Genomic DNA, 71,336 nt, shown 5'->3' with positions numbered 1-71,336 from the left:
CATATTGAATTTTTGTGACTGTTCGGTGGCCGTGGTAGGAGGTGAGCGGTTGCCTTCTTCTTCTATAAATAGTGCTCTTGCTTCTCCGGCGTTTTCACATTTCTTGCTACTGCTTGCTATTTCATCTCCTCTCCTTCCTTCCACTCTGCCATGGGCAAGAGCAAGAAAGGTGGTGGCTCTTCGCATCACTCGGGCGACAAGCGCAAGCGCGAGCCGACTCCTCCCTCGGAGGACTTCGGCGACTCGGAGTACTCGGAGGAGGAGTTCTCCTCCGAGTCTGAGGGCTCTCCGGCTCCTGCCTCTCCCCCGGCGTCGTCTGATGATTCAGACGACTCCTAGGGAATCGCTGCGGAGGTATGGACTTACATCCGGGTTGTCGAGCGTGCCGGGCTCAAGGGCTCGGATGAGTCGGAGTACTCATCGGACGAGGAGAATTCCTCTTACTTGTCCGAGGAGGGCAGCGGCGGCGACGGCGGTGACGGCGACGACGACGGAGGCGACGGTGACGGCGGCGGCGACGGCGGCAAGGGCGGTGACGGCAGCAGCAAGGGTGGCAGCGGCGACGGCGGCGGCGGCGGCAAAGGCAGCAGCAAGGGCAGCAACAAGGCCAGTGGCTAGACGCCACTGGTTTTAGATGTTAGTGTAGATTAGTAGTAGAAATAGTATTAGCGAAATAATGTAGTAGTAGCTAGTAGTATAGTTAGTTAAATGTAATGTAGTAGAAAGGAAAACATCAGCTCATAATGAGTTGATTTGTAAGTTCGGTAGTACTTCCCGTATAATGAAGAATGATTTCGATCCCCCTTATGTGTATCATTCTGCCTTCTTGCTGATCGTCGATTGTGTTAATGCCTACTGTAGAGGTTGTTTCTGAACGTAATGCTTGAGTAGCGACTTAGAATCATTGAGTCGTGCTTCAGACTGCCTTCTTCATGATGCCAGCGCTTTAGTAGTGGTGGCCGAGTGATTATCAGTGATGTTGGGGCTTTTAGAGGTGATAGCCGAGCGATAGCGGGCTGCGTCGGTGTTTTAGAAATAACGACCGAGCGGTTACTGGCGACGTCAGCATTTTAAAGGTAACAGCCAAATCTTCTGGAGTCACATCATTGTTTTAGGAATAACAGTCGAGTGATAACTGGCGACGTCGGTGTTTTAGAAGTAACAGCCGAGTGATAACGGTCCACGTCGACCGCTTTGATAGTGGCCGAGTGAAGTCAGATAACGTCACCGTTTTTAGAAACAACAGCTGAGTCAATTTGGGCTGCGTCGGCCGTTTTGGAAATAACGGCCGAGTGATGACATGGCACGCCAGCGTTTTAGAAATAATGGCTGGGTGATGACATGGCACGCCAGCATTTTAGAAAAAACGGCTGGGTGATGACTGGGCACTTTTTAGAAATGGCATCTGGCCCAGGAAAATCCCATATGTACTGCACTGTCGCATGCCTCCACGCTCTGTGCCCTAGTTTCTGCTTTTTTGCATCCAGGCTTTCTCTGCTCTCCTGCAATATCGCTTCTGCTCCGCTCGCTAGCGAGGTTGAGATGGCGCCCAAGCGGAAAGCTTCGAGTTCGTCCATCGCAATCATTCCCCCCATCGATCCCAACAGTCAGTTGCCTTTCGCAGGTAACCATATGTCTGTTGTCTCTGAATTCGACCTTCTTCATCTCGTTTCCATCGGAGTTCTTCCTCCGAAGGAGCTCTGTTCGTGGCGGATCTGCCGTGGGGGTCACTGTTCCGATAGAAGACACCCACGAATCCGTCATTTACGTTCCTTTTCTTATCCGCGGACTTGCTCTACCCATTTCTCCTTTCTTCTGTGGTCTCCTTGATTTCTATCGCTTGAATCTGACCCATCTGAATCCCAATTCCATTCTGCAAGTTTCTGTTTTTGTTCATTTATGCGAAGCCTTTCTTGGAGTTTTGCCCCACTTTGGCCTTTGGAAGTATTTGTACCACTGTCGGCCTGGGATGGCCGGAGGGCAGCACCAGCTGGTGGGGGGCGCGAGCTTGGAGATGCGCCGTGGGAGGAAGACTGACTACCTCGACATCCCACTCAAGGACAGCATCAAGGGATGGCGCCTGGAATGGTTCATCGTGGAGAATCATGGGAATTCCCTCCCCCCACGGTCAGGGAGACAGCCGGATGTTCGCACTCCGAGCTGGACCGAATCCCCCACAGACCAGGAGGTGGCTGAGGCAGGGGCTCTGTTAGCAGAAGTTGGATTGTTGAAAGAAAGGGGCCTGACTGCAGAAGCTGTGGTCGCTGACTTTGTTTTCAAGAACATTCAGCCGCTGAAAGACAGAGCATATCCGGCCTATCTGTATCGAGGCTTGGCTGATTCAACCCGGGTAACCAACAGAAGAATTCCTGCTGTGGACTTGGTGAGCCGGCTCGAGATGATACTCAGAGGCAAGGTGTCGAACATCGGCGCTCCTGTTGCATACTCAACCTGGAATCTGCCTCCTTCCCAGGCCTTTACCAGTTTCGTGTCAAATCCTCCTGCTGGTGATAGCGGTTTGGGCCTTAGAGTGCGACCCTCTCCCGAAAAAGTTAGTGCTTTGGTTGCCTCACTCGGAGAAATTCCTGACGACGAGAGGTAGGTTCATTTTGAGGTGCCTTTGAATCCAAGTGACGCAGAGATAAGTGCCATGTTGGATATGTTAGCTGAGGATTCTTCTAATGCCGCTCCTGCTGAAACACTGGTGGTGGCGCCCATCCCTGAGCCCGGCAAAGCTTTGGACGCTCAGAGGTCTGACAATGTTCGCCTGAAACGTTCTCGCCGAGCCGATCAACCCACTTCTCCTACTGAGGGGCAGAAGAAGAAGAAGAGACATCTTCGTCGAGTGTCTAGCTTGGATCAGGATGCTGGTCCTTCTATTCCTGTTGCTGAGGAAGAGCCAGTGCCTGAATTTGCTGAAGCTGACCCCAATGGGTGTACTGTCCGTGTTGTTGATGAAGATGATGAAGAAGAGGACGAAATCCCTCTGATTTGGAAGAACAACTGGCGTTACATAACTAGTGGGGAAAGTAGTGGTGTTCCTTCTCCTGCCTTGTCTGCCCTCATTGGTCTGCAAGAATTATCTCTGGCGAACTTTGATCAAACTCTTGAAGACATGGTTCCAGAAGATCTGTTGTCAGAGCCGGCAGATGGTGGCGCGATGGATGTTTGTGCTGATGTGCCCGATGCCAGGTTGGGGTCATCCCAGGCAGCGTCTCGTGCCTCATCGACCTTGGAGCGCGGTCTTGAGGGTCAAGAGGCTGGTCTGGATTGCACTACTCCCACGGAAGTTACTGAGGGACCTTCAGCCTTAGAGGTGGCTGTTGCAGAGAACTCGGCCCTCAAGGATGGTGCTGGCGCTTATCCAGCCCCCGAGGGTGTTGCCGGAGATGATCCGGCTTGGATGGGTAGTGCGAGCTGTGACCCAGCCCCCGAGGGTGTCCGAGTGGGTTCTCCCTCCCACACTTCCATGGATGTTCACGTAGGGTCTTCTCCTACACACTCTGGTTGCATGGCGATAGCTCAAGCCTTGGGTCAAGGAGTCGCTTTAGAGGTCAGCGCACCCGATGACAGAGTTCTGGCTTCTGCTGATGACACTGAATTGGTTCCTGCTGATTCGTTGCGAGTTGTTCCGGTTGGTGATCCTTCGCCAAGCCATCAATTGACTTCTCATGACTTGGGGGTTCCCTCATTCTTCTCCAACATCCAGGTATTTTGGTTTCTTCTAGTTTGACTTTACCCTAGGCAGATAATTGTTCTCATGCTTGTCTGTTGTTAATGTTAGGCGTTGGTTGATGAGATGTCTAGTCGGCTGAAGTTGCAGGGTGCCTCTGTCCCAGAAGGAGCTTTGTCTCTGGCGCATTGGAATCCAGTGCTGCTTCAGCGGCGTGTATCTGATTTGGAGGTGGCAAATGTCGGTCAGTGCTCTTTTGCTTCCTTTTTTGGCTACCTGATTAATCTACTTTTTATCTGAACACCTTTGCTTGACTATTTCTTGACAGATATGGCTCGGCAGTACTCTGATCTTGAAGAAAAATATTCTCAAGGTAAGACTGAACCGGCCCGGTGGTGCTCTGATCTTGAAGAAAAATATTCTCAAGGTCAGACTGAACTGGCCCGAGTTTCTGCTTCTCTGAATGATGCTAACATGCTAAACTCTACTCTCCATGCTCAGCTCGACTCTGAAAAGGTGACCTGTGAATCTTGGCTTTGTTTCTTGTGTTCTTATTGCTTGCTCGATGTTTGGAGAAACTGATTCTTGTCTGCAGGAGGAAAAGCGTGCCCTCGCCACTTCTCGTGACAACCTTGACAAGCTATACCATGACGCCAGCAATTCGTTGACCATCTTGGAGAGGAGTCATCGCTTCACCAGGGAGGAGTTAGATAATCATCGTTATAAGCTACAAGAGTCCTTGGATGATGTGATTCGCCTCAGGCAGTTGGTGTCGACCAAAGATGTTGTCATCAAGGATCTGTGTGCTTCCAAGAAATCCATCGCCCAGGAGCTAGAAACCGCTCGGCTAGCTGTCAAGGCTGCTGAAGAGACTTCTGCTACTCTGAGGGCCCAGCGCGATAAAGCTATGGATAAAGCTATTCGCGCGGGGCGGATCTTGATGAGGAGACCCGGCGTGGTTGTTCCTGACGACATAGTGGCTGACGTGAATGCCGCTCCTGATTCCTCGAGTCATCCTTCTTCGTCAGTTGCTCCTAATAAGAACATTACTAAATAGAAAACACTAAATGCTTTGAATGTGTGGTTAATGTGCTCGGATGTCTTGTTAGAGAACACTTTTGAATACTGAATGCTACTATTGTTTTCCCATTGTTAGAATTCCATAGTATCTACAATTGTAGAAGTAAATGCAGTGTGATGGTTTTGAAATTTCATCGATATCGTGGGGCATAGAAGTTGCCCTAAGATGGGTGATTGCAAACGTGCCAAACGTGTCGTGCCATTTTAAGTCAGTACAAACTTAAACCGACCGCTCTGCTAGTAGGGCATAGTGGCCACCCCGAGTTAGGTAAGCGTGATCATGTCGCACCGCCTTAAGTCATTGCCGACTTAAGCCGATTGCTCCGTTAGTAGGGCATACTGGTCACCCCGATTAAGTAAGCGTGAGCATGTCGCACCGCCTTAAGTTATTGCTGACTTAAGCCGATTGCTCCGTTAGTAGGGCATAGTGGTCACCCCGAGTTAAGTAAGCGTGAGCATGTCGCACCGCCTTAAGTCATTGCCGACTTAAGTCGATTGCTCCGTTAGTAAGGCATAGTGGTCACCCCGAGTTAAGTAAGCGTGAGCATGTCGCACCGCCTTAAGTCATTGCCGACTTAAGCCGATTGCTCCGTTAGTAGGGCATAGTGGTCACCCTGATTAAGTAAGCGTGAGCATGTACCGCCTTAAGTCATTGCCGACTTAAGCCGATTGCTCCGTTAGTAGGGCATAGTGGTCACCCTGAGTTAAGTAAGCGTGCCAATTGACAGTGAACAATCTGAGTGCCTTTGAAACCTTTTTATTGATGATATTTTTCTCGATTTACAGAATACATCGTCGTTCCGAGAGCTTCTGAGATGTAGCTATGGGTAAAACTTCCTGAGGTGTTCTATGTTCCATGAGTTCCCAATTTCTGTTCCGTCCATCTGAGTGAGGCGATATGATCCCGGCCGAGTGACTTCTGCTACTATGAATGGTCCTTCCCATAGAGGTGACAATTTAGGTCGTCCCTCCCCCGTTAGAATTCGGCGGAGGACGAGATCTCCCACTGCGAAGGATCGATGCCGTATGGCCTTATCATGATAGCGCCTCAGAGTTTGCTGATATCGCGCTGATTGAATCACCGTATTCAGTCGCTCTTCTTCGAGTACGTCAACGTCCTCCAGCCTAGTAGCTTCAGCTTCTGCTATGTTTTCAAAGATTAGCCTCGGCGCTCCGAACTTGAGATCGGCAGGTAGCACTGCCTTCGAACCATAAACCATAAAGAAGGGGGTATTTCCATGCAGAGCTCGGCTAGGTTGAGTTCTCAGGCTCCAAACTACATACGACAACTCTCTGATCCACTTTCCTGCAAACTTCTCATTCTTGTCGAAGACTTTCTTTCTGAGTGCTTCTAATATCATCCCGTTGGCTCTTTCTACTTGCCCGTTGGCTCTTGGGTGCGCCACCGAGGCATATTTGATCTGAATGCTCTTTTGCTCGCAGAAATCGAAGAATTCTGAACTAGTGAAGTTGGATCCTAGGTCAGTTATGATGCTATTAGGTATCCCGAACCTGAATATTATATCTTGTATGAATTCCACTGCCTTAGCTGAAGTTAGAGAAGCAATGGGTTTGAACTCTATCCATTTAGTGAATTTGTCGATAGCCACCAGTACATGAGTGTATCCTCCTTGATCTTTCTTGAAAGGTCCAATCATATCCAATCCCCAACATGCGAACGACCAGGTTACGGGTATAGTCTGCAGCTGCTGTGCTGGTAGATGCTGCTGTTTTGACAAGTACTGTCAGGCTTCGCACCTCTGGACTAACTCGGCCGCATCACTCTTTGCTGTTGGCCAGTAAAAACCTGACCTGAAGACCTTCCCAACCAGGGTCCTGGATGCTGCGTGTACTCCACATTGCCCAGCATGGACCTCATCCAGAAGTTGCTTTCCAGTAGCTGAGAGAATGCATTTCATGAGGACTCCTGATGCGCCCCTTTTGTATAGTGTTTACCCAATGAGTGTATAGTGAGTAGACTGTCTTGCGATGCGCTCGGCTGCATTCTTGTCATCTGGCTCCTCCTCATTCTTTATATATTTGATGATCGGCCCCCTCCAGTCATCAGAATCTGACTCTTGTTGGCTCAGAGTATTACATTCTTCTGCTCGATCCAGTGAAATGCTTGGATGTAATATTTCTTGAACAAAAACTCCAGGCGAAACCTGAGTTCGACTAGACCCTTGCTTGGACAATACATCGGCTGCCGTGTTTCGATCTCTCTCTACATGGTGAAATTCCAGGCCTTCAAATTTGTCTTCTAGTTTTCGGGCAGTAGTGCAGTATTTTCTCATGGAATCGCTCGAACAATCCCATTCTTTGTTTATCTGACTTATGACCACCAGAGAATCTCCATATACCATCAGTCTCTTGATGCCCAGTGATATAGCAATGTTCAGTCCATGAATCAGAGCTTCATATTCTGCTGCATTGTTAGAGGCTGGAAATAACAACTGAAGGGCATATCTGAGGTGTTCGCCTCCAGGTGCAGTAAATAGGATCCCTGCGCCTGCTCCCTGCAGCTTTAACGAGCCATCGAAATACATTCGCCATACTTCTGCGGTTTCTGGGTTATCCGGTACTTGCTGTTCGGTCCACTCCGATATGAAATCAACCAGTGCTTGAGTTTTGATGGCAGTGCGAGGTCAAAATTCAATGTCATGAGATCCCAGCTCGCAGGCCCACTTGGCTATTCTCCCGATGGCTTCTTTGTTGTGAAGAATATCTCCTATTGGAAATCCGGTGACTACTATGACTTTGTGGTCGTCGAAGTAGTGACGGAGCTTGCGTGCAGTTAGAAGTACTGCATATAATAGTTTTTGAACTTGAGGGTATTTCTTCTTCGAGGGACCCAGAACTTCACTGATGAAATAAACAGGATGTTGTACTGGGTATGCATGTCCTTCTTCTGCTCGCTCGACTACCAACGCGGTGCTCACCACGTGAGTCATGCAAGAGATATATAACAACAGATCTGTTGCTGGTTGAGTCGGCGTGGCTCGACGCGGTGGTTTCAGCACTGGCGGTGTCATCAAGAACTTTTCCAATGCATCTAGGGCTTCCTGTGCTTCTGAAGTCCACTGAAATTTGTCCACCTTCTTGAGTATCTTATAAAATGGTAAGCCTTTTTCTCCCAGCCTGGATATAAATCTGCTCAGGGCTGCCATACATCCGGTAAGTCTCTGAACTTTCTTCTGTGATCGTGGTGCTTCCATCCTCATGATAGCTTCGATCTTTTCTGGATTAGCTTCAATCCCCCGGTGGCTGACAATAAACCCGAGTAACTTTCCTGCTGGTACTCCGAAAACACATTTTTCGGGATTAAGCTTCCATCGATATCGCCGTAGACTGTTGAAAACCAGCTGTAAATATTCAATGAAATTTTCTGAATTTTCTGTTTTGATCACCACATCATCCACATAAGCTTCCACACGCTTGCCCCAGTGATCGGCTAAGCATGTTTGAATAGCTCTCTGATAAGTCGCTCCAGCGTTTTTGAGGCCGAACGGCATGGAGGTATAGCAGAAAGCTTCGAATGGAGTGATGAATGCTGTTTTTTCCTCGTCTTCTTTCGCCAGGCTAATCTGATGATACCCAGAGTAGCAATCCAAGAAGGACAACACAGAACATCCGGCGGTGGAATCTATCACCTGATCTATCCTAGGAAGCCCGAAGGGATCCTTTGGACAGTGTTTGTTGAGATCCGTATAGTCGACGCACATGCGCCAATCCACTTTATTCTTTTTTAGTACAAGAACAGGGTTGGCTAACCACTCGGGATGTAACACCTCTCTAATAAATCCAGCCGTGACTAAGCGAGCTAGCTCAGCGCGGATGGCCTCTCTCTTGTCGGGCGTGAAACGACGTAATTTTTGCCAAATCGGCCTCGCCTGGGGGTAGACCTTCAATTTGTGCTCGGCCAGTTCTCTTGGGACTCCCGGCATATCCGCAGGTTGCCATGTGAATACGTCTCGGTTATCTTGCAGGAACTGGACGAGCGCGCCTTCCTATTTGTCATCCAGGCTAGAGCTGATGATGGCGATTTTGCGTTCATCAGTGAACCCATGGTTGATCCTTTTGGTTTCTTCAGTCGGCCGCATAGAGGTCGTGGCTTGAGCCTCGTTCGCGGGCACTGCGAGGTCTTCCTCAGGCTTTGAGTTCGCCTGCGCAGAATAAGTCGCCGATGGTTTGGTGGTGAGGGCCGCCTGAATGGCCACTCGGAAACATTCTGCGGCGCCTTGGAAGTCAGCGCGCACAGTTATGATCCCTTGCGGCCCTGGCATCTTCAATATCATGTATGTATAATGCGGAATGGCCATGAATTTTGCCAATCCATGCCTCCCGATGATGGTGTTGTACCCGCAGTCGAAGTTCGCCACTTCGAACCTTAGGAACTCGGTTCTGTAGTTCTCCGGAGTTCCGAAGGTGACTGGCATGTAGATGTGGCCCAGCGGGTATTCTCCTTCAGTCGGCACGATGCCGAAGAAAGGAGTGTCTGACTCGTGGAGCTCTTTGAGGTGAACTCCCAAGCCTTGGAGTGTCCGGGGGAAGGTGACGTTGATGCTGCTCCCCCCGTCCACTAATACCTTCTTTACCCTGCTCTCTCGGATCACCGGATCGACGAGGAGCGGATATTTGCCTGGGTGGTCGAAGTTGAGCCACTGGTCTGCCCGGGTGAAGGTGATCGGGTGCTTCGACCATCGGTATGGGGCGGGTGGACCAGTAGCCGCCATCAGTATCTGACGATCGTTGAGCTTTTGTTGTCTCTTGTTCTCCTGCGATCCATGTCCGTCGAAGATGACATTGACCTCTCTATCGATGCGCGGGAAGGCTCCACCTCCTCCCTCCTCCTGCTGCTGGGGTTGTCGCGGTTCTCCTGGTCCTCCTCGCGGCGGAGGAGGTAGAGGTTGGAAGGGTCGGTCGTGCCCGACGAAGTGCTTGAAGTCTCTGCAGTTCCGAAGGGTGTGGCGCATGTCCTTGTGGTACGGGCACTGGGCGTCGAGGATGTCGGCCAGCGTGTGTTCGCCTCCACGAGGTCCTCCTTGGGCGTGAGAGGCCGGTGGTCCGGCGGCGTGGACTTCTTTGCGAGGTCTCTTCTCCCAACGCTTATTGTGCTGCTGGTTCGTGTCGCGTCGTGGTGCCGCTGGTGCTGGCTTCGCTCCTTCGATGAGGTCCTGAGCTCGCTCGTCGGCGGTGATGTAGAGGTCGGCTTCCCAGAACAGTTGCTCGGAGGTAGTCGGCGCCTTCTGTAATATGGTTCGGACAAAGGCCGAGTCATTGGATCCCCTGTAGAAGTCCTCGATCACTGCCGCCTCCGCGACCTTGGGGATACGATTTCGCATGGTCTGGAACCTTTTGAGGTATGACCGAAGAGTTTCGTCCCCTCGGCGCTTGATGGATTTGAGGTCCCATGGTTACGCCGGTTTATCAGAGAGAGACTGAAAGTTGGCGGTGAAGCACCGACTGAAGTCGCTCCAGTCGTCGATGCAGTGTCGGGGTAGGTGTCGCAGCCATTGCAGCGTGTCTTGCCCGAGGACGATAGGTAAGTACGCGGTCATTACGTCCTCGGTTGCCCCAGCAGCTCGGGCAGCGGTGGTGTAGACGGCCAGCCAGCCTCCTGGATCCTGCTTAGGTTCATATTTGTCGATGTTGGATACCTTGAAGTTAGGGGGCCATTGAATGGCCCTAAGGCGCGGAGTAAGTGCCGATACTCCACATGTGTCCTCCTGTCGTCGATGATGTTGTCTATCCTGGGGAGGGGAGTGATCGTCGTGGTGCCTCGACCGTCCCCGGGTGGTGCCACCAGTTGAAGCCGTGGCCGACTCGATCCTGGTAGCCTGACTCCGTGCTGGGATGCCATGGTCCCGGTCGTACTCTTCCCGGCGACGGATCTTGTTCTCGTGTCGTCGTTCACGCGAAGCATTGATGGAGCTCCGCGCGTCCCGGTGACTGTTGATGGCGTGTCGTAGATCGTTCGGCGGGTGAGCGAGGGATAGAAGGTGATTGGCCGCTTGAGTGAATAGCTGCCGATAGCCCTCGGCGTCGGGAGTCCGAGGGAGGCCATCAGCTATCCGAACCAACACTCCTCCGACTTCACTCGGCGTGTTCATGGCTCGGGCTAAGTCGGGGTTCAAGTTGCGCCCGAAGAGTGGATTTTTCCGATGTTGCCTTGTCTCCTGCTCGGCCTGTTCTTGAGCCCGTCGACGATCGTGTCGTCGGGAATTCCTTCGTTCCCTGAAGACACGTTCCTCTAGAGTTTCTTCTATCTCCGAGACCTCGTCTCGCAATACGGGTTGCGCCGGGTCCCGCTCTCCGGCCTCGTGATGTCACCGGAAATTTCGGCGTCGGTTCCTTCGTCGGCGGGATTCCCGCTGAGGAGGTTCCTCCCCGGGTGCAGTCGACTCGTCGTCAGAGATGAAGGGCGATTCCACTCTCCCGATGAATAGGATGTCGGGGTAGAATGGAGTAGCTTTCACGGCGATCTTCTTTCTGTTCTCCTTTGAGGGCGGAGGCATAGAAAGATCAGCTTGATGATCCTTTGCTTCCTTTTTCCTTGTGATCCGTGTCCATTCTCTCGTCGGAGAGGTGGACAGCGGAGTTCTCCGGGCTGAAGGACCCTCAGCTCCTAGCTTGCTGGAGGTGATCTTTTTTAGGAGCGCTGGAGGTTGCGCTTTTTCCTGCCTCGCCCCGATTTTCTCGGAGATTTCTGAGGAAGGCTTTCTCTCTGGCAGATCTGCAAGGCGATGCAGAGTTCCCTCCTCATCCGCTATAGATGAGATAGTATCGAAGCAGAATATGGATCCGGGGCGGAGGATGATCTTGTGCTGGAAGGTGACGGCCATCGAGCTAGCTTGGATCGACGACACACCCCCTACCTGGCGCGCCAGCTGTCGGTGTTTCGGGTCCGACCGCGCACCCAGGGTTACCCCTCAAGGTGCTTTTAGGAGTAGGACGGTGTTACCGACTGTAGCTTGATGGTTCGTGCTGGGCACACGAGAAATAGTAGACAATGATGTACAGGTTCGGGCCGCTTTGAGATGCGTAACACCCTACGTCCTGGCGGGAGTGCTTTATGCGATGGGTTACAAGGGAGTTCTCTAGTGCTGGAAAACGTAGAGAACGGGGTGGATGGCTAAGTAATGAATGATGTCCCCCGCCTTGAAGGGGTGCCCCCTAGGCCTTATATACTTGACCGTGGGGCATTACATGTGGATACGATAACAATGTGTGCCAAAATAATAGTGAACTAACTGAGTCTATCTTCCTATAGTTCTGCCGACTCATCCTCGCTCAGTTCCGATTTACGGGGCCCTTGTGCGGGAAGGTCGGGTCACTGCTGTGATTACTGCTCGAATTTTGTTGGGCCGTCTGGGCTTGCACCGACCCAGCCTTGTGTTGATCCGTCCCACTGGTCGTTCCTCCCAGGCCCACGAGGGGATGACCTTACGAATTATGGGGCCTTTGGGCCTTTCGTGAGGTCTTTTATCCTTCTAGTGGACCCGGGGGATATCTGTCCCCCACAGACGGTGATGTTGGCAGCATCCTCGTCGGAGGAGGAGTCGGTGGAGCTCTCGTCGGAGTCCCATTCTCGACACACATGGGCATTGTCGCCCTTCTTCTTGTAGTATCTCTTATTCTCCTTCTTCCCCCTCTTGTCGTCGCCCCTGTCACTATCACTTGAAATTGGACATTTAGCAATAAAATGACCGGGCTTACCACATTTGTAACACACCCTTTTGGAGCGGGGTTTGTAGTCCTTCCCCCTTCTTTGCTTGAGGATTTGGTGGAAGCTCTTAATGATGAGCGCCATTTCCTCGTTGTCGAGCTTGGAGGCGTCGATTGGAAGCCTACTTGGTGTAGACTACTTCTTTTCTTCTTCCGTCACCTTGAATGCGACGGGTTGCACCTCGGGTGTTGAGGTGGCACCTTGCTCCAAGTTGATGATGTGTTTGGAGTCCTTGATCATTAGCTCAAAGCTCATAAACTTTCCTATCACTTCCTCGGGAGACATTAATTTGTATCTAGGATCCCCACGAATTAATTGCACTTGAGTAGGATTGCGAAAAACAAGGGATCTTAGAATAACCTTGACCATTTCATGGTCATCCCACTTGGTGCTCCCGAGGTTGCGCACTTGGTTCACCAAGGTCTTGAGCCGGTTGTACATTGCTTGTGGCTCCTCTCCCTTGTTGAGGACGAATCGACCGAATTCTCCCTCGATCGTTTCGCGCTTGGTGATCTTGGTCACCTCGTCCCCTTCGTGTGCCGTTTTGAGGACGTCCCAAATTTCTTTGGCACTCTTTAACCCTTGCACCTTATTATACTCCTCTCGACACAAGGAGGCGAGGAGTATAGTTGTGGCTTGGGAGTTAAAGAGCCTAATTTTGGCGACCTCATCCGAGTCGTAGCCCTCGTCCCCCACCGTAGGTACCTGCTCTCCAAATTCAACAATGTCCCAAATGCTTGCGTGGAGTGAGGTTAGGTGATGCCTCATTTTATCACTCCACATGCAATAATCCTCACCATCAAAATATGGTGGATTACCTAATGGAACGGAGAGTAGAGGAGCGCGCTTAGAAATACGGGGATAACAAAGTGGCATCTTACTATACTTCTTGTGCTCATGGCGCTTAGAAGTGAGGGACACCGCGTCGGAGCCAGATGTGGAGGGTAACAAAGAGTCAGTCTCGTAGTAGACCACTTTCTTCATCTTCTTCTTCTTGTCGCCACTCCGATGCGACTTGACGCGAGGAGGGGATCCCTCCTTGGCTTTGGTGCCGGACTCCCTTGATGGAGCCTTCCCGTGGCTTGTGGCCTTCTCGCCGGTTTCCATCTCCCTCTTGGCGGATCCTCCCGACATCACTTCGAGTTGTTAGACTCTAATGAAGCACCGGGTTCTAATACCAATTGAAAGTCGCCTAGAGGGGGGGGTGAATAGGCGGAATCTGAAATTATAAACTTAAGCACACACTACAAGCCGGGGTTAGCGTTAGAATTAAATCCGAGTCCAAAATAGAGGGGAAAAGAAATCAACCAAGAAATAGAGCGAATGACCATGATGATTTGTTTTACCGAGGTTCGGTTCTAAAGAACCTAGTCCCTGTTGAGGTGGTCACAAAGACCGAGTCTCTTTCAACCCTTTCCCTCTCTCAAACGGTCACTTAGACCAAGTGAGCCTTTTCCTTAATCTCCCGGGTCACTTAGACCCCGCAAGGACCACCACACACTTAGGTGTCTCTTGCTTTGATTACAAATCACTTGAGAAAAGAAATGAGAAAGTAAGAAGGCAATCCAAGAGGCAAGAGCTCAAAAGAACACAAAATCTCTCTCTCCCAAGTCACTAAGTGTTTGAGATGAATTGGGGACTTGGAGAGGCTTTGATCTTTTCAAATGTGTCTAGGAGTGAATGCTAGAGCTCTTATAATGAATATGATACTCAGAAGTCTTGAATTCTTGGGGTGGTGGTGGTTGGGGGTATTTATAGCCCTCAACCACCAAACAACCATTGGGGCAGGCTGCTGTCGATGGGCGCACTAGACAGTCCGGTGCGCCAGCCACTTCACCCAATCGTTAGGGTTCTGGAGCTTTTGATCGTTGGAGGCTTTGTCCTTTAGTGGCACCGGACAGTCCGGTGCTGCACCGGACAGGCACTGTTCAGTGTCCAGTGCGCCTCTGACCTGCGGCTCTGACTCTACGCGCATTGTTCCTCACTGTTCATCTGATCACCGCACTTTTGCAGTCGACCGTTGTGCGAAGTAGTCGTTGCTCCGCTGTTGCACCGGACAGTCCGGTGAATTATAGCGGAGCGCGCCTGGAGAAACCCGAGAGTGGTTGTTTGGACTCTGTACGGTCCTGGTGCACCGGACACTATCCGGTGCGCCAGACCTCAGCACACTTGGTTTCTTTTGCTCCTTTGAATTTGATCCCTAACTTGGATATTTATTGGTTTGTGTTGAACCTTTATGCACCTGTAGAACATGTATTCTAGAACAAACTAGTTAATCCATTATTTGTGTTGGGCATTCAACCACCAAAATTAATTGCAGGAAAAGGTTAACCATGTTTCCCTTTCACATATTCACCCCCCCTCTAGGTGCTTTCAACACCAAAACTGGGACATATGTTCTTTGGAGCCGAACCTCGATCAAATAAATTGGTGTGTCTTTTGTTCTTTAATTACTGCAATTTGTTTTTCATCTCTCTAACTCCAAGTTCTTGCTATTATCTTCCCTTGTGATATTGCTCTCATATTTATTTTGTGTTTAAGAAAGAGCATCGTCAAGTGCAAGAACTTCACTCTCTCCTTACTCTATTTGATCTAGTTTTTGAACTAACACTTAATTTGGTATTCTAGATTGTTTTAGATTGTGAAATTTCAGGTGTTGCCTATTCACTCCCTCTAGGCAACTATCAGTTATCATATACCATATTGCCACACATAGTCGTTTGTTGACATAGTTGTATTGCAACGCTAGTAGCATTGGATTCTGGTTTAATAAATTGTCATTTTAGAAATAGTAAAACATAATAAAAGTGATTGCACTCACATGTATTAATTATAATGAATCATTCAATAAGTTGACAGTTCATTGAAATAGTGTCTAAAATCATAAACCGGTGTATTGGTCACTCATTATTTCGTAATTTTATAAAACTCGCGGTAGTATAAGACTTCCTAACATTTATGCAACACTTGAGGGTTTCCTAGTAGTGCAACATGTCATCACCTCAATCGTGTTCTCCTGATTCTGAGCCTCCACTTGAAACCTTATCCACTTGCTGACTAAAAGAATAAGATTGGGATATTAGAAAATATTAGCTTTACTACTTCATGCCAGAATAATGTAAATAAATTCAGATAAAACACGGTTGTAATTAAGAAAAAGTAGAATTAAGAAAACTATAGAAAGACTGTTGTCAATTTAATTAACAAAAACTAGAACTAAAAATTACAAAGCCTTATACTAAAGCAAGTATCAATAAACACCACCACCTACTGGCTAGACATGCATATGTTTCAATATCCTCAAGCAAATATATGTTACTCTAGGCAACATCAAACAATGTGTCCAGTCAGTAATGTAATTCTTGGTGTAAAATGGAAACAACTACAACTCATTATAACACATAGGTGTAGTGTGGACATATTATAGCAATATTCTGAGTATTATTGTGTTTGTATGGATGATATCATCTTTGGTGGTTCTTATCATGCTCTTGTTGCCAAATTTTTAGATACCATGAGCATGGAATTTGAGATGGAGGGCTCAACTTCTTTCTTGAGCTACATATCAAGAACCTAGATGGGACTTTTGTGCACCAAGGCAAATATACAAAGGATGTCCTAAAGAAGTTTGACACCAGTGAGGCAAAGTCTCTCTTAATACTTGTATCAATCACAATGGTGTTGGATGCTAATGAGGATGATGAGCCTGTGGACCAAAAGGCAATGGCGGACCTAGGATTTGACCACAGGGTATGCGATGCAAAAAAATGTCTTATACAATTCGGTAAAACCATATATAGTACGACGACAGATCTAGATAACGAACCTTCGAGAGACCATGATTATATCTGATAATCTGATATATGTCGCAGATGAGACATGTAAAGTGATCCTCCGATTTAGAGCAAGGCGGCGACGGACTACGACATGGCACTAGGGCTAGGGCTCCGTTCTCTTCGATCAAGATTAGATTAGAAAAATGAAACATGCAGAGCACTAGAAAATTGAAACGGCAACAGACTGTAGTCTACAGGGCACTACGGAGTTAGAAAAATGAAACGTCCAGTGCACTACGTTGTCGCTCGGGCCTAGTCTCAATGGCCTAATGGGCCTCCCGTCATGACGCCTTACTGTCCAGTGCACTATGTTTTTTCTCTTTTTTCATTTAGTTTTTACATATACGATATACATGCAATCGAAGGTTTTACAGGGTATGTCGGTGCATACCCAGCATAACCTGTGGGTCCGCCACTGTCAAAAGGAGTATAGAAGTGTGTTGGCTCACTTTTGTACTTGATGGCAGTGAGATCCAATATATATATTATTGTGTGTCTATGTGCTCAGTTTTAGGCGCCCTCGTGCACATCCCATAAGTACGTAGTCAAAAGGATCATGATGTACCTTTGTTTTACTCCAAAATTTAGTCTTTGGTATTCCTCTTCTTCAATCCTATCATTCTTTGGATCGCAAGTCAAGTTCTAGGGCTTGTCATTTTTTGTTCTTTACTGGTTTATTGGTTTTCTCGCAAACATTATACCATATCCCAATCCACTATAGAGGTTGAGTATGTTGCTATCACTAATTGTCACTTACAGTTGCTTTAGATGATGGCCACTTTGAGAGACTTAGGCTCACAGTTTTAGCGAGTGCCTTTGATTTGTGACAGCACTGGTTCCATAAGTGTTGCAAAACAATCTAGTGATATGCTCCAAAACAAAGCATATAGATGTCTGCTTTCATTTTCTAAGAGATCATTATGAGAAATGGGACATAGACTTATGACATGTTAACACTTATAAACAGCTTGTCGATATCCTCACCGAACCCCTTAATTAAGCCACATTTGCGCACTTGGGAGGGGAGCTAGGTGTGTGTTTTCTTTTTTATAGGAGCGAAGTTGTTTTAGTTGTACCGTAGAGCTTCTCTTCTTTGCACTTTTTGCTTTTAGTTTGGCTTTTTGTATCATATTTGCATCACATCATGTATCATATAGCATTTTGAGCTTGTTGTGTATAGCTGTTAGAATATGATTATGCTATTGGTAGTATGTTCATGTGTACATGATGATGTTTGGGCAAGCTTAGGCTCATTTTGCTCACCGTGATACAATTATGTTGAGCTAAGTTCATTTTTCTAAACTGTGAACATGTTTAATACTTGTTAAATCCGCTGAGATTAGCAACTAGCATGTGTAGGATGTGTTGAATTCTTTTTGTTGTCACTAGCATGCAGTGGTGAGCCTAGGATTTGAAAGATGAGTATTCAAAATTGTTAAAGGGTAAAAACATTGGTATGTAATAATCATGGTTAATTGGCTATTGCCAGAAGAACCAAATTTATGTTTCTCAATTCTAGCTAAACAAACGGTAGTTATCGTACCGAGTTGAATTGTTGAAGTGATTCTATGGTCTATGGATTGGATGGAATGGTGTCGTGGTGGATGGCTGTGCGTGACTCACGAGCCAATGGGACGGTGTCACGGTGGCCGGTCGGTAGAGTAGTGGATGTGGACAGTGGGGTGTAGGTCGAACAACAACATCTGGTGAACAGTTGTGCGTGGCTGACGGCGAGGGCACGCCGCACGCGTGGGCAGATGGCAGCGGCGGGCAATTGCTAGGAAACAACGAACGATGACACAACCGCACATGCACGAAGCCTAAAGCCAGCGGAAGTTAGGGAGAGCCACGAGAGAGAAGGGTTGTGGGGGCCGTTGAATAGGTAGGTTTTACGTATACATATTTTATTTATATTTTTTTATTTTTTTACTAAAATTTTGGGTACTCATTTGAGTACCCATGTCTGCATGGTGGCCTGCACTATAGGTGTACATTCGGGCCGCCCGGCCCGGCCCGGCCCAAGCCCGAAAAGGCCCATATTGTTTGAATTTCGGGTCGGCCCGGCCCGTTTGAATTTCGGGCCGTGCCGGGCCGGCCCATGGGCCTCGCCCTCGGCCCACGGCCCGGCCCGTAATTGCTTAAACGTGCCGGGCTTATTTCGGGCGGCCCGAAATTATAAAAGTCCGAAATTCAGTTTTTGGCCCGAAATTCAGTTTTTGGCCCGAAATTCACATTACGGCCCTAAATTCAACAAAATAATAAAACAAATAAAAGATAAGACAAATAAATTTGAACAAAATCAAACTTAATATTTGTATTAATGTTACCACAGCTATGCAATGACTACCTCGTTTATAAATCATTTTGTTAGAAGAAAAAAGAGTATAATCAGCTCTATACAAAGTTCATAAGTTCAGTTTATTGTCTAATGTTCATAACAAAAGTAAAATTACATCACACACTCTAATTCAAAGATACAAAAAAACATCTAACTAGTATTATCTCTAGCTTTGTGTTCTTTATCAAGTATATGAAAGTGTGGAATGAAGTGTGTTTTAATAAATATATGGGCCTTTTCGTGCCTCTATATGGGCCTTTTCGTGCCTGCCTTAAACGGGTCGTGCTCGTGCCCGCTCATGGGCCGTGACCTCGGCCCAAACCCGGCCCGATATAACGGGTCGTGCCGGCCCGGCACTAAATTATTTCGGGTCGTGTCGTGCCTGGGCCGTGCTTTTTTTTCCGTGCTTCGGGCCGGCCCATCAGGCCCGGCCCAAATGTACACCTATAGCCTGCACCTGCTAGTATGCTAGATTACTCTGTCTCATGCTTTGAGTCATTCACTATCTTAACCAAAATAATATTATTCTAAAATTGGATTGGGGATAAGTGAAACAGAAAGATTGAGGTACGTTTGCATTTGTCACCAAATTATTGTATCAAGACTTATTCTCCTTGCACCTTGAGAAGTATAGTAGATAATTGAAACTGGCGTCTTCCACTTATTATTACATTTCTACATAAGGATGCGCCTGATTAAAAAGTTAAATTTGATAGTGCTTACTACCCCTCAGACTCACATTCTATTGACTAAATCTTGTATAACGCTATGATAGTTTGGTTAAATTGGACAATCTTGTATAATGCTCTGATGGTTTGGTTAAATTCGACACCTTTGGCATGATGAGTGACCGTTGTATTAGACTCAATATTCTGTATTTCGGTTAATCATGAGCGTACCACTGAGCATTCTATGTGGCACAAAGTACTTTATCTATGTCGCCTCATACCATTTGAGCATTCCAACAAGGAATATGCCTGTCACAGCAATACTTCCTCATGCATGACATGTTTTCCATTACTTGCGAGTTATGACTACTTGTATGAGCAAAAGATATTGCTATCATATAAGACTTGGTAGTTTCACAATAATGCTCCAGCAGCTGCTAATCTCCTTGTAGAGCCCACATGCTCCTGAGACTGCTGGCACCTGGCAGGCTAGTCTTATCATTACAAACTACTAAAGAACTTAAGGGCCTGTTTGTTTATCCCCCAGATTATATAATCTGGATTAAATAATTCTAAGAGACAAACAAACAGTCTAGCTTATTTGCCCAGATTATATAATCTAACCCCTTAGATTATGATAATCCATAAGCAAGTGAGGAGGTACTTATTTCAGATTATTTTTTCCCACTTCCCCACTACCCTTTCAAGTTTCCTAGAAATTACCCACCATTGCCATTATAATCCACCGAATCGTTTTTTCGCCTTCCGTGATAATATTGCTAATGCAATATTTGTCAATGTCAATTGAATTTTTTAAAATTATTTATGTAATAAATTATGAATACTCAGAAACGTTTGTTACATTGTTCATCTCATATATGAGTTTCAACCTAGTACAAATATAGAGGGCATTCTTGTCTTCCTCATACAAAAGAATCCTATTAACAACTCAAATAATCTGGGTAAACAAACAGAACTACTCAGATTATATAATCCAGATTATATAATCCTCCAAAAATAATCCAGATTATATAATCCATGGGGTAAACAAACAGGCCCTAAACCATCACGTATTCCGGTATTCACAAATTTGCTACTGAAGTTGATTTTATACATTAACGCATATATACATCTGACGAATGCCCATAGGTCTACAGCAGTGCGTGACGGAATTCTACTATCACAAGTGACAACTGACAACCCGAATTCCTGGGTGTCACCGGCACGAGAAGATTGCCCATGCCCTGCATCAGCCCAATCAATTCGCAGATGCGGCGCAGCTTGAACCCCAAATGCTAGGCGCCTAGGCTTCCATCCATCAGTGTCGTTTCTCGCTTATTACCGTGGCTTGTGACAGTCAGCTGGAGTGAACACCAAAACCAACCAAAAAAATCAATATATCAGTTCGCTTGCCAAGAGAATATCAAACTCCCAGATCAAACAATATCACAACAACAGGGAAGTATTGCCCAACTCACCATGTACAGATTCACACTTGCTTCTACGACATTAGCTTGTGTTACCGCCAATATTGAGCCCATCTATGGATGGTCTCAACCATTTGAGGGAACAGAGCACTCACGCTATCGTTGATAAGATCCTGGAAGAAATGTATAGCCTCCTCGTCGTCCAGATCCAACCGGAATTTCTCCTGGAGCTGATCGACGATGCACCACACAAACAAAGAGCATGTCATTTTGAGTTTTTGAATGCTCCTTGTGGAGCCCACATGCTCCTGAGCTCATAAATATAACCAATTTACCTTGAGACCTCCGCTTTCATCGGCAGAGATGTCCGGAATGCCTGATCGCTCCATCAGCTTGAATAGATTCAAAATGAGACTGCTGGACTTCCTCAGAATGTTGTATGCTTCGCAGCAGTAGGACTTGAACCTTGTGTAATATTGGCTGAAACACAAAAGCAAGTTTTTGAGAGTATCCATCTGCTGAAACATAAAAGCAAAGACTTGGCAAAATTGTTCAACTAACTACCTTTCTGCACCACCCATGGCCTCAACCATTTCCTTACACAACTTCATCGGTGGCGGAAATGGCTTTGGGTCTCGCCCAAGGATAAAAGCAAAGTCAACATGAAAAAGGCGTCCATCATCAGTTAGAAGAAGATTATCCAGATGCCTAGAGAGTAGAGAAAGGGGAAAATGTTATCACTGTTAAATTTGCATTTCTATATGTTGTATCATTGTATATGTTCAACATGGGTAAATTCATCTATCAAGAGGAAGAGCATGTAAAAACATTGCTACAGAATATGTCCTGATCATGAACAAACTTCCATTAAAGCATGATGAGCACTACCATACTTGAATTATTAATTGGGCAATATTGTGAACTTATTTATGTACAGATTTACATATTTTCATGCCTGGACACTCTTCACAAGAGAAACAAATGAAGTAAACACATAAATAAGTTCACTGTCCTCATCCTAGTTTGCTGCTTATAATATTGTAATAACTCCTCGGTTTGTTACATTACATAGAGCAGAAAACAAACCATAAGGTTACTATCAAAGAGGTGCTTCAAACCAGAAGATGTTAAGAAGACAAACCTGTCTCCAACCCCCAATATGTATGTAATGACAGAGTAACCGGCGCAGCTTTTTATGAATGTCTCCAAACATTGAGCCGTTATACCAAAAGGACCATCCTCATCAGGATGGAACTTCTGTAGGTAACTTGTAATACTGCGATGTTCTGATAGAATCTGGGAACATGCTACTTATATCAAATAACAATCTTTATGAAGCTTGCAGAAATAAAGAGTACTAATAAACTGAAGATAGAATTATTAAGAAGCTTCATTCCAGGGGAAAGAACAAATTTGGCATTTGGCAACAAGAGCTTCCACTACCAAGTTACCTGTGCAAGAGAACTGGAACTAATAAATTCAAGCATCCCTTCATCTTGTCCAGTTGCAAGAACTCGGTATGGAGTAAGGTGCAAATCTAGATTTTCTAATTTGAGTAGTCGGTCCATCAAAGAAACCGTTTGAATAACCTATAATCAAACAGAAACAAATTAGCCATAATTCCCTCTCCCACTCAAGTCATCTAAACGGACACCCTTCCTTGAAATGTTACATGTTATAGCTCACAATCATTACATTAAATGAAAATGTCAAATAAGAAACTGATAAATAATTATCACTCGTTCAGACTTCAGAATTTCAGGAACCAGAACCATAGTAATGAGGGTGATATTGTGTAGACTGGAACTGAAGCAAACCATTCGATAGCATATGTAAAGCAACATTAGTTACTTACCAACTGATCTTGCCGGAGGTCATCACCCTTTTTGTAAATAATCTTGGATGTTCCGCCATTTGCTGTTTTAAATGTCAGGCGCAAAGGGTTCAAGGCACTCTTAAATATAGACGATTCTTGAGGCACAACTCCTGTTAGGAGAAGAGTTGGTGCTAATGGTGAACGAATTGGCTGGAATCAGTTCAAACGAACAAGTCAGTTAGCTACGAAGCAAAGATAATCTGCCATCATATTTTTTAGCATTAACAAACAATACAAATTTACCTCATCAAAGTTTGTAAGCTCACTGAAAACTCCTGATAATAGCTGCCTCAATTTTTCAATTTTCTTTTGTGCGCTACCTCTTACATTTCTTACATCCTTCATAATAGAACACAATTGAGCAGTGAGGTCTGTCTGCCGGGTTAAACTCTGCCACAGTCGAAATCCATCTTCATCCCCATCCTCCCTACCAACCAACTGTCAAGAACAGAAACAACAATATACATAAACACTGCAAAGTTACAGACAGCGAATGAAAGAACCAAGAAGGTGAAAAGGGAAGAAAACCCTACTTTCATCATACTGTTTTCAAGCATGTCATATGTGCCATAATATCGTCTTGCATATGCAGGACTGTGAAGCTCAACTAATATATACCACCGGAGGAAGCTAGCAATTTCGATGTTGGACAAAGCTGCAATGGAGTGGGGAAAAAATCAAAACACTGCCAGTAGTTCTCTACAAAAACGTTTTCATGATGACAAACAACATAAGTTCACAAAAAGGTTGCACGTAAAATTTCCGTTTCATGAGAGCTTTGTGGTGAACTAAAAGTTCAGAATGAATACTCAATCTTGCAACAGTGATAAAAATATTAAGTGTTTTGGTTGTATTGCACTTGGTGCTAAAATAATTCAATTTAGTAATGTACAGCCATGAAGTCTAGGTGATGTACACATGAAGGCATAAAACGACATTTTTCTCCTTTCAACAAACAAGTAGTGTGTTACTTCGTCAAATTTCAAAAGTGATCAAATGCAGCAGATGAGTCGTGAACAAATATTTACATAGGTATCTAAACATACCACGGTTTACAAGAAAGAGTGCTAGACGGGACTTGTCAGATCTTTCAAACCGAAGAGCTTGCACTAACTGGAGTAAATAGCACTGTAATTCTTCATCATCAGCCCTTTCAAGTACGCTGACAGCATAACCACGAACCTTTGCAGAAAAACAATTGTTACCTTACAGAATAATTCATGAGATAATAAAGCATATAGCCAGAGTCAGAATCTAAATATCGAATACTATTTTAGAATTGAGATAACAAGATAATCATTTGTCTAACCTTAACTAATAAACATTTCACCAGGATTAAAAAACTATTACCAGTGCACAAGCCTTTTGAAAATTAAAAAAATAAAAACAAGAAAGCCAACAAGAAGTCAAGAAAGAGGACGCATTAGATCATCTCATGCAATCATATATTGGAAAAGAATCTACAGCTCAGTAGAACACTGAGAACTCTACCTTTTCGAACACATAGCAGAGCTACATATCATTGTATTAAGAAAGAATTTCTATTAAGAAAATGAGGCAAGAACCCATACAAGAAACCATACACATGCAAAATACAAAACCACTAGGATCCTAAACAATCAGTCACACCCTTAGACGACCAATATCGCACTCAATACAAGAACAGCCCCTGGGCAAAGATATGATTTATGCCTCTCGCCCCAGCAAAATCCCAAAAACAAAACTCCTCAGTAGCAAGAAATAGTGATCTAGCTAGGTTAGGAGGGTCACCATCAAACACACATCAATTATGAAGATTCCACAATGTCCAAGTCCCTAAAATGATGATGGAGTTGAAACCCTTTCTTAAATGATCAGGCACCCTTGCCTTGAGATTTTATCCCACCAGTCATCATCAAAGACCTCGTCAGTGTTCAAAGACATGTCGACAGCAAGTGGTTAATACTTTCCTCCTCTTGGTATCAAGTGACAACCCTTTACTGCAACAGCATTTTCGGTATCAAGAAAACAAGGTGGATAGTAAATGATGATAGCTTGCCAGATAAGCACCGTGCAAAACTGCAAATGCCTACAACTGCAATCCTACCTCCACCCAGCCAAAAAAACACCCTCTCGCTGCTTCCAGGTGCAGCTCTGTGTTAGGGGTACAGGTAGCTGGATTGAATTTTAGGATCAGGATTAAAAAAAATAGGAAAGATTATATCTGAATATAAGAGAGGAGGAATTATATTGAATGAAGAAACTGTCATGCCCCTACTGTTCCATAGAAAAAGCTTAACTTTTATACAACTTCATTGAGGCCTCTCTCTGATTATCCCTTGTCTTAAATGACTACAGCAGGTCATGCCCAAAATGCTTACACAAGCAACTCATATTCATTCTGGACTATCTAGACTGATATGAGCAATTTGGGCCTCGACACTCTTGGGTTGATGACTGTTCTCTTGGGCCTTACTGGCAGATGGCACTGGATTGACATTGCTGCCTACCACCGCCTATGCAGGGCAACCTAGTGAACCATGTGCTGTGATCCACCTGCATACCTATAATTAATGGACATCTGTAGACTACAAAACCCCATAAACCGCACATCTTTTTCCCCAAGATGCTGAATTCAGGAATAAGAATAAACCAACACGATAGACATTATTTTGAGGAGCAGCACGCATTGTTTCAATTACACTGGAGAAAGATGAGATAAACAGGCAACCTATACCTACTGCAAAACCTGAACAAGGAAATTTGCCAAAAGAATGTATTTCTTTCTGCTTGCTGATAGCAAATTGCCATGAAAAATTCCAGAAAAGAATGGTGTTGGGATTAGGACTAATTCATGTAACTAAACAAAGGTGAAGAAACATTTATATGTAGTATAATGGGAAAAAACAACTAAGGGCTACTTTGGGAACCTCGAATCCCCTTCGGGATTGGAGGGGATTGAGGTGGAAAAACTAATTTCCTCTCCAATCCCCTTCAATCCCGAAGGGGATTTTAGTTTCCAAACTAGCCCTAAAGAAAAGAAAACCAGAAACATGCATAGATAAAGGTGTCAGACAGCATACTTCGTCGCTTTCAAAATCAGGTGAGAGAAGCTCTAGTGCATCAGCCACATCAATCATTTCCCACTTTCCAATCAACTCAACAGCTTGCTTAGCTTCCTGCATAGCATTATTACATTTACGTAACAGCTCATGACGAAAAAATCAAAACACTAGATTCCTTCCAGAATATAATAAAAGAATTTGACATGACGAAAATATTTGACATCAAATAAACTAATTGCAGGTTTGCAGTACACTTTTATGTCCATCACTTAGACCAGCAAAACCAAATATGAAGTTACAAAACAAAAACAGAACGTTCACATAGGAATTTCTTTTACTAACTTGGTTATCACTCCAATCCACTGAGCGGACAAATTTCGTTAGAGCTTTCTTCTCAGACATCAAAGAGAAACGAAACTTCCACACCAATTGCTTCTCATCCACTTCCAAGGTGCGTGTAGGAGGAAACTTAATAATTGTTTGTAGTAACCTACAAAGTAAGGACAAAACCAATCAGATAGAAAACCACCAATGTGCAAACTATTAACATGAACGGCAGAATTCTGCTTCCAACATCTTCTAATTCAGTCAGCTGACATATGAATGCGGTTGTCTCACAAGTTCATGACAGCATGAAACTAGAAGCCAGAAAATTCCTTGTGAAAGATATAAGTTGACAGAGGGGAAAAGAAGAAAAGAAAAAATAATGTGTCTTCACTTACTTTCTCTCATTTGAGCTTGGTTTTAGATCTCTATCAACTATCCCACGAGTCAAGCTCCTAGCAAGCTTTAACTGCTTGTGCTCAGATGGATTGGTTCTTCCAAGTTCAGGGTCCCATACAGTAACCAGTTCATTTGATAATGATACTGGGGCCGGTGTATAAAAATTTGCTCCAGATTCCTGCATGGACAAGTAACACTCAGCATTTCTCTGGTGAAGATAAAATTACACTTTCTATAACTTGCAAGCAGGAGAAGTCATGTTCAGATAAATATTATATGACTCAACAACATCAAAATGTGAATTCCTCCAAGTATGAAAGTAGCAGAAGACCATTGACCATTCTTAATACACAATGATCACCTTGTGCACCAAAACAAAGCGAGATCAATTTTACAGGTAAAAGAATCATGTAGCTGCATAGTGAGTTATAGGAAAAAAATAGCTCAGTGCCATAACATATATGTATAACAAGGTCAGTAATGTTAACCTGGAAGACAATTCTATGTTCGAAACTGCACAATTCAACAACCAGACTAGGGTACAAATTGGCCTTCCTCTCACACTCTTTTTCCATAGCTTTGTCCATAGCACTGAAGGCAAGACGATCAAGCCAATCAACATGTTGTATCTGCCCTCTCTCATACTTGTTAACAAGCCTTTCCAAACGTTCTATCTCACCCCTCTCATTCCTAGGAACCTATAAGTTACATAGAAAAAAGGTAAGTCCACCTTGAAGTAATAAGTAAAAACGAAGTGAGAGATTAGCTGGGAGAGGACTAAAACAGATGAATCCTGAGTTCAAGAAAAGTAGATCTGAGTGTTACCTTGCCAGGAGTTGTGGTGGGGACTCCTCCATCTGCCTCCTTTGTGGGCCACAGCCGCAGCTTCTGTCTTCCTGTTTTAAGCTGCCTTTTGCTGTTAAAAAGAAATATGGTGGCTCCACCGACAACCTCAGGGTTCTCACCAGATGAGACATCCCACACCTACATCAGAGATTAAAAAACATAGGAAGCTAAAACACAAGGAAAACCATACAGGTGAGCACTCCATAAATCATGCTGGACACCAATGATCTTATGAACTGAATTTATTAACATCATAAACCACAATACTCATTGGGCATAGCAAAGTTACTTCCCTAATATAATGTGTTATCACTACCATCAAGGTATAATCAGGTCATTAAATTTGATTCACCATTAAGGTGATCTCCAATAAAATTGATAGAAAAAACATCCTATTTGTTTATTCAGGGTGCATGTGGAAATAAATCAATGCCTCCACTTAAATGAGAAGCTAAACTTTCTACCATAAAAAGAGCTACACAACATGTTGAGCATGAACCATCTAATGACATATTTTTATCAGATTAAACATATGTGCTCAACTTTTTGAACCATCATACTCACACGGAACCCCTCCACATGCCTGCTAAAAAAATATCAACCTTGATACCCACAAAGATACAATTTCTTTCGTTAAGAACTACTCTGCAGGGATGTTTTCACCTAGCTCTTGTAACCTTTTTATTTTTAATGAAATGACATACAGCTCTCATGCATAGTTTGAGGGAAAAAAACAACTGATGTGTGGTGTACATTGTACAAATCCAAGAAATATACCGTAAATGCAAGCTGCGAGAGGGATGTTAGGTCCCTGTATTTGGTACTTAATGTTATGAGCTCATTCCAACAGTATTTCGGTCCAGAAGGTTCCAACCTAGCGTGAGAAAAAATGTGCATTGAAATTCCAAGAAACAGAACTGGTGAGTGCAGTCAATTGGTTTAAATAATTATAGAATATATAAAAATAAAAATATGTACCTTGTTTTTACAGGCAACCCAAATTGGATCCCATCGATGTATAGCTTGCACTCAACAAAGAGCTCTGGGACTTTTTGGTCGGTCAACAAGATATGTTCTGGAAACAGGAAATTTTGACGATTGTGAAATATATATGTGTATTTGTGTGTGTAAGACAAAGACGAACAACATATTAATCATTTTAATTATGGTGATGCATACTAGCGAACTCAAGAAAGTTTTTTTACAGCAGTATAGAACAAAGAAATAAAAAATTTTGCTTCTCCTATGGGATAAAATGCTGACCGGTATTCTCAAATAAGCATGAAAGCTGTGTACCATTGCATTGAGAAGAAAACAGGTAGTGTGGAGGATTGAGATGCATTAAGGAGAAGAAAACAGGTAGTGTGGAGGAACGAAGATAAACATTGAATTAAGGCATGTTTGGATCAGCTAGAGCTAGTTATTAGCTGAGACTAAAAATTTGGCCAAATTAGCCAGCTAACAATTAGTTGGAGGCTAGGCTAAATAATAACCCACTTATTAGCCCCTGTTTGGATGGCTAGAGCTAATTTTGGCTAATTTTTAGCTAGCTAAGAGCAACTCCAAAAGGATGTTAAAAATTTTACCCCAAAAATTGATTATTAAGAGCATGCTAAAAAATATTAAGAGTGAATTATGATGGGTACTCCAACAGTTCCTTTAAATGTGACATGTGGCACAATCTGTACAGTCGTCGAGATGCTGTGGATGATCCGATGCGTTGAGGAATGGATTGGGGAGGGATGGAACACACCAAAATATGAGGGAGAGGAGGCTATGGATGCGGGACGCTAATTTTTTGGGGGAAGAATGAGGGAGCTGTTGGAGTAAGAAAAACCACTATTCTTGACTAATATCTGTTTTGGGGTTAGTTTACACGTTCATTTGGAGTTGCTCTAACAATTAGCCCTTGGTATCCAAATAAGCACTTAGAACCGAAAAGAGATCAGCGCAGTGTAATAACAGTACAAACAGTTAAATCCTGTGATGGTAGCAGTTACAAATCTGCAAATGAGAATATAGGAATATTGGATTCAGATCGCTGTTGGGGGCGAATTTGTTGAGTGAAAAGCATTGGAAAACGATGAGTTTTTGTAGCCGGTGGTAGCACGGCGAGCACATCAGGGCCGAATTGGCAAGCAAATTGAGGTGGAGAAGAGAGATAGTAGTGACGTACCTGCGTGGAGAACACGGAAGGCAAGCGGGTGGCTGATGTCGCAGGACAAGAAGAAACGGAACTCGTTGCCGCCGCCGACCATCTTTTGGTGATGAAGAACTGAGATGTCGCGGGAGAGGAACTGGGGAAAGAGTGACCGTATCAACAACGCTCAAAAGTCAAAACGTCTGCGGTCGCTTGCTATGAACGGCCTGGGAAGGAAGAGAACGGTGAGGAGAAGCGGCGGCGGGCGGAGGCGGGTGGGGCGATTGCAGCAGGGGGCGACGAGTGGAGGGCTTGGGGTTTGCTGATCCTCTTATTCTCCCTCCTTTTCTGCGTGTGCAGGCGGCGGTTGAGACGAGGAGGAGAGAGGCGGCGGCGGCGAAGCGTGCCGGCGAGGAGACGGCGGTTGCGTGACTCCCGCGGCGAGGATTCGCTGGGTGTGGATGAAGCACCTCGACCCGAACCCTCCGACTTTTTTCTGTTATAATATTGATTTTGTGGGGTTTCTCTCGTTTGGTACTCTCAATTTAATCTTCTATTTATAAATTAATTTATCCTTAAAAATAGTACTCTAACCTTTTCTAATCATTTTGTTTTTTATTTCTCACTATTGACTGTATTGCATCTATCTATTTTCTTCTCTCCTTGCTCCCCAATCGTCGGCTCGACTCCTCTCTTTTCTCGCATAAAGCATCACACCGACAGCAAAAAAAACATTGCAGCAGCACACTGACGCTGCTAGATGGTGATCGTGCGGCCAACGGTTACCCCTTGCTACAGTCTGAACAACCAACCAGACAAAAGATAGCAGTGTTGCTCATCATCTTGCACTACTGCATCTTTGCCTCGATTATTTGTGTTTCTGTTATTTATATACCTGCGAGAGTAACGATAGGGTCAACTTATGTGCTGAGAAATAAAAAAGAAAATAAAAATGTTTAAAAAGGGGTTAGAATACTATTTTGAAGGATGAATCAACTTGTAGATACTATTATAGAGGACTAAGATGAGAGTACTAAGAGAGAAGCCTATTAAAATCAGTACTATAATAGTAAATAACTCGAACCCTCCTCCCTGGTCCAACCACTTGTTTTAGCAGTCCACCCGTTAAACTTGCCCACGTGGATGATAGAGCCTAGTCCGTTTAGCCCGAAGAAACATGCGACACAGCCGATGGACTGCAATGGTGTCAGGCTGGCTGCCGGCGGGCGACGAGCCGACGATCTGCAGACTACAGGGCACCGGCGATGGGAATGCAACGGTGGTGGGTGGCGGTGGTGGGCTAGTGGCTGGCGTACAACCGGAGAGGCGGTGCCGCGGCAGACACGGGCGCACAGCCGCACGCGCACGCCCAGTCGCCTACTCCGCTCGCCGGCGGTCGGCCTCGCCCACACGGCCGCCACGGGGAGGGGACTCAGGGGAGCGGACGAGCAGTGGGGTCGTCAGAGCTGGATTGGTGTAACGACTCCGATCAACTCAGAACACGACAGAATGGCGACGAGCAGCGCTCCTGGTGCACCACCTCTTGTGAAGTAACTTGGAACTAGAAATCCATACAAAGCTTTGTTCCGCCTATCTATTGGCGGAGCTAGGATCTCCTCAGATGTAGGGCTTAATATAACATTAACTTTTTTACAGGCTGAAAAATTTAAATCACGCAATACATAGATAGTGGCACATATGAACTATATTTGAACATAATAATTATAATTTAACATAAAATTAACTTAGACAAGTGGTTATCTAATTAAAAATATAGATCTTCATCTTAATGATCCATTCATTGATTGTTTGGGTTGCTTTTGTCAACAACCGAAAGACTTCCTAAAATTGAATGATATTATGTTATTATATACATTATCAAATAAAATGATCTAAAAAGTATCGAAAGTATAGGATTGTAAAAACTAAATATAGCACTCTTCATATTGTATAGGTATATTGTATAGGTGTAGGCAAGATATATATATATATATATATATGATACGTGTTAGATAAATTTGGCAAAATAAATTAAACGAATTTTGCCAAAACATTGACATATTATCTAAGATGAGTCCTAGCATCACTAGTTCTCTCATATGCTAATTGGAACGGTGAGGAGGGATTGACGTATAACAGAAATAACTAATGTTTTTCTAGAAGGCATAGCACAGTGATTCACTTATTCTGTCCCATAGCTTCTACGCAAAAGCAGGCACGAAAAAAAGAAACACATTTAGCTTGCTGGCATGTTGCTGCCTCTAGAGGATACTTAGCCCAAGAGTAGGGCTTGGGCCCTACTAACCATAGGTCTGGTTCCGTCACTGGTTATATCTCATATAGATTGGATGTGATTAAAAAATATATAAAAGATTTTGACTTGTTTCAATTTAAATTCACCCAATCCACATGAATTAAAAGCAAAATGAACAAACCCCAAGAGTTGGAAACTCTTCCCATGTTCACTTCGAATTAAAGCCACCTGTTCGGACTGTTGGAGCTTCTATAAAGATTGTAGAAGCTGTAGAAACAGCTACAGATTAAAGCTAAACGGATAGACTGTCTCACACGCACCCGCTGGACATAGCCAGCCACCAACTTGGTAAACAAGTATCATCTTCCTTCACACACACCTCCGCCAGCCAAAATATAAGACGAAAAGCCAAACCCCAGACCAAACACCAACCAACTAATTTATCCACTCTGGCCCATGGACCCTGGAACTGGGCTTCTTGGCACGTGTCGGCCTATTAACTTGAACGCCTTCTTCCCGCTTCGTGACATACTCCTCCCTTGAGAAGAGGCTTGTCTCCAAGCCTCTGCGCCTGGGATCGTTTGCTTGATAGAGCCTTCATCTTCTCACTTAGCCAACTCCATAGGCCAGGATGACCATTTAATCAAGACTTGAAGGATGGTGTCATTGTTACATTGGATGATACGTTGTTGCAATACCTGTTGGGGGCCATTAGAGACAGTCAGATATTTCAGGCAAATCAGTGCTCACTTGTGTCAAGGGACCAACAACTTCCTTCAAAAGAGAGACGTGGAAGACTAGGTAGATAGATCATGATGTTGGTAGCTACAGCTGGTAAGCAACCTGACCAATACGGGTGTCGGGGAAATGATCCCCGTTTCTGGCACATGCTGGTCAGTGAGCACGTTAAGAAAAGAGCCCCTGATCGCTGGGAACGGTTAGTCAGCCGGGAGAGGCAGGTGCGTCAACCCTGGAAGAGCCCGCCCCTGGTCGAACCCCGCAACATCGAGCCTCGGGATCGGGCGTGGCGGAACCTGACAAGGTAGGTCGGGCGTGTCGAAAGGGAACCACTCGAGTGGGTCCCGTGCCCAGCCTCGGACTAACCCGCCATAAATGACTCACCGCATTAACCACGCCTGGCACTGAGCCACTGCGTGGGTGCCGATTGATTCCTACTCATGACCTACGGACCCCTTGGGCCACATAGCAGTCATGACCTACGAGCCCCCCCTCCCGCGGACTGTAGCGCATTAATGGCATGCGCGCCCTCGGCTTGCGACGCACTTATGGCCGTTCGGACTAGGCCTGAGAGCGCAGGGCACTACACGACGGGTCGCGCTGAGCCCTAAGCTACGGATGCCAGGGGTCGGTGTAGCCAAAATGATGACGCCTGAGACCATTGTCGCCCCATGTCATCCGCCACAATAAATATGATACAACCAGGCAGCCCCGATCCCCATGAGTACACGTGGCCTCACCCAGGATAAAACGCTGGTTTTACCCTCACCTTATGACTCCTTCCCGAGGAAGCCACCATTGACCGACCCCTGTCCCGACGTATAAAAGGGAGAGGCCGACCTCCAGGCAGGGGGATAAAAAAGGAGAGAGCTCTTGGACACAACCGGACACCTTTAGACGGAGACGAACCTACAAGGACAAATAGGAGGAGGAGCACTTAAAGTCGCCTAGAGGGGGTTATAGGCAGAACCTGAAATTTATGACTTTGAACACACACTACAAGCCGGGGTTAGCGTTAGAATTAAATTCAAGTCTAGAAAGAGGGAAAAAACAAATCGAATAAGAATCACGACGAGTGAACATGATGATTTGTTTTACCGAGGTTCAGTTCCAAAGAACCTAGTCCCCGTTGAGGAGGTCACAAAGACCAGGTCTATTTCAAACCTTTCCCTCTCTCAAACGGTCACTTAGACCGAGTGAGTCTTCTTCCTTAATCTCACGGGTCACTAAGACCCCGCAAGGACCACCACACACTTGGTGTCTCTTGCTACGCTTACAAAGCACTTGAGAATAAGAATGGGAAAAGAAAAAGGCCAAGCCAAGCAACAAGAGCAACAAAGAACACAAGAACACTCTCTCTCAAGTCCCTAATGGTATTGAGTTGATTTGGAGGCTTAGAGAGAACTCAATCTATTTGATGTGTATTGGAGTGGAGTCTTTTGCTCTTGTATTGACTGAGATGTTTGGAATGCTTGGATTGATATAAATAAGGTGGTTGGGGGTATTTATAGCCCCCAACCACTTCCATAGCCGTTGGTGAAGGCTGCTGTCGATGGGCGCACCGGACAGTCCGGTGTCCACTGGACAGGCACTGTTCCTTATCCGGTGTGCCGCCACATCACCTAACCGTTAGGGTTCGGAGCTGGTCGACCGTTGCAGACTTTGTCTTCTTGCAGCACCGGACAGTCCGGTGCTACACTGTACAGTCCGGTGCCCTCTGACTTTGCTGCTCTGACTTTGCCGCTCACTGTTCACCGTGGCAGGTGCTTTTGCAGACGACCATTGGCGCTGGATATTCGTTGCTCCGCTGGCTCACCGGACAGTCCGGTGAATTATAGCGGAGCGCGCCCTAGAATTCCCGAGGGTGGCTGGTTTGGAGTTGTACGGGCATGGTGCACCGGACAATATCCGGTGGCACACCGGACAGTCTGTTGCGCCAAATTCCAGCTCACTCTAAGTCCTTTGCTCCATTAAATTGTGTCCCTAACTTGATTTCTTTCTTGATTTGTGTTGACTCTTATGCACCTGTAATACATGAATTCTAGACAAACTAGTTAGTCCACTTGTTTGTGTTGACCATCAACCACCAAAATTAATTATAGGAAATGGTTAACCCTATTTCCCTTTCAATCTCCCCCTTTTTGGCGATTGATGCCAACACAAACCAAAGCAAATAATAAGTGTAGGAATGTAACTAGTTTGCAATTTATATGATCGTGCAAAGGTTACTTGGAGTTAAACCAATTGAAAATATTACTAAGAATAAGAGTGAATGGATTGGCTTTCTTTTATTTAATATTTCGGACCACATTTGCACCACTAGTTTTGTTTTTGTAAATCTTTTGGAAATCTTTTCAAAAACTTTGTAAATGGTCAAAGGTATAGAAATATGATTGCAAGAAGCATTTTTAAGATTTGAAATTTTCCCCCTGTTTCAAATGCTTTTCCTTTGACTACATAAAAGCTCCCACTGAATGAAATTCTCCTCTTAGCTTTCAAGAGGGTTTTGAAATAGATACCAATTTGAAATTTTAATTTCACAAATCAAGTGAAACATAGATACCAATTGAGAATACATCAATTGAAATACTAATTCTTGAAGAAAAATTTTAAAATGGTGGTGGTGCGGTCCTTTTGCTTTGGGCTAAATACTTTCTCCCTCGTTGGCATTAATCGCCAAAAACGGAGAACTTGAGAGCTGAAAGGGAAATTGGGATAACCGTTTTCCTATAATTAATTTTGGTGGTTGATGATCAACATAAACATATGGACTAACTAGTTTGTCTAGAATACATGTATTACAGGTGCATAAGGTTCAACACAAACCAATAAAAGAATCAAGTTAGGGACACAATTTTAAAGGGGCAAAAAGACTTGAGTGTGCTGAAGAATGGAGCACCGGACTGTCCGGTGTGCCACCGGATAGTGTCCGGTGCACCAGGACCGTACAGATGTCAACCAACCACTCTCGGGAAAACGAAGGCGCGCTCCGCTATAATTCACCGGTCTGTCCGGTGAGCCAGCGGAGCAACGGCTATCTAGCGCCAACAATCGACTGCGAAAGCGCCTGCCATGGTGAACAGTGCATGATAGAGTCAGAGCAGAAAGTCAGAGGGGCACCAGACTGTCCGGTGCCGCAAGAAGACAAAGCTCCAACTGTCAACTCAGCTCCAAATCCTAACAGTTGGGTGACGTGGCAACGCACCGGACAGCACACAGTACCTGTCCGGTGCGCCCATCGCCAACACCCTCTCCAACAGCTACCAAAGTGGTTGGGGGCTATAAATACCCCCAACCACCACAACATTTGGCATCCATGTTTTTTAGAGATCACATTCAATACAAGAGCTAGTGCATTCACTCTGAAACACATTTCCAAAGATCAAACCCTCTCCAAGCCTAGAATTCAACTCAAACATTTAGTGACTTGTGAGAGAGTGTGTCCGTGTTCTTTGCGCTCTTGTTTCTTGGATTGCCTTTCTTCTTTCTCATTCTTGTTCTCAAGTAACTTGTAATCAAAGCAAGAGACACCTAAGTGTGTGGTGGTCCTTGCGGGGTCTTAGTGACTCGATTGATTAAGGAGAAGGCTCACTCGATCTAAGTGACCATTTGAGAGAGGGAAAGGGTTGAAATAGACCTGGTCTTTGTGACCTCCTCAACGAGGACTAGGTTCTTTGGAACCGAACCTCGGTAAAACAAATCACCATGTTCATTCGCTTGATTCTCATTTGATTTGTTTTTCCCCTCTCTCCCGGACTTGAATTTAATTCTAACGCTAACCCCGGCTTGTAGTGTGTGCTTAAAGTTATAAATTTCAGGTACGCCTATTCACCCCCCTCTAGGCGACTTTCAATTGGTATCAAAGCCAGTGCTTCATTAAGAGTCTAACAAACTCGAAGTGATGTCTGGAGATCACGCCAGGAGGGAGATCATGACCGGCGAAAAGGCCGCAAGCTCGGGGAGGACTCTCTCTAGGGAGTCCGGCAACAAACACAAGGAGGAATCCTCTTCCTCCATCAAGTCGCATCGGAGAGGTGACAAGAAGAAGATGATGAAGAAGGTGGTCTACTATGAGACCGACTCTTCGTCACCCTCCACATCGAGCTCCGAGTCATCCACCGCTTCTAAGCGCCATGAGCACAAGAAGTATAGTAAGATGCCCCTACGCTATCCCCGTATTTCAAAGCGCGCTCCATTACTTTCCGTTCCCCTAGGCAAACCACCATATTTTAATGGTGAAGATTATTGTATGTGGAGTGATAAAATGAGGCATCATCTAACCTCACTCCATGAAAGCATTTGGGACATTGTTGAGTATGGAGCGCAAGTACCTCAAATCGGGGACAAAGACTACGACTCGGACGAGGCCGCCCAAATTAGGCACTTTAACTCTCAAGCCACTTCTATACTACTCGCCTCCTTGTGTCGAGAGGAGTATAACAAGGTGCAAGGGTTAAAGAGCGCCAAAGAAATTTGGGACGTCATCAAGACCGCACACGAAAGGGACGAGGTGACCAAGATCACCAAGTGTGAAACGATCGAGGGAGAACTCGGTCGATTCATCCTCAACAAAGGGGAAGAGCCGCAAGCCATGTACAACCGGCTCAAGACAATGGTCAACCAAGTGCGCAACCTCGGGAGCACAAAATGGGATGACCATGAAATGGTCAAGGTTATTCTTAGATCCCTTGTTTTTCGCAATCCTACTCAAGTGCAATTAATTCGTGGGGATCCTAGATATAAACTAATGTCTCCCGAGGAAGTGATTGGCAAGTTTGTGAGCTTTGAACTTATGATCAAAGACTCCAAACACATTGTCAACTTAGAGCAAGGTGTCACCTCCACACCCGAGGTGCAACCCGTCGCATTCAAAGCGACGGAAGAGAAGAAGGAGGAGTCTACATCGAGTAGGCTTCCAATTGACGCATCCAAGCTCGACAATGAGGAGATGGCGCTCATCATCAAGAGCTTCCACCAAATCCTCAAACAAAGGAGGGGGAAGTACTACAAGTCCCGCTCCAAGAAGGTGTGCTATCGGTGTGGTAAGTCCGGTCACTTTATTGCTAAATGTCCAATTTCTAGTTAAAGTGACAGGGACGAGGACAAGAAGGGGAAGAAGGAAGAGAAGAAGAGATACTACAAGAAGAAGGGCGGTGATGCCCACATATGCCAGGAATGGGACTTCGACGAGAGCTCCACCGACTCCTCCTCCGACGAGTACGCCGCCAACATCACCATCAACAAGGGCCTCCTCTTCCCCAATGTCGACCACAAGTGTCTCATGGCTAAGGACGGCAAGAAAAAGAAGGTACACTCTAGAGCCACCTCCAAATATACAACATCTAGTGATGAGGGTAGCTCTAATGATAGTGAAGACAATTTAATGTCTCTCTTTGCCAACCTTAGCATGGACCAAAATAAGAAATTTAATGAATTAATTGAAGCCATTAATGAGAAGGATGAACTCTTGGATAGCCAAGAGGACTTCCTCATTAAAGAAAACAAAAAATTTGTTAAACTGGAAAATGCTTATGCTCAGGAAGTAGACAAATGTGAAAACTTAACTAAAGAGCTTAGCATTTGTCATGATTCAATTTCTAGTCTTAGAACTGAAAATGCTAGTTTAGTTTCTAAGGTTAAAGAATTGAATGTTTGCAATGATTCCATTTCCTGTCTTAGAAATGAAAATGCCATGTTAAATGCTAAGATAAATGAATTGAATACTCGCAAACCCTCTACATCTACTGTTGAACATGTTGCTATTTGTACTAGATGTAGAAATGTTAATGTAGAAGCTATGGATGATCACATTGCCATGATTAAACAACAAAATGATCACATAGCTAAATTAACTGCTAAAATTGCCGAGCATGAGCTCAAAAATGAAAATTTTAAATTTGCTCGTAGCATGCTTTATATTGGGAGACGCCCTAGCATTAAGGATGACATTGGTTTCCAACAGGGAAGTAATGTCAAGCTTAATGCCCCTAAAAGGTTATCTAATTTTGTTAAGGGTAAGGCTCCCATGGTTCAGGATAGTGAGGGTTACATTTTATATCCTGCAAACTATCTCGAACATAAGATTAGGAAGATTCATGCTAGGAAAACTCATAATGTTTCTCACCATGCAATTATGTACAAAAATGAGGCTTCTAGCTCTAGGCATACCACACATGTTAAAATGCCTAGAAAGAAAATTCCTGCTGCATCAAATGAGCATAATGTTTCATTTAAGACTTTTGATGCATCATATGTTTTAACTAACAAATCAGGCAAAGTAGTTGCCAAATATGTTGGGGGCAAACACAAGAGCTCCAAAACTTATGTTTGGGTACCCAAGGTGCTTGTTTCTAATGTGAAAGGACCCAAGACTATTTGGGTACCTAAGAACAAGGCCTAAAATTGTTTTGTAGGTTTATGCATCTGGTGGTTCAAGTTGGATAATCGATAGCGGGTGCACAAACCACATGACAGGAGAGAAAATAATGTTCTCCTCCTATGAGAAAAACAAAGATCCCCAACGAGCTATCACATTTGGGGATGGAAATCAAGGTTTGGTCAAATGATTGGGTAAAATTACTATATCACCTGACCATTCTATTTCCAATGTTTTTCTCGTAGATTCTTTAGATTACAATTTGCTTTTTGTGTCTTAATTATGCAAAATGGGCTACAACTGTCTATTTATAGATGTAGGTGTTACTGTCTTTAGAAGAAGTGATGATTCAATAGCATTTAAGGGAGTGTTAGAGGGTCAGCTATATTTAGTTGATTTTAATGAAAACAAAGCTGAACTTAACACTTGATTAATTGCTAAGAGTAATATGGGTTGGCTCTGGCATCGCCGACTTGCCCATGTTGGAATGAAGAATCTTCACAAACTTCTAAAGGGAGAACACATTTTAGGACTAACAAATGTTCATTTTGAGGAAGACAGGGTTTGTAGCGCATGCCAAGCAGGAAAGCAAGTTGGCACTCATCATCCACACAAAAACATAATGACGACGGACAGGCCGCTTGAGCTACTCCACATGGATCTATTCACACTAATAGCTTACATAAGCATCAGTGAGAGTAAGTACAACGTGGGCAAGTCGGTGATGCCAGAGCCAACCCTTGTTAGTCTTAGCAATTAAGCAAGTGTTTAGTTCAGTTTGGTTATCATTAAAATCAACTAAGTATAGCTAACCATCTAGCACTCCCTTAAATGCTATTGAATCATCACTTCTTCTAAAGACAATAACACCTACATCAGTAAATAGACAGTTGTAACCCATTTTGCATAATTGAGAAACAAAAAGCAAGTTGTAATCTAAAGAATCTAAAAGAAAAACATTGGAAATAGAATGGTCAGGAGATATAGCCATTTTACCCAATCCTTTGACCAAACCTTGATTTCCATCCCTGATTGTGATAGCTCTTTGAGGATCTTCATTTTTCTCATAGGAGGAGAACATCCTTTTCTCCCCTGTCATGTGGTTTGTGCACCCGCTATCGATTATCCAACTTGAACCACCGGATGCATAAACCTACAAAACAAATTTAGGCCTTGTTCTTAGGTACCCAAACGATTTGGGTCCTTCACATTAGAAACAAGCACCTTGGGTACCCAAACACAAGTCTTGGGACTCTTGTGTTTGCCCCCAACATATTTGGCAATGACTTTGCCTCATTTGTTAGTCAAAACATAGGAAGCATCAAAAGTTTTAAATGAAATGTTATGCTCATTTCATACAGCAAAAATTTTCTTTCTAGGCAATTTAACATGAGTGGTATGCCTAGAGCTAGAAGCTTCATTTTTGTACATGAATGAATGATGAGAAATATTGTGAGGTTTGCTAGCATGAATCTTCCTAATCTTATTGAAAGTCGCCTAGAGGGGGGTGGATAGGCGGAATCTGAAATTTACAACTTTAAACACACAGTACAAGCCGGGGTTAGCGTTAGAATGAATATCAAGTCCAGGAGAGAGGGGAAAACAAATCAACCAAGAAATAAAGAGGATGAACACAATGATTTGTTTTACCGAGGTTCGGTTCTAAAGAACCTAGTCCCCATTGAGGTGGTCACAAAGACCGGGTCTCTTTCAACCCTTTCCCTCTCTCAAACGGTCACCTAGACCGAGTGAGCTTTCTTCCTTGATTTCTCGGGTCACTTAGACCCCGCAAGGACCACCACACGATTGGTGTCTCTTGCTTGGCTTACAAGGCTTTGAGAATAAGAATGAGAGAAAGAGAAACCCAACCAAGCAACAAGAGCAACAAAGAAACATAAGAACGATCCTCTCACAAGTCCTAAAGCACTAGAATTGAATTAGGGACTTTGATTGGATCGGTGGCTTTGATTTGTGTCTTGGAGTGTTGCACTTTGCTCTTGTATTGAATGAAGTGTGATGAATGCTTGGATGGTTGGAGTAGAGGTGGTTGGGGGTATCTATAGCCGTCAACCACCAAACAACCGTTGGGGTTGGGCTGCTGTCGATGGGCGCACCGGACAGTCCGGTGTGCCAGCCATGTCACCCAACCGTTAGGGTTCGGGCGCTGTCGACCGTTGGAGCTTTTGCCTTCTAGTGGCACCGGACAGGTACTGTTCACTGTCCGGTGCTCCTTTCGTGACTGCTCTGACTTCTGCGCGCACTGTTCTTCACTATTCACGGAGTCAGCGGCTTTTGCAGTCGACCGTTGCACGAAGTAGCCGTTGCTCCGCTGGTGCACCAGACATTCCGGTGGCACACCGGACAGCCCGGTGAATTATAGCGGAGCACGACTTGAGAAACCCGAGGGTGGCGAGTTTGGAGTTGTATGGTCCTGGTACACCGGACACTGTCCGGTGGCACACCGGACAGTCCGGTGCGCCAGACCAGGGCATCCTCGGTTCCTTTGCTCCTTTGCTTTTGAACCCTTACTTCAATCTTTTATTGGTTTGTGTTGAACTTTTATGCACCTGTAGAACATATAATCTAGAGCAAACTAGTTAGTCCAATATTTGTGTTGGGCATTCAACCACCAAAATTATTTATAGGAAAAGGTTAAACCCTATTTCCCTTTCAATCTCCCCCTTTTTGGTGATTGATGCCAACACAAACCAAAGCAAATATATAAGTGCAGAATTGAACTAGTTTGCATAAGGTAAGTGCATAGGTTGTTTGGAATTAAACCAATTTATAATTTCACTAGATATGCATGGATTGCTTTCTTTCTTTTAACATTTTGGACCACATTTGCACCACTTGTTTTGTTTTTGCAAATCCTTTTGGAAAATCTTTTTCAAATTCTTTTGCAAATAGTCAAAGGTATATGAATAAGATTGCAAGAAGCATTTTTAAGTTTTGAAATTTCTCCCCCTATTTCAAATGCTTTTCCTTTGACTCAAACAAAACTTCCCCTGAATAAAATTCTCCTCTTGGTTTCCAAGAAGGTTTTAATAGGTACCAATTGGAAATATATTGAGATGCTAGTTTTGAAAATATACCAATTGAAAGTAAACATACCAATTTGAAATATATCAATTAAAAATTTTCGAAGGGTGGTGGTGCGGTCCTTTTGCTTTGGGCTAATACTCTCTCTCCCTTTCACATTAATCGCCAAAAACGGAGACTTTGTGAGCCCTTTTGATTTTCTCCCCCATTGGTAAATGAAATATGAGTGAAAGATTATACCAATGTGAGAGTGATGCAGAGTGGCGGCGAAGGGTAAATGATACCGTTAGAGTGGAGTGGAAGGCTTGTCTTCGCCAAAGACTCCATTTCCCTTTCAATCTACGACTTAACATAGAATTACACTTGAAAACACATTAGTCGTAGACATAAAAGAGATTTGATCAAAGGTATACAAATGAGCTATGTGTGCAATGTTTCAATCAAAATTCCGAGAACCAAGAATGTTTAGCTCATTCCTAAGTTTGGTAAAGGTTTTCTCATCTAATGGTTTGGTAAAGATATCGGCTAATTGTTCTTTTGTGCTAACATAAGCTATCTCGATATCCCCCCGTTGTTGGTGATCCCTCAGATAGTGATACCGAATGTCTCTGTGCTTAGTGCGGCTGTGTTCAACAGGATTATCTGCCATGCGGATTGCACTCTCATTGTCACATAGGAGAGGGACTTTGCTCAATTTGTAGCCATAGTCTCTGAGGGTTTGCCTCATCCAAAGTAATTGCGCACAACAATGGCCTGCGGCAATGTACTCGGCTTTGGCGGTAGAAAGAGCTACTGAGTTTTGTTTCTTTGAAGCCCAAGACACCAGAGATCTCCCCAGAAATTGACAAGTCCCTGATGTGCTCTTCCTATCAATTTTGCACCCTGCCCAATCGGCATCGGAATATCCTATTAAATCAAAAGTGGATCCCTTGGGGTACCAAAGACCAAACTTAGGAGTGTAAACTAAATATCTCATGATTCTTTTCATGGCCCTAAGGTGAACTTCCTTAGGATCGGTTTGGAACCTTGCACACATGCATACAGAAAGCATAATATCCGGTCGAGATGCACATAAATAGAGTAAAGGTCCTATCATCGACCGGTATACCTTTTGATCTACGGATTTACCTCCCGTGTCGAGGTCGAGATGCCCATTAGTTCCCATGGGTGTCTTGATGGGCTTGGCATCCTTCATTCCAAACTTGTTAAGAATGTCTTGAATATACTTTGTTTGGCTGATGAAGGTGCCATCTTGGAGTTGCTTGACTTGAAATCCTAGGAAATACTTCAACTCCCCCATCATAGACATCTCGAATTTTTGTATCATGATCCTACTAAACTCTTCACATGTAGATTTGTGAGTAGACCCAAATATGATATCATCAACATAAATTTGGCATACAAACAAATCTTTTGCAATAGTTTTAGTAAAGAGAGTAGGATCGACTTTACCGACTTTGAAGCCATTAGTGATAATAAAATCACTTAGGCATTCATACCATGCTCTTGGGGCTTGCTTGAGCCCATAAAGCGCCTTTGAGAGTGAAAGTCGCTTAGAGGGGGGGTGAATAGGGCGAAACTGAAGTTTACAAAGTTAATCACAACTACAAGCCGGGTTAGCGTTAGAGATATAATCAAGTCCACGAGAGAGGGTGCAAAACAAATCGCAAGCGAGTAAAGAGTATGACACACGAATTTGTTTTACCGAGGTTCGGTTTTAGCAAACCTACTCCCCGTTGAGGTGGTCACAAAGACCGGGTCTCTTTCAACCCTTTCCCTCTCTCAAAAGGTCCCTCGGACCGAGTGAGCTTTCTCTTCTCAAATCAACCGGGAACAAAACTTCCCCGCAAGGACCACCACACAGTTGGTGTCTCTTGCCTTGGTTACAAGTGAGTATTGATCTCAAGAAAGAATGAGAAAGAAGAAAGCAATCCAAGCGCAAGAGCTCAAAAGAACACAACAAATCACTCTCACTTAACACTAAAGCTTTTGTGGAATTGGGAGAGGATTTGATCACTTGGGTGTGTCTTGCATTGAATGCCTAGCTCTTGTAAGCAGTTGGAAGGTGGAAAAAACTTGGATGACTTGAATGTGGGGTGGTTGGGGGTATTTATAACCCCAACCACCAAACTAGCCGTTTGGTGGAGGCTGCTGTCGCATGGCGCATCAGACAGTCCGGTGCGCCACCGGACAGTCGGGTGCGCCACCGGACACTGTCCGGTGCGCCAGCCACGTCACCAGGCCGTTGGGTTCCGACCGTTGGAGCTCTGACGAGTGGGCCCGCTGGCTGTCCGGTGGTGCACCGGACAAGTCCTGTAGACTATCCGGTGTGCCACCCGCGCGTGCTCTGCTCCTCTGCGCGCGCTGGCGCGCATTTAATGCGTTGCAGTCGACCGTTGGCGTGAAGTAGCCGTTGCTCCGCTGGCTCACCGGACAGTCCGGTGCGCTAGACCAGGGCTGCCTTCGGTTATCCCTTGCTCTTTTTGTTGAACCCAATTCTTGGTCTTTTTATTGGCTAAGTGTGAACCTTTGGCACCTGTATAACTTATAGACTAGAGCAAACTAGTTAGTCCAATTGTTTGTGTTAGGCAATTCAACGACCAAAATCATTTAGGAATAGGTGTAAGCCTAATTCCCTTTCAGAGAGTTTATAAACATGGTTAGGGTAGTCACTATCTTCAAAGTTAGGAGGTTGCTCAACATAGACCTCTTCCTTGATCGGTTCATTGAGGAAGGCACTTTTCACGTCCATTTGATAGAGCTTAAAGCCATGGTAAGTAGCATAGGCAAGTAATATGCGAATTGACTCAAGCCTAGCTATGGGTGCATAGGTTTCACCGAAATCCAAACCTTCGACTTGTGAATAACCCTTGGCCACAAGTCAGGCTTTGTTCCTTGTCAGCACACCATGCTCATCTTGCTTGTTGCGGAATACCCACTTGGTTCCTACAACATTTTGGTTAGGACGTGGAACTAAATGCCATACCTCATTCCTCGTGAAGTTGTTGAGCTCCTCTTGCATAGCCAACACCCAATCCGAATCTCTTAGTGCATCCTCTACCCTGTATGGCTCAATAGAGGAGACAAAAGAGTAATGTTCACAAAAATGAGCAACTCGAGATTTAGTAGTTACCCCCTTATGTATATCACCGAGGATTGAGTTGACGGGGTGATCTCGTTGAATTGCTTGGTGGACTCTTGGGTGTGGCGGTCTTTGACCCTGAATTTCTTGCTCATCTTCCTTGTCTTCATCTCCCCCTTGATCATTGCCCTCCTCTTAAGGTGGCTCATCCTCTTGATCCTCATCATCTTGAGCCTGTTCCTCATCTTGAGTTGGTGGAGATGCTTGCATGGAAGATGACGGTTGATCTTGTGCTTGTGTGGGCTCTTCAGATTCCTTAGGACACACATCCCCAAATGACATGTTCCTTAGCGCGACGCACGGAGCCTCTTCATCATCTAATTCATCAAGATCAACTTGCTCCACTTGGGAGCCATTAGTCTCATCAAACACAATGTTACAAGAAACCTCAACTAATCCAGTGGATTTGTTGAAGACTCTATATGTCCTTGTGTTTGAGTCATAACCAAGTAAAAAGCCTTCTACAGCCTTAGGAGCAAATTTAGATTTTCTACCTCTTTTAACAAGAATAAAGCATTTGCTACCAAAGACTCTAAAATATGAAACGTTGGGCTTTTTACCGGTGAGGAGTTTGTAAGACGTCTTCTTCAGGATTTGGTGAAGGTAGAGCCGGTTGATTGAGTAGCAGGCGGTGTTAATCGTCTCAGCCCAAAACCGGTCCGGTGTCTTGTACTCATCAAGCATGGTCCTCGCCATGTCTAGTAGAGTTCTATTCTTCCTCTCCACTACACCATTTTGTTGAGGTGTATAGGGAGAAGAGAACTCATGCTTGATGCCCTCATCCTCAAGAAAGCCTTCTATTTGAGAGTTCTTGAACTTCGTCCCTATTGGGAACTCGTTCTCAAATGCTTCGAATTAAGAACAAGGCAACATAAAATGTTAAATGTTAATGCCCTTCGTCCATTGAAACATTATCTCCCCAAGGGTATAATGATCTTCGGACGAAGGTCACGAACAAAGGTCACGAAGGTCATACCTTTGTGATTAGAGTTATGAAATAATGAAAGATAAACTATATAGAATATGAAACATGAAAGAATAATATATCAAAACACTTAAACTTATTCACATATTTCATCATACAAACTTAAATAATAAAACATAACATTTAATCATATGTATACCTTCGTCTTGACAGAAGGCAATAATCTGAGTGTCACGTGCAAGCGATTACAAGATTGCGTGAACAGTACGAGGGTATTGTTCATCTATTTATAGGCACAGGACGCAGCCCGTGAGAAATTACATTCATGCCCTTTACAAATGCTTACAATCATAATACAAGCTATCACGGGTCGATTGGTCATTTCATATTTAAGTCGGTTCACTCCTTTGTCTTGAGACATGTCACTATGACGAAGCTTTATGGGTGATAGCTTCGACACTGCTTTTGAGAGGATCTGCCGAAGGTGTCTTCTTACAGGATCTTCGGCGACGAAGCATACCCCCAACAGTAGCCCCTTCGCGGTGCTAGATCGTTTTTCGTAACGAGCTTGATCCGTGAAAAAGTCTCCTAGGCTTCGGAGATCCGAAAAACACCTTCCCTGAGCTCGTTGCCGAGAAACAATCACAAAATTTCGAGCGCGAGATGGTCCCACCATGCAGCGGGTAAACGCGTCCTGGCGATTCACCTTCTCGGGTTCTGTGGCCTACCACTCAGTGAGTGCGGGCGACTGTTCGTCTGGTGTGGAAGACTTGACGATTCACCTCCCCACCTGCGGCACTATATAAACAGATGGGTAGGTGTGAAGTTACCACAACATTCATTGATATTGCCCTGTTTTGCTGCCAAAAATTTGACCATAGCCGAAGCTTGTTCATCGCACTCAACCGAAGCACCGCTGTTGACTTTGCTTCGTCACAAGAGGAAGAGCTTCGGGAAAATTTTAAAAAGTCAACAATTTCATCAAAAAATTGTGAGGAATTCATCATCAAATGGCAAGGGTATGTTCCACTGCTAGGGTTACACATGACGAAGAAGAAGCTGAAACTGCTGAGAACGCTCCGATTTCCGAAGTGATGAAACAGTCGGGGCTAGTAGTGTCGGAAGATGTTTCTGATGAAGGTGCACCTGCTACTGAGGCTAAGCAGGTTGGTGCTGAGGAAGATGAATCTGAAGATGATTATAGTGTCGTGCCATCTAAACCCAGCCACCTAGAGTTTGGGAGATCCATCGTTACCGAAGATGATATGCCTAAGTTGATGAAGTTAGGCTATTTCAGTGAGGCCAAAAAGGAGCTAATTCGCTTTGGTGGAGAGGAAATTATTCCGAAGCCGGAAAAGGATGAGGTGGTAGTCTTTAAAAGCTTCTTCAAAGCAGGATTAAGATTTCCTTTGAATGAGATGATTGCTGATGTTTTGAAGAAGTTTGGGATTTATCTTCATCAACTAACTCCTAACGCCATCGTTAGGCTTAGCGTCTACATATGGGCCCTCCGAAGCCAGGGGGTAGAACCGTTTGCCGAAGGCTTCTGCCGAGTACATGAGCTTCATTATCAAACAAAAGCTAGAGAAGGTGGGCTGCACGAAAACTTCGGCTGCTACAATTTTGCTTATCGCAAAGATGCGAAGTCTCCAGTTATCAGCTATCGTACCAAGTGGCCAGCTGGCTGGAAGACTGAATGGTTTTATGTCAAAGTTGATGAGAAGAAGGAGAAGTTGGTTCAAAGCCCATTAGAATTAATCTTCGAAGAGACTAGGCCCCGGTGCGACATGAAACCGGAGAGTCCAAGCCAAATTGCACTGTGCGAATTTCGAGTTATTGCAGAGCACATTGGTACTAGGGATCTGGTGCAAGAATTCTTGGCTTTTAGAGTGTTCCCAACTTTGAAAGAATGGGACATGTCGAAGCTCAAAGGGGAAAAGAAAAAGAAGGAACTTGTTCGGTTGCCCTATTATTATAAATTCAAGAAACACTTCAAAGTACCTTGCCAAGAATGGTTAGACACGATTGAAGTTATGTGCAACGAGATCCTTGGGAATTATTCTAAAAAAGAAGATCAACTAATGACTACAGCCTTCGGCACTCGTCCGAAGCGAAGGTTAAACCGGGTGATGGATGCTCTGAACTTTGAATATCCTGACTATGAGCGACTGGACAGAGGTGCCGAAGGACAGAAGAGAAAGAGAGTTGCTAGCATCTTGGATAAAGAGGCTGCTAAATTGGTGAAAAGGATGAAGAAATTTTGAAGAAAAGAAAATTAAGCCCTGAGCCGAAGATAACTGCTTCGAAGAAAAAGAAAGCTTCGGCTCTGAAACGAAAAACAACTGAAATTGAGGATGAAGCTCCTTCAACACCTCCTGCTATCGATGTAGAATAAATTTTAAAGGTAATGACTGAATCTTTGCCTATCAAGATAAGTCCACTAGGGCCACATCTGACGAAGCTTTTTCAGAAGGAAAAGGAGTCTTCGGCAGCGAAGAAGCCAGATGAGCCAAAAAAATGAAGAATTATTCGTGTAGTTGAAGTTATCGAGCAGACGCCGCCGCTAGCATCGGCGTCAAAGACTCTAGCCATTGAGAGCTCTGCTGCTGCAGAGGTGCACCCGCCGAAGCCGAAAGTGCCGAAGCTGAAACCGCTGAAGATGTGAATCTAGATGCCACGCTCTCTGAAATTGATACAATGCTTCTGGATGCGGCCGCGGAAGAAGTTGCTGCAGCTGTTGAAGAGATCCCGGGCACAGTGGCTGGAAAGGGAAAGGAGAAAGCCGAGGATATTTCGGAAGAAGAGGACTTCAACTTTCAAGATATACTTGGGCAAGAATTGACGAAGGCCGAAAAAGAAGAACTGAAAGAGTATGCTATATCTTGCGGGTACAAACCAGGTGCGTTACTATTCGGGGGAGTCAACGAAGAAAGCTTAGGATGCCTTCAGGACCACACTAGGGCGAAGGTTGTCGACACTCTATCAAAGAGTGTTGGCCTTCCAAAGGTTGAGGCAGACCTCAGCAGGTACCGGCGGCAGCATATCGTCGGTAGCCTATTTTATGCTAACTTTAAGGTAAAATTCTTAACTTTTCATTGTTTTGATATGAAGATTGTTTCCTGGTGAAGGTTATTTTATCAGAGCTTACTGCTGAGCAAAGTCCTGAGGACGCAACAAGACCTCGAGGACAAAAAGAACGAAGTTATAATTGAAGGCCTCGAAAAGAAGATTAAGGACCATGAAGGTACCTTAGAGAAAAAAGACTTCGTACTTCAAACCATGGAGGGTTCACTGGCAGAGGCCCAGGTCAAAATTGCTAGATTGAATAGTGAACTCTCCATGGAAAAGAAAAAATTTGAAGCCAAACTCGAAGCTGAAGCTGAGAAAAATTCAAATTTGCGGAAATCACTAAAAGAACTTCAAGAAAAATGCGTAGGCTTCAGCAACTGGTGCCTACAACGGCTAGAACAGGTTTTCAACTCAGTTGGAGCCGGCGCTGAGAAATTCAGTCCTTCGGTTGAGAACCTGCCAAAAACCTTTGAACATATTGAGGGCGAAGTTGATGCACTCGACGAAGTTATAGGTGGACACGCCGATTTCTGTGCTCTGCTAGCTTCTCGGGGCACAGCTGTTGCCTTCATGAAATCTTGCTATGAACATGGAAAGATTGTCAACAGACCAAATTTTAGCTTATCTCCGACAGATTTAATTGATATCCCTAGCCTAGCTCGGAGTATAGGAAACAGATTCATAACTCAAATTTGGGTAAAAGGTGGGCGAAAAATGGCTGGCGACGAAGCTCGAAGCCACCTTAAGCTGGTAAAATATTTATGCCTGTTACTTTACCTTCTCATTGAAGTCTGCACTTCTCTCATACCGTTTTAATATGTACAGGATGATGATGCTGAAGAAAAATGAGCCGAAGCTTGACAGGTGATCCTAAGCCAAGATGATCCGAAGCTGACTGATGTCAAAGATGAAGACCTTGCTGGAAAAATTCTAGAGAAAAATCTTGTAATATCATTGTAAAAAATATTTGTAATTTAAGAATCAGATACTAATTCTGTAAATTTGTGCATACTTTGTAATATATCTTTACCTTTTTGTCCATGTATTGAATTGCTTTGCTGTGGACGAAACTAGCATTTTTTGAGCCGAAGGCAAAAAACACCTTCCCTTCTTTTCGTACACAACGAAGCATGAAACTGCTTCTTTTTCTCTTTGCCGAAGCTTTATCTTTAGAGCCGAAGCATCCGCCTGTGTTATGATGATGATGATCCTATGTATGTCTAAATGAATGTTTATGAATGCAAATGTATGATGTAATGTGTCGTGCAAATGAATGTCCAAACACACGCATACGAAGCCACAACCATAGCCTTCATTCCTTTGGGAATGACTGAAGTCTCTTTGCCGTTTATTTTTTGGCTTCACCGCTTATTTTTCGGTGTATCAGCGCTGAATTTTCGTTGTAAGTTCTGCATCCCCTTAGGAACGTCTTTTGAACTTCTTCGCTTTCTATTTCGGTGGTATCGCGTTGACTTTTCGCGCTTCGCCTTATATTTCGGCGGTATCAGCGTTGACTTTTCGCTGTAAGCTCTGCATTCCTTGGGAACCAATTTTGAGTAGAAAACTTATGCTGCGCTCCCTTAGAAACGGCTTTTTGTAGCTTCGTCGTGCTCTGCATCCCCTTAGGGACGACTTTCGAGCTTCTCCCTGTTTTTTCCTTTTTCCCTACACTCGATGGTGCATGCTCAGTTTTTACATTTTACATATTTGGGGGATTTTGCTCTCGTAGAGCTGAATAAGAAAAAGAGAAATTACATGCTATGGCCCCATTAAAAACCTTTCTCCCCCTTTGGAAAGGAAAAGGGTGCCATAGAAAAAACAAAAAGATTACATCAAGCTAGACATAATATCGCCGAAGCTCATCCGCATTCTAAGATCTAGGAATGTCGTTGTCGTCCATATCCTTCAATCTGTAAGAACCGGGTCTTGACGAAGATACTACCAGAAAAGGTCCTTCCCACTTGAGCTGTAACTTGCCTACTGATCTGGGTTGGCCACTCTTCGAAGTACCAAATGTCCTGATTTAATGTTCTTTAGTCGAACTTTTCTGTCACGCCATTTTATTGTTTCGGCTTGGTATTTATTGATATTCTCCACGGCCTGAAGCCTGATCCCTTCTATAGCATCTTTTGCCACAGAATAATTAGCTTCGTCTTCTACCGAAGCCACTGTTCTTATTGATCCTGCCTTAGCTTCTTCTGGGGTGATTGCTTCGTTAACAAACAATAGTTTGAATGGTGTAAAACCTGTTGACCTTGATATTGTTGTGTTGTGGCTCCACACCACTTTGATCAATTCATCTGACCACTTTCCTCTGGGCTGATTGAAGATTAACTTCATTATTCCCGTCATTATAATGCCATTGGCTCTTTCAACAAGTCCATTTGACTCCGGATGTCTGACCGATGCAAAATGAATCTTCGTGCCAATTTGTTCACAGAATTCCTTGAAAGCTTCAGCATCGAACTGTGTTCCATTGTCTACGGTAATAGCCTTCGGTACTCCGAAGCGACAAACAATGTTTTGCCAAAAGAATTTTTGGACGGTGACCGAAGTTATTGTGGCTAAAGGCTTCGCCTCAATCCACTTGGAAAAATACTCTACCACCACCACAACATATTTTAGATTTCCTTGTGCTGGTGGAAGTGGGCCTAGCAAATCGAGGCCCCACCTTTGCAACGACCAAGTGGGCTGTATTAATTGAGCGAGAGATGAAGGTTGCTTCTGGTCTCTTGCACATTTTTTACAGCCTTCACATTTTTGGACTAATTCTGCTGCATCCAAAGCTGCCTTCGGCCAGTAAAATCCTTGTCGAAAAACTTTTCCCAACAAGGGCCTAGATCCAATGTGAGATCCACACAGACCTGCATGTATCTCTTTCATTAATTCCATACCTTCAGTTCTTGATAAACACTTAAGGAGTGGTGAACAAACTCCATGTTTATACAATTCCCCTTCTATTAACACATATGGTCTTGTTCTTGCCCCCATTCTCTTGTTATAAGCTTCGTCACTTGAAAGACAATTGTCTTGGAGGAAAGATATTATTTCAGTTCTCCAGTCTTCACTGTGTACTGGAGAAATAGTAAGCACTGCTCTCTCCATGAGCTCAACTGAAGGTGCTTTTATTGTTTCAAAAAATACTTCGGAGGGTAGGGGGAGCCCCTGAGCCGCTGATTTGGCTAGCAAATCTGCATGCTCATTTTCACCTCTTGGAATATTCTTGACGGAAAAACCTTCGAAGAAGCTTCCAACCTTCAAACTGCATCCAGATATTTTTCAAGCTTTAGATCTCGTGCCTTGCTTCTTTTATCCACATGGGCAGCAATAACTTGAGAATCAGTCTTTAGGATGGCCCTTCTTATTCCCATTGCCCTTAGTTTCCGAAGCCCCAATAGAAGTGCTTCGTACTCAGCAATATTATTTGTGCAACTGAAATCCAGTTTGACTGCATAACATGTTTTGACTTTTGAAGGTGCCACTAGGACCGCAGCTGCTCCTGCACCGAAGGCTCCCCAAGAACCATCGCAAAACACTGTCCAAGCTTCGGCATCTTTGCTCGTCCCCTCTTCGTGAGCCCCTGGCGTCCAATCAGCGATGAAATCTGCTAGCGCTTGAGATTGAATTGAAGATCTGTGCACGTAGTCAATAGTGAATTCATTAAGCTCCGCGACCCATTTTCCAATCCTTCCAGTAGCTTCTCTATTCCTCATGATATCCTTCATGGGTTGTGATGAAGGAACAATTATGTGATATGCTTGAAAATAATGTCGAAGCTTCCTAGACGCCATTAACACAGCATACAACACCTTCTCCAATTCTGTATAGTTTTTCTTTGATAAACTCAAAACTTCGGAGACAAAGTATACTGGGACTTGCTTTTTAGCTTGTCCTTCGAGCTTCTCTTGTACAAGTGCCACACTCACTGCAGTGTGCGAAGCTGCCACATACAATAGCAATGGAGCCCCTAGCACGGGTGGAGTTAATGTTGTTAAATCGATCAGATATTTCTTCAGCTCTTCGAAAGCTTTTTGTTGAGATGGGCCCCATTGAAAAACTTTAGCTGACTTTAGTACTTCAAAGAATGGTAAATTTCTTTCTGTTGATCTAGATACAAATCGATTCAAAGATGCCAGTCTTCCTGTCAGCCGTTGGACCCCCTTCTTTGTGCTTGGCGGCTCCATTCGAAGGATAGCTTCGATCTTGCTTGGGTTGGCTTCGATCCCCTTCGTTGAAACTAGACAGCTAAGGAACTTGCCCTTCTTCATTCCGAAGACACATTTTTCTGGATTTAATTTCAGGCCAGCTTGCCTAAAATTAGCAAATGTTTCCTGCAGATCAGTAATGTGGTTTTCTTGCTTCGTGCTTTTCACTATAATGTCATCAACATATGTTAGCACATTTCTGCCTATCTGAGAGTGAAGGACCTTGGCTGCCATCCTGCTGAAGCTTCCTCCAGCATTCTTGAGCCCCTCAGACATCCGAAGATAACAATATGTATTGTTGGGACTTGTTCTCAAATGCTATGGATTAAGAACAAGGCAACACAGAAAATGTTAAACATTAAAGTCCTTCATCCTTCGAAGCATTATTTCCCTTGAGAGATAATGATTTTCGGACGAAGGTTATGAAGGACTTACCTTCATCAATACAACATATAAATAATGACAAAGGAAACATATGAAATATAAAGGATAACATAAACAATTATATATTACTATCAAATCATTTCTATTTCATTATTATGGAAAAATAGAAATGATAACAAATTACGAATGTACCTTCGGCTTGAAAGAAGGTAAAAGTATAAGCGTGACGCAAAAGCAAATGTCAAGTCAGCGTGAACAGTACGGGAGCGCTATTCATCTATTTATAGGCACGGGACGCAGCCCATGTAAAGTTACACCCATGCCCTTTACATTTGCTAATAACTTTATAGTAATCCATCGGGGTCTAAATAGCCTTTTCCCCTTTAAGTCGGTTTCCTTTTCTGCTATCACGCCGAAGCTCCCCTGCGCATAGCTTCGGCTCTGCGCCATCTGTCGGCGTTTCGACCCCAGGGGGTCCCCGGACCGACGAGTAAATTGTCGCCGCGTGTCCCAGCCCAGATGGGTCGGCGCGAGACGGACCACAAAGGGGGGAAGAAACAGCAAAGGGGAATCTCGTGACCTCCATGTTGTCCTGCGCCCAGGTCGGGTGCGCTTGCAGTAGGGGGTTACAAGCGTCCGCGAGGGAGAGAGAGAGAGAGAGAGACTGTCCGCCAACCCGTTCTCCCGCGCGGCCAACCTTCTTGTACGAGAGCCCTGGACCTTCCTTTTATAGGCGTAAGGAGAGGGCCCAGGTGTACAATGGGGGTGTAGCAGTGTGCTAACATGTCTAGCAGAGAGGAGCTAGAGCCCTAAGTACATGCCGTCGTGGCAGTCGGAGAGGTTTTGGCGCCCTGTTCATGTGATGTCGTGGCCGTCGGAGGAGCGCTTGAGCCCTGTGGAAGGACAGCTGTCGGGGCTGTCGGATCCTTGCTTCCGTAAGGGGCTGAGAGCCGCCGTCGTCATGGAGCACAAGGGGTGCCATCATTACTTGTTTACCAGGGCGAGCCAGATGGGACGCCGGTCTTGTTCCCCGTAGCCTGAGCTAGCTAGGGGTAGGGTAATAATGGCCCCCCTGTGACGTGGTCGGTCCGAGCCCGAGGTCGGGCGAGGCGGAGGCTCCTCCGAGGTCGAGGTCGAGTCCGGGCCCTGGGGTCGGGCGAGGCGGAGACCGTCTTCCGGAGTCGAGGCTGAGTCCGAGCCCTAGGGTTGGGCGAGGCGGAGACCGTCTTCCGGAGTCGAGGCTGAGTCCGAGCCCTGGGGTCGGGCGAGGCGGAGTCCGTCATCCGAGGTCGAGGTTGAGTCCGAGCCCTGGGGTCGAGCGAGGCGCAGTCCATCGTCTGAGGTCGAGGTTGAGTCCGAACCCTGAGGTCGGGCGAGGCAGAGTCCGTCGTCCGGCATCGAGGCTGAGTCCGAGCCCTAGGGTCGAGCGAGGCGGAGTCCGTCGTCCGAGGTCGAGGTTGAGTCCGAGCCCTGGGGTCGGGTGAGGCGGAGTCCATCGTCCGGCGTCGAGGCTGAGTCTGAGCCCTGGGGTCGGGCGAGGCGGAGCTTCCTATGGTGCCCGAGGCTGGACTTAGCTGCTGTCAGCCTCACTCTGTCGAGTGGCACAACAGTCGGAGCAGGGCAGGCGGCGCTGTTTTCCTGTCAGGTCGATCAGTGGAGCGGCGAAGTGACTGCGGTCACTTCGGCTCTGTCGACTGAGGAGCGCGCGTCAGGATAAGGTGTCAGGCGATCCTTGCATTAAATGCTCCTGCGATACGGTCGGTCGGCGTGGCGATTTGGCCAAGGTTGCTTCTCCGCGAAGCCTGCCCGAGCTAGGACTCGGGCGAGTCGAGGGTGCGTCTGTTGCTTGAGGAGACCCTCGGGCGACCGTGAATCCTCTGGGGTCGGCTGCCTTTGCCCGAGGCTGGGCTCGGGCGAGGCGAGATCGTGTCCCTTGAGTGGACTGAGCCTTGACCTTAATCGCGCCCATTAGGCCTTTGCAGCTTTGTGCTGATGGGGGTTACCAGCTGAGATTAGGAGTCTTGGGGGTACCCCTAATTATGGTCCCCGACAGTAGCCCCCGAGCCTCGAAGGGAGTGTTAGTACTTGTTTGGAGGCTTTTGTCGCACTTTTTTGCAAGGGGACCGGCCTTTCTCGGTTGCGTTTCGTTCCGGTGGGTGCGCGCGAGCGCACCCGCCGGGTGTAGCCCCCGAGGCCTCGGAGGAGTGGTTTGACTCCTTCGAGGTCTTAGCGCGTTTCGTGATGCTTCGGCCGGTCTGGTTGTTCCCTCATGCGAACTGGTTGTAGCCCGGGTGCATAGTCAGGTTCCAAGTTCTCGGGCTGGTATGTTGACGCTGTCAACGGTTTGGCTAGAGCCGGGTTTGCGAGAGCAGCCCCCGAGCCTCCGCACAGAACGAGAGGACGGTCAAGGACAGATTCGGCTTTTTTCATACACCCCTGCGTCGCCTTTCCGCAAGGAGGAGGGGGGGGAAAGCGCCATGTTGCCCTCGGAGGGCGCCGAACATGGTGTCTCCAGTGAGTTGCTAGCGGGTGATCCGAGTGGACGCCCGTGCCCCGTTCGATAAGGGTCGGCTAGTGTCCCAGAGGCGCGCTCCAAAAGTACCTGCAGGTGATTTGCCGGACCCGGTCCCGTTTGATAGGGTCCGAGGGCTCGATGCCTCCCTCTGATGGGATTACGTTACAGAATCGCTCCTGCTGGTCTCGGAAATGTCCTAGGGTACCTCAGGAGCGTAGCCCGAGCCTCGGCCATGTATCGGACGTACCCAGAGTCATCCCTCGCTCTGCGTACTCTAAGGCGGCTGTCGAACCCTTCGGGGGCCAGCCTATGAACCCCTGATCAGTAGTGGGCGCGGAGCCCGAGTGGCCTGAGGCAGCTATCGAACCCCTCCGAGGGGGCCTGTAACACCCCTGGTGTTGCTGTAACTAAAACTTGAGCATGGAATCATAAACATTGGCATTGCATATGTTTGACACACCTAGAGTGCATTCACTAGGTAAAAATTTCAAACAAGTTGTATTGTTATAACATTTTGCAAATAGGACCCTGGATAGGGAACTTAACCCTAAATAGGGATTAAAGGGGTAAGACCTAACCCAAATTGAGAAAACCTAAAAACTCTAGGGGAATAGTCATAAAAAGTTCCCAAGAATAAGCTTGAATCACATTTATACCCCTAAGACCCCAAAAACCCCCATTGGAACCCTGGAAAACCCTAAGTCCAAACCCTAGGGGCCTATGTGCAAAAATTGTGCATATTTGGACTAAAGTGTAAAAACTACAATGTCAAGACATATAAAGTCCCATGGTTCACATTTGGGAAGATTTACAAGCCAAACCCTAAGTTTTGGACTTAATTGCAAAATAGACCTCAATTGAGTTCTATACTAAGTCTGGATTTCAGAGTTAAGGGCTCAACTTTGGAGCCTTGTAACTTTTAAATCATAGGGTTTTTGCCTTAGGTCACCACATCAAAGTTGTAGAGCAAACAAAGGAGAACAATTTTGCTGAAGGATGTGAGCTCAGTTGTTTGGAATAATTTGGAGATAATTAAGCCCAAAGTTGGGCTGTCAGACTGCTAAAGGTCTGAAATCAGACTAACAGTGAACTGACATCAACTTCAAGCCCAATTTCGAGTATGATCTAATGGCTTTTTGTAGCAACACCCTATAGCAATGTTGTAGATGGCATGTTGCTCTACAACTTTGCTACAGAGCTTGGCATGAGTGGTCATTGGAAATCGAGAGAAAACTTGGCTCCAAGTTTGTCTGTCAGACTGACTGAACTCCAATCGCCATGGTACAGTAACAACATTGGATCAGACCGCCAGCGTTAGAAAGATCTCACCGCCGGCGACCTCTCTGCGCCAAAATTCGTGCTGCCGTCGTCCAGGTTCGTGCGCGGTAGGGAACGGATAACGCCGGAGTCAGATAACACGTACGTGGCACCATACCCCGAGCCCTGCCGGAGTTGTTCACCGGCGACCACCGTGACTCAGTGAGCTCTCGCCGCGCTGTCACGCATGCCGTGATTTCCCTCACTGTGCCTCCTACCGACGTGGTCGGCATGCGCTCGTGATGCTGTCCGTGACCATGTGATGATCGCCGGTCCGCCGTGGCTATAAATAGCCATGTGGTCCACGGCGAAGGTGCGACCATCACACATAGAGCGTTGAATCGGAGCCCCAAATTCACGCTGTCTCTGACCCCTCCTCTCAAATTGAGTCTGCACGGTGAAGCTATAGCTTCTTACGGCTGAGTAGCCTCAATCCCCAACCCCAATTTCAACTAGAGCCGCCGCAACACCAATTCTCCCCTTCTCTGTCTCCGGCGAGCACAAGAATCCGCGCTCCGTGGCTAGACCACTCTGGTAAGGCTCTGCCTCTCTCGAGTGTTGTTCTAGCAGCGCTGTATGCACGTGAAGCTCACCGTAGCATCCGTTTGACCAATTCGGGCGTGAGTGATTGGGAACACAGGATCAACATCACAGTTTCCGCCGTGCACGTGGGCAGACCGTTCTCAAAGTGTTCGAGCCAAAGTGAAGCTCGTTCCTAGGTCGCCTCGGGTAGGTTATGCTCCCCCTGTCGCTCGACTGAGCATTCGCCACCGGCCAGGGCCAGTCCGTGCGGCGTCGGTGATGAACGGCGAACGCGCCGTGGTCGGGGACTTATTTGGTGAAGAAACGAAGTTTCAGGGACCTCGGTGTAAGATGTCAGTGACTCTTAGAAAATTCTGTAGAACGTTTTGCAATTTAGTTAAGACCTCGGGGGCATTTTCGTAAAGTCTACAGGTGCACGCACGTGGGCAGTTTTCCTTCGGGCCTGGACTGTACTGGGCCGGTTTAAGTCCAATACTGTTTAGGATTTTTCCTTTTCTTTTAATTCCAGAGCTAAAACAATTATAGAAAATTGTAGAAAAATCCTAAAATTGTGGAACCAATTTTTCTAGGCTTCTTATTTTCCATAGAATTTAAAAAAAATAGTTGTATGATTTTTAGGTTAAATAAGGAATTTTAAGGCATTTAAAGTAGTTTAAAGTATTAGTTCTGGATTTTTAGGAAATAGATAATAATCCCAAAATTGCTCAAACTTTTTATATAAGCTCTACACATTATTTAGAAGCCTTGGGTAGAGTTTGGGTTGATTTGGACCTTGTTTGATACTTAGAACCCAAAATTTCCCCCTGCCCTTGAACTCCTTTACTGACTCCGGAAACACTAAGTTCTCGGAGTTCCGTGAAGGAAAGTTGTATTCAAGACTTAGATAATAAATCTTTATTATCTTCGCACTCTCATGAGCATTACATGGCATTCATTCTTATATATACCTATATGGTTATATTTAGAAAACGAAGAAGAGATCGAAGTGACCGAAGAGAAGACACCACCACCTTCGGAATCTCAGGCCGGAAATTGTTTCTACTTCGATATCTGCGGGTCCGAGCCTGACTCACCTACTAACAAAGGCAAGCCCCGGTGCATGTGCCACCTTCCTTGATGTTTTTAAAATCTTTCTCACTTGCTTGCTGCATTAGGTGATAGGAGTTGAATGCCTAAACAATTCCTGCATTACCTTCCTTGAACTTGATTACCTCCCTTGAAACCCTGTTTTTACCAAAAGGTTTTACTATGCTTAGTATTGCTCTAGAAAAACAAAAGGATTTGTTTTACAAAAGATGATTGGCAAAGTGGGAGGGTTGTTTTCAAAAATAAAACTTGATGGTGGATCCATCATGGCCATGATGGGTTTAACATCGGAAAAGATGTACCTCTGCCAGGTACCAAGATTTGGGTTTAAATGATTAAGCTGAGAACGGGCGGGTGACTTGCACGAGAAGAGAGTCTCGGTGTAGTGTCTCCGTCTGAGTCGATTAAGGACCGTGTCGATGTAGGCTTGATGACCGAGGACCCTTTAACTGGTCACATGCCTCGTCATGGGTAAGCCTTGCCTCGGGCAGACTAAGACCAGAATAAGATAACACGAAATGGGCGTGGAGCGGTGGCGAGAGTAGCGTGTACCCTCCGTGGCAAGAGGCTGGACGGTGGTGTATCTGTGCTCTCGGTTTGCGTGAACCTGATCTAGTCTTAAGAACCCCGGTGGCGGGTTGACATATGCAAGGGTTAAGTGCTACATATGTCGTGTGATTGGAGATCCTCAGCTGAGTATAATCGATTCGGATCGCCGTACCTTCACGGTTATGAAGACTTGGTCACTGCCCTATACGTAGCAATCCACTAAAGATGATGGTTTGTTAAGAAATTGGCTAGTGCAGGACAAGTGATTGAACTAGGGTAGAAAGAACTCTAGTTGCAGGTAATTTTACTTAACTTGACAATTAAAACTGGATTTTTAAGGATCCACTTTAGTAAGCATTTCTGCAAAACAGAGTCTTTGATTATTGAAAAGCCTTACCTTGACTCCCTTAACCAGCATACCCTTGAGAGTCTTTTCTTTAGTCGGGTAAGACTTGCTGAGTAATTCCATACTCAGGGTTTATTCCCCCGTTGTTTTTAGGTGAGGAAGCGACAAATTTTTGTTGCTTCTGCTCTAAGGTGGTGCCAAAAGAAGAACACAAGGAATGAAGTGCGAGAGGAAAGGATCCTCCATATAGAACTTTGTTTAAAAACTATCGAGAGGAGTTTTTACCTCCCTTGGTATTGTAATAATATTACTCTGCACTCCTAGGATAACTCTGGTCTGTAATAAGTAACTTGATCTTACTTTCTAAATAAATGTAAGTTTATGTAATCGCTTCCGCATTTCTATATCTCCGTTGTTCTGTAATGTCTGCAAGACGGGTGAAGCGTTCCTGGAAAGGTAAGAAAGAAGATACCGAACTTGTCAAGTGATTCAGGAACATCTACAGGGTTGTCTGATGTATGTTGGACAAGGACAACTATAGGTGGGCCTAATTACTTGGGAGGTTCCGTCTCAGGGCCAGCCTTCGAACCTCTGACCAGTGGTGGGCGCAGAGCCCGAGGGGCCTGAGGCGGCTGTCAAACCCTTCCGAGGGGCCAGCCTTCAAACCTCTGACCAGTAGGAGGGCTCGGAGCCCGAGTGCTCTGAGGCGGCTGTCGAACCCTTCCGAGGGGCCAGCCTTCGAACCTCTGATCAGTAGGGGGCTCGGGGCCCGCTTCCTTCGTGGAGAAGGATCCCTTTCGGAGTATCCCCTTTCCCGGTCCCTGTAGCAAGAGAGAGAAAGAGGAAGAGGAAAAGGATACGAAATCGAACGACGTGGCGCACCTTTTTTGACGCGGTCATTATGGCGGAGGTGAAGCGTCGCCTGCTTCGCCTGCCAAAGGTGTCGCCTGTCCTGCCGCAGAGTTAATGCGACGGGACGAGTGGTTCGCGGGGCAGCCGTTGTGCGTGCGCGAGCCGTTCGAGGAACGGAACACGGGCGCGTCATCTTCACGCCGTGGGAGAGGGCTCTCTCGCTGTCCCAGGAGGGGACGTGAGCCTGCAGACGACTTGACCGCTGCTTCCGCCCGCCTGCCGCCGCCATCACTGCCGGCCCATTTCTGGCCGTATCGACCGTCGTGCCTTTTCCCGCGGCTGACTGACCTGTGACCGATGTGCTCGGTTGGCACCGTTAGGCCATGTGCAGGGTTGCCTCGAGTCGCGGAACTGGTTCCGCAATCGAGAAGGCGCGGTACTAGCGCAAGTGGCGGTGCAGCTTCTCGCACGTAGTAACCGGCGCGCCGGTTACATGACGTGTGGGCCTGGGCCCCCATGCTGGACGCGTCAGAGTCGAAAGGGTGCGCCCCCTTGGTGCAGTTGCATGCCGCCTGCATGGCGATCCGTCCTTTCACCCGCTAGTCTGGGCGAAAGTGGAGGAGCGCTTGTAACCGCTGGGCAGTTACGCGCACCGCGCACGGCGGTTTGGCTTCTTCTGCCCTGGGCCAGCTTGCATGACGCGTGGGACCCAGCCCCCGTGTCGTAGGGGGAAGACCTTGAAGCGTGTTGGTGAAGACTCAGTCCGCGACGACTGAGGACGCAAGTGGGGAGCGTCGCCTTTAAAAGGAGGGCGGCCCCCTTGGATGGCAACCATGTCCTCGCACTTTCCTCATGCATCGCGTCCTTCCACCTTCCGAGCCCCCGGATGGGGAGCGCCCGCGTCGCTTTCGTCTTGTCGTCGTTGGAGGAACGCAACTTTGCGGAAGTTGGTACCTTCCAGCCATTGCTTGGCTTCAAGGATTTTCATGAGGCAGCCCGGCTGCATCCCCACGCCGGTGGTCACCCAAGACGGTGACCACTAGTTCGATGGTGGGGAGAAGCGAGTCGGGCTGCGGCCTCTGCCCCTCCCTCAGCTTCAAGGATGTTCATCATTAGTGCTGGGGAGGGGAGTGAGCCGAGTTGGGGCCTGTCTCCGCACGGGCAGCGGTCCGCTCCTTCCCTCAGTGATCGGGGGAAGGGCGTTCGCCGTTCGTGGCGCTGGCAGCTGCCGCGTGTCTGGCTCTCCGGCCTGAGCAGCTCCGGCGCTGCTTCCGGTGCCACCTCCCACCGAGGCAGCCGGAAGAGGTTTCTCTACCGACGAGGTAGCTGGAGCCACCCGCGGACTGACCTCTGACTCTACGGCCTTCTGCTTGTCCTCGCCCCTCGAGTGGGGTCGTGGGCGAGGGCCTTGTCGCAGCAGCGTCTGCCTTGAGGTCATCGCTGCTGCTGTTTGGCCGCCCGGATCGGACGTCGTTGTCGCTGCTGCCGGAGTGGGCGGCGGTGAGCCACCTAGGGTTTTGTCGCCCCGCAGGCCCTCCAATGTGGGGGGTTGTTCGTACCTGCGAGGGCGGAACCGGAGTTCCATTTGTAATGGCACCTTGAGTGTCGGTGTCTGTTCATTGCGGTTGTCGGGGCCTGAACATGTATGTATTTTGGCGTGAAGCCATGTTTCTTCTTCATTTCGAGCACTAGGACTCGCTTGTCGGCTAACTGAACCGCTTAACCAAGTGTGAGTTGCCTCGTGCGAAGGTGACGAGTGAGGTATCCGTATCCCGGAGGCGTATGAGGCCCTCGGCTCGGTCGGCCTTGCCGCCCGAGGCATCTCTTGCTTAGTTAAAGGAACCCTCGGCCGCTCTGCGATGAGCCGAAGCTGGAGGCAGCGGTGCCAGCACGGACAAAGGCGGAGTTGGCTCAAAAAGAAGCTTCGTCGGCCGGAGCCTAGCCGGGCCGTCCACTGGCGAGACCGGTGCCGGAGTCGGGTTGCCGAGGCCATGAGCCGGGCTGACGTCCTCGGGGGACAGCTGGCTGAGGCTACGGAGCGGCCGGTTGAGCCGTCTGCTCGGGCCGGGTTCCCGGAGGAGACCCTAGCGGCGATGGCCCAGGCGTGGTGCCGACAGGTTCCTTTGAGGTGGAGATCCTCCGACCGTGTTGCCGTTCGAGGCTGGGTCGGATTCCGCTGAAGGTGGAGTCGATGCCGAGGGTGCTGCTGCTCCCCCACTGATGTCTGATCCTGCAGGAAAAATTTATCTGTAGTGTGCATTTGTTTTTTGGCGGCCGCCGAGGCCCAAACATACCGTCGTCATGTTGTAAAGCTGCACTTCTTTTCCCCTTGTTCCGAGTATCTGGACTTATTTGCCGGTAACAGAATTGTTTGTCCGAGCGAGAGTTACTTTTCACGGAAGGTGATGAGTGAGGTATCCGTATCACGGAGGTGTAGGAGTCCCTCGGCTCGGTCGGCCTTGCCGCTTACGTGTACTCTTACCCGTCCGTAGGATTCTGTTATCGATATAGTCGAGAAGGCACGAAAAATCGTTTCGGTAGAAAAGTTTTCGAGCATTAAGACTTGTTCGGTTAGCGGAATCGCTTATCTGAGCGTGAGTTACTTATCGCAGAAGGTGATGAGTGAGGTATCCGTATCCCGGAGGCGTAGGAGTCCCTCGGCTTGGTCGGCCTTGCCTGCTTACGTGTACTCCGTCGTTTTCAGGATCCCACTTTCGAAGTAGTCGAAAAGCACGAAAGACGTTCTGGCAGAAAGACTTTTTCCGAGGGAAATTTTGACGCAGAGGGGGTGCCCCCCTTCTAGCCCTCGAGGGAGGGTCGGGCTTTGCCGAGGCAAGGCTGAACCTTCCTTGATGGTTAGACTTTGTATGTAAGCGAGGTATATGAACGACTTGAAGAACATCTTAAGGGTAGAAGCGATGTAGCTGTCGGATGTTCTAAGCGTTGCTGTAGACCTCGCCTTGACTGTTGGCCAGCTTGTATGTTCCGGGCTTCAAAATCTTGGCGATGATGAATGGCCCTTCCTAGGGAGGCGTGAGCTTGTGGCGCCCTCGGGCGGCTTGTCGTAGCCGAAGCACCAAGTCGCCCACCTGGAGGTCTCGGGACCGAACCCCTCGGGCGTGGTAGCGTCGCAGGGACTACTGATACCACGCCGAGTGTAGTAAGGCCATGTCCCGAGCCTCTTCCAGCTGGTCCAGTGAGTCTTCTCGGTTGGTTCGGTTTCTTCGGTCGTCGTACGCCTTCGTCCTCGGGGATCCGTATTCTAAGTCTGTGGGCAAGATAGCCTCGACCCCATAGACTAGAAAGAATGGCGTGAAGCCCGTGGCTCGGCTTGGCGTCGTCCTCAGGCTCCAGACCACCGAGGGGAGTTCCTTCATCCATCACCTGCCGAACTTGTTGAGGTCGTTGTAGATTCGCGGCTTGAGTCCTTGCAGAATCATGCCGTTGGCACGCTCTACTTGCCCATTCGTCATGGGGTGAGCTACGTCGGCCCAGTCCACCCGAATGTGGTGATCCTCGCAAAAGTCCAGGAACTTTCTGCCGGTGAACTGGGTGCCGTTGTCGGTGATGATGGAGTTCGGGACCCCAAAGCGATGGATGATTTTTGGTGAAGAACGCCACCGCCTGCTCGGACCTGATGCTGTTTAGGGGTCGGACCTCGATCCACTTGGCGAATTTGTCGATGGCGACCAGCAGGTGCGTGTAGCCCCCGGGTGCCTTCTGCAAGGGACCGACGAGGTCTAGACCCCACACAGCAAACAGCCAGGTGATGGGTATTGTTTTGCAGAGCCTGAGCAGGCAGGTGGGTCTGCGTTGCGTAGAATTAACACTCTTGGCAGGTGCGTACAATCCTAGTGGCATCGGCCACCGCGGTTGGCCAGTAGAAACCCTGCCGGAATGCATTTCCAACGAGGGCCCGAGGTGCTGCGTGGTGACCGCAAGCCCCCGAGTGTATTTCTTGTAATAACTCCTGACCTTCGGCGATGGATATGCATCGCTGGAGGATGCCCGAGGGGCTGCGGTGGTAGAGCTCCTTCTCGTCACCCAGCAGGACAAACGACTTGGCGCGCCGCGCCAGTCGCCGAGCTTCGGCTCGGTCGAGGGGTAGCTCTCCTCGGTGGAGATATTGCAGGTACGGGGTCTGCTAGTCTCGATTAGGCGGGACCCCATTCCGCTCTTCCTCGATGCGCAGTGCCTCACCCTCGGGGGCCGAGGGTGCCTCGGGCCGAGCCGAGGGCGCCTCGGGCAGGGCCGAGACCTTCTCGGGCTCGGGCGTGTCGTCGGTCTTGACTGAGGGTCGATGTAGGTCTCAGGAGAAGATGTCCGGGGGAACTATTGTCCGCCCCGAGGCTATCTTAGCCAGCTCGTCCGCAGTCTCGTTGTATCGTCGGGCGACGTGGTTGAGCTCGAGCCCGTAGAACTTGTTCTCCAGGCGCCGAACCTCATCGCAGTAGACTTCCATCTTCGGGTCGCGACAGTGGGAGTTCTTCATGACTTGGTCGATAACAAGCTGCGAGTCGCCACGAGCGTCGAGGCGTTGAACCCCTAGCTCGATGGCGATGCGCAACCTGTTAACCAGAGCCTCGTACTCGGCCACATTGTTGGACGCCGGGAAATGGAGGCGCAACACGTAGCGGAGGTGCTTCCCGAGGGGTGAGATGAAGAGCAGGCCCGCGCCCGCTCCTGTTTTCATCAACGACCCATCGAAAAATATGGTCCAGAGTTCTGGTTGGATCGGAGCTGCTGGAAGCTGCGTGTCGACCCATTTAGCCACAAAGTCCGCCAAGACTTGGGACTTGATGGCCTTCCGAGGGGCGAACGAGATAGTCTCGCCCATGATCTCCATTGCCCACTTTGCAATCCTACCCGAGGCCTCTCAGCACCGGATGATCTCTCCCAGGGGGAAGGATGACACCACAGTCACCGGATGAGACTCGAAGTAGTGTCGCAACTTGCGCCACGTCAGAATTACCGTGTACAGTAGCTTCTGAATTTGCGGGTAGCAGATTTTGGTCTCGGACAGTACTTCACTGATGAAGTAGACCGGCCTCTAGACGGGCAATGCGTGCCCCTCTTCTCGTCTCTCGACCACGATCGCGGCGCTGACCACCTGAGTGGTAGCGGCGACGTAGATCAAGAGGGCTCCTCTAGCAGCGGGGGGCACCAAGATAGGCGCGCTGGTAAGGAGCGCCTTTAGGTTCCCGAGGGCTTCCTCGGCCTCGGAGGTCCAAGTGAAGCGCTCGGTCTTCCTCAAGAGGCGGTACAGAGGTAGGCCTCTTTCGCCGAGGCGTGAGATGAAACGGCTCAGGGCCGCAAGACATCCCATGACCCTCTGTACGCCTTTCAAGTCCTTGATGGGCCCCATGTTGGTGATGGCCGCGATTTTCTCCGGGTTGGCCTCGATGCCCCGCTCGGAGACGATGAACCCCAGGAGCATGCCTCGGGGGACTCCGAAGACACACTTCTCGGGATTGAGTTTTACGCCTTTCACCTTGAGACACCGGAATGTCGTTTCAAGGTCGGAAAGGAGGTCGGAGGCTTTCCTCGTCTTGACTACGATGTCATCGACGTAAGCCTCGACCGTTCGACCAATGTGCTCTCCGAACACGTGGTTCATGCACCTTTGGTATGTCGCGTCTGCATTCCTCAAACCGAATGGCATAGTAACGTAGCAGTACATGCCAAAGGGTGTGATGAAAGAAGTCGCGAGCTGGTCGGATTCTTTCATCCTGATTTGATGATACCCTGAGTAGGCATCGAGGAAAGACAGGGTTTTGCACCCAGCAGTGGAATCCACAATTTGATCGATGCGAGGCAGAGGGTAGGGAACCTTCGGACATGCTTTGTTTAGACCAGTGTAGTCAACACACATCCGCCATTTCCCTCCTTTCTTTGTCACAAGCACAGGGTTGGCAAGCCATTCGGGATGGAATACCTCTTTGATGAACCCTGCAACCATCAGCTTGTGGATCTCCTCGCCTATGGCTCTGCGCTTTTCTTCGTCGAATCGGCGCAGAGGCTGCTTCACGGGTCGGGCTCCAGCTCGGATATCCAGCGAGTGCTCGGCGACATCCCTCGGTATGCCAGGCATGTCCGAGGGACTCCACGCAAAAACTTCGGCGTTCGCGTGGAGAAAGTCGACGAGCACTGCTTCCTATTTGGGGTCGAGCTTGGAGCCGATCCGGATCTGCTTGGAGGTGTCGTTGCTCGGGTCGAAAGGGACAGACTTAACCGTCTCAGCTGGATCGAAGTTGTTGGGTGGCGCTTCGCATCTGGCGCCTCCTTGGAGAGGCTCTCCAGGTCGGCGATGAGGGCCTCAGATTCGGCGAGGGCCTCGACGTATTCCATGCACTCCACGTTGCATTCGTACGCGTGTCGGTACGTGGAGCCGACGGTGATGACCCCGTTGGGGCCCGACATCTTGAGCTTGAGGTAGGTGTAGTTGGGGACGGCCATGAACTTGGCATAGCATGGCCTCCCCAGCACCGCGTGGTAGGTTCCTTGGAACCCGACCACCTCGAACGTGAGGGTTTCCTTTCAGAAATTGGAGGGAGTCCCGAAGCAGACGGGCAGATCGAGTTGTCCAAGGGGTTGGACGTGTTTCTCGGGGATGATCCCGTGAAAAGGCGTCGCGCCGGCCCAGATCGAGGACAGATCGATCTGTAGGAGCCCGAGGGTCTCGGCGTAGATGATGTTGAGGCTGCTGCCTCCGTCCATGAGGACCTTGGTAAGCCTAATGTTGCCGATGATGGGATCGACAACGAGCGGGTACTTCCCTGGGCTCGGCACGCGGTCGGGGTGGTTGCCCTGGTCGAAGGTGATGGGCTTGTCGGACCAGTCTAGGTAGACTAGCGCCGCCACCTTAACTGAATAGACCTCCCGGCGCTCTTGCTTGCGGTGCCGAGCCGAGGCGTTCGCCACTTGCCCACAGTAGATCATGAAGCAGTCGTGGACCTCGGGGAACTCCTCTGCCTTGTGATCCTCCTTCTTGTCGTTGTTGTGGGGTCTGCCACCTTCCGCCGGTGGCTCGGCCTTGTGGAAGTAGCGCCGAAGCATGACGCATTCCTCAAGGGTGTGCTTGAAGGACCCTGATGATAGGGGCACGACTCCTTGAGCATCTTGTCGAACAGATTGGTGCCTCCGGGAGGCTTCCGAGGGTTCCTGTGCTCGGCGGCGGCGACAAGGTCCGCGTCGGCGGCGTCGCGTTTCGCTTGCGACTTCTTCTTTCCCTTCTTCCTTGCGCCGCGCTGAACGGACGCCTCGGGGATGTCTTCCGGCTAGCGCCCCTGAGGCTGCTTGCTCTTTCAGAAGATGGCCTCGACCGCCTCCTGACCAGAGGCGAACTTGGTGGCGATGTCCATCAGCTTGCTCGCCCTGGTGGGAGTCTTGCGACCCAGCTTGCTCACCAGGTCACGGCAAGTGGTGCCGGCGAGGAACGCGCCGATGACATCCGAGTCGGTGATGTTGGGCAGCTCGGTGCGCTGCTTCGAAAATCGCCGGATGTAGTCCCTCAGGGACTCTCCTGGCTGCCGGCGACAGTTTCAGAGATCCCAGGAGTTCCCAGGGCGCACGTATGTGCCCTGGAAGTTACCGGCGAAAGCTTTGACCAAGTAGTCCCAGTTGGAGATCTACGCAGGAGGCAGATGCTCCAGCCAGGCTCGAGCGACGTCGGAGAGGAACAGGGGAAGGATGCGGATGATGAGGTTGTCATCGTCCGTTCCACCCAGCTGGCAGGCCAGCCGGTAGTCCGCGAGCCATAGTTCCGGCTTTGACTCCCCCGAGTACTTGGTGATAGTAGTCGGGGTTCGGAACCGGGTCAGGAACGACGCCCGTCGTATGGCCCGACTGAAAGCTCGCAGACCGGGTGGTTCGGGCGAGGGGCTCCGATCCTCCCACTGTCGTAGCGTCCCCCACGCCTGGAGTGGTAGCCTCGGCGCACCTTCTCGTCGAGGTGGGCTCGACGGTCGCGGCGGTGGTGCTCGTTGCCGAGGCGACGCGTGTGCCCGGTGTGGACCGAGGCTTCCCGCATGAACCGGGAAGTCACGGCGCGATGCTCCGCGGGGTACCCCTGCCTTCGGGAGGCAGAGCTTTCGGCCCGTCGGACCGCGACATCTTCTAGGAGATTCTTGAGATCTCCCTAGATACGCCGCCCCTCGGTGGTGGATGGTTCCGGCATCGCTCGGAGTAGTATCGCTGCCGCAGCCAGGTTCTGGCCGACCCCACTGGAAGCTGGGGACAGCCTTGCCCTGGCATCGTCGGCGATGCGGTGCTGGACGTCCTGGGCTAGATGACGCGCTTCTCCGGCCGGTGCTCGGCCTGCCCACTCCTGCCCAATGTTTTGTCGAAGCTGCACAAGTTGTCCTGCTTCCTCGTCGAGCCTGGCCTGTACCTCGCGGATTTGCTCGAGCTGTGCGTCCTGACCCCTCGCAGGGACTGGGACCACAACTAGCTCCCGAAGGATGTCAACGCGAGGCGCAGGCCTAGGGGGATCACCGTCCTCCGGCATACCAAGATGGTTGCCTTCGTCGAGACCCCCTAGATCGACGTGGAAGCATTCGCGACTTGGGCCACAGTCCTCATCTCCGAGGCTGTGGCTGCTATTGGAGCAATCGGAGAGGCAGTAGTCACATGCGGTCATGAAGTCCCGTATGGCACTGGGGTTATCGAGCCCAGAGAAATCCCAACCAGAGTCGGGCTCATCATCTTCCTCGGAACCCAGGGGCCCGTAGGTCGAGACGACCGTCAGCCGGTCCCAGGGTGACCGCGTATGATACCCCGGAGGGTTTGGACATGCCTTTATGAAAGCGTCCACCGAAGCGGGGTTGCTTGGTGGGTCGCAGCTGAATTTAAAAGGCATGGAACGGGAAACGGACGGTACCTCTTGATCGACGGGTGGTGACGAAGTCGCGTCAGGGACGGACTGCACCGTTGTCTCAGGTACGAGGCTAACGCCTAGCAAGTCCTTCGCGAGCGTGCTGGCGTCGTCCGTCTGCTTGGGGTTGGCGTGTTGCGGGGAGACGACGCTCGTCTTCGTCTCAGACGCGAGGTCAACGCCCGACGTGTCCCCCGCTGGGGCGCCGGCGCCGTCGACTCGCTCGACAGCCGACGAGGTGCCGCCTCCTGCTTGGCCATGCCTGCCCCGCCTCCTCCTCCATCGGCGGGGAAGGTGACGGGACAGACCCGGATGTTGCTCTTCCATCACGTGGGGAAGACGTCGTCGATTCCGCCGCCGGCGGGCGGGCTGACGGTCGCCATTGTCGTTGTCGCGCGGCGGAGGAAGGAGTATCATGTCATAGCTGCCGTCGAGGGACATGAACTCAAGACTCCCGAAATATAGCATCGTCCCGGGTTGGAGAGGTTGCTGGAGACTACCCATCTGAAGCTTGACGGGAAGCTGTTCGTCAACACGCAGCAGGCCCCTACCTGGCGCGCCAACTGCCGGTGTTTCGACCCCGGGGGTCCCCGGATCGACGAGTAAATTGTCGCCGCGTGTCCCAACCCAGATGGGTCGGCACGAGATGGAGCACAAAGGGGGGAAGAAACAGCAAAGGGGAATCCTGTGGCCTCCGTGTTGTCTTGCGCCCAGGTCGGGTGTGCTTGCAGTAGGGGGTTACAAGCGTCCGCGAGGGAGAGAGAGAGAGAGGTTGTCCGCCAGCCCGTTCTCCCGCACGGCCAACCTTCTTGTACGAGAGCCCTGGACCTTCCTTTTATAGGCGTAAGGAGAGGGCCCAGGTGTACAATGGGGGTGTAGCAGTGTGCTAACGTGTCTAGCAGAGAGGAGCTAGAGCCCTAAGTACATGCCGTCGTGGCAGTCGGAGAGGTTTTGGCGCCCTATTCATGTGATGTCGTGGCCGTCGGAGGAGCGCTTGAGCCCTGTGAAAGGACAGCTGTCAGGGCCGTCGGATCCTTGCTGACGTCTCCTTGCTTCCATAAGGGGCTGAGAGCCGCCGTCGTCACGGAGCACGCGGGGTGCCATCATTACTTGTTTACCGGGGCGAGCCAGATGGGACGCCGGTCTTGTTCCCCGTAGCCTGAGCTAGTTAGGGGTAGGGTAATGATGGCCCCCCTGTGACGTGGTCGGTCCGAGCCCGAGGTCGGGCGAGGCGGAGGCTCCTCCGAGGTCGAGGTCGAGTCCGGGCCCTGGGGTCGGGCGAGGCGGAGACCGTCTTCCGGAGTCGAGGCTGAGTCCGAGCCCTAGGGTCGGGCGAGGCGGAGACCGTCTTCCGGAGTCGAGGCTGAGTCCGAGCCCTAGGGTCGGGCAAGGCCTAGTCCGTCGTCCGAGGTCGAGGTTGAGTCCGAGCCCTGGGGTCGGGCGAGGCGGAGTCCGTCGTTCGAGGTCGAGGTTGAGTCCGAGCCCTGGGGTCGGGCGAGGCAGAGTCCATCGTCTGGCGTCGAGGCTGAGTCCGAGCCCTAGGGTCGTGCGAGGCGGAGTCCGTTGTCCGAGGTCGAGGTTGAGTCCGAGCCCTGGGGTCGGGCGAGGCGGAGTCCGTCGTCCGGTGTCGAGGCTGAGTCCGAGCCCTAGGGTCGGGCGAGGCGGAGCTTCCTATGGCGCCCGAGGCTGGACTTAGCTGCTGTCAGCCTCACTCTGTCGAGTGGCACAGCAGTCGGAGCAGGGC

The 71,336-nt window shown here is 47.5% G+C and overlaps 1 protein-coding gene and 1 long non-coding RNA gene across 3 annotated transcripts; both read right to left on the bottom strand.

Annotated features, from left to right (window-relative positions):
- Positions 1–20,163: 20,163 nt before the first annotated feature.
- Positions 20,164–30,104, bottom strand: LOC103653397 (phosphatidylinositol 3-kinase, root isoform). 2 transcript variants are annotated; one of them, XM_008680313.3, is made up of 19 exons: positions 29,622–29,905; positions 29,414–29,534; positions 28,216–28,312; positions 28,015–28,111; positions 27,217–27,375; positions 26,880–27,089; positions 26,391–26,569; positions 26,011–26,158; positions 25,687–25,782; positions 23,671–23,806; positions 23,158–23,279; positions 22,868–23,062; positions 22,604–22,774; positions 22,200–22,337; positions 21,890–22,044; positions 21,313–21,456; positions 21,084–21,228; positions 20,800–20,978; positions 20,164–20,682 (listed from the first exon to the last, which is right to left on the bottom strand). In XM_008680313.3, exons 2-18 carry the CDS (start codon positions 29,493–29,495, stop codon positions 20,841–20,843), a joined length of 2,412 nt encoding a protein of 803 aa, XP_008678535.1. In that variant the 5' UTR covers positions 29,496–29,534; positions 29,622–29,905; the 3' UTR covers positions 20,164–20,682; positions 20,800–20,840. The 2 variants fall into 2 exon arrangements, with proteins under 2 accessions (XP_008678535.1, XP_008678534.1); XM_008680312.3 differs by having other exon boundaries at positions 29,414–30,104.
- Positions 24,433–25,680, bottom strand: LOC109946023 (uncharacterized). The gene is made up of 2 exons (XR_002269119.2): positions 24,711–25,680; positions 24,433–24,603 (listed from the first exon to the last, which is right to left on the bottom strand). It is a non-coding gene; the product is annotated as an uncharacterized lncRNA (long non-coding RNA).
- Positions 30,105–71,336: the final 41,232 nt, after the last annotated feature.

This window comes from Zea mays, chromosome 4 (genome assembly GCF_902167145.1).
Source record: "Zea mays cultivar B73 chromosome 4, Zm-B73-REFERENCE-NAM-5.0, whole genome shotgun sequence".
Taxonomy (NCBI): domain Eukaryota; kingdom Viridiplantae; phylum Streptophyta; class Magnoliopsida; order Poales; family Poaceae; genus Zea; species Zea mays.
Note: the sequence above shows the minus strand (reverse complement) of the source record. Positions and strands in the feature narration are given on the sequence as shown.

Excerpts from the sequence above, each read along its gene's own strand:
- LOC103653397 (XM_008680312.3), bottom strand. The coding sequence starts at position 29,495 with ATGGTCGGCGGCGGCAACGAGTTCCGTTTCTTCTTGTCCTGCGACATC. Across the intron at positions 27,376-28,014 it reads TCTCGCAGCTTGCATTTACG|GTGTGGGATGTCTCATCTGG; the intron begins GTATATTTCTTG and ends TCTCTGATGTAG. Across the intron at positions 21,229-21,312 it reads GCCATGGGTGGTGCAGAAAG|CCAATATTACACAAGGTTCA; the intron begins GTAGTTAGTTGA and ends TTTGTGTTTCAG.